This window comes from Mustela putorius, unplaced genomic scaffold (genome assembly GCF_011764305.1).
Source record: "Mustela putorius furo isolate JIRA1106 unplaced genomic scaffold, ASM1176430v1.1 tig00003937_pilon_pilon_pilon, whole genome shotgun sequence".
Lineage (NCBI taxonomy): Eukaryota > Metazoa > Chordata > Mammalia > Carnivora > Mustelidae > Mustela > Mustela putorius.
The window spans coordinates 907,993-968,940 of NW_025422082.1; the positions used below are offsets into that span (position 1 = coordinate 907,993).

General features: G+C 37.8%; 1 protein-coding gene across 1 annotated transcript; it reads left to right on the forward strand.

The window, feature by feature from the left end:
• Positions 1-20,086: 20,086 nt before the first annotated feature.
• Positions 20,087-59,781, forward strand: ATP6V1B2 (ATPase H+ transporting V1 subunit B2). Its single transcript, XM_004763332.3, has 14 exons — positions 20,087-20,271; positions 27,182-27,237; positions 32,646-32,744; positions 33,503-33,596; positions 33,728-33,805; positions 34,260-34,399; positions 34,767-34,868; positions 35,768-35,865; positions 36,616-36,739; positions 38,329-38,479; positions 40,794-40,876; positions 50,290-50,394; positions 51,451-51,580; positions 59,504-59,781. Exons 1-14 carry the CDS (start codon positions 20,136-20,138, stop codon positions 59,641-59,643), a joined length of 1,536 nt encoding a protein of 511 aa, XP_004763389.1. The 5' UTR covers positions 20,087-20,135; the 3' UTR covers positions 59,644-59,781.
• Positions 59,782-60,948: the final 1,167 nt, after the last annotated feature.

A 60,948-nucleotide genomic window follows, 5' to 3' on the forward strand; every position in this document is an offset into this window, starting at 1 on the left:
TTTTTCCCTTGCTTCCCTTGCCTTTTGCGTTGTTCCTAGGAAGATGTTGCTGCGGCAGAGGTCGAAGAGGTTGCTGCCCGTGTTCTCCTCAAGGATTTTGATGGATTCCTTTCGTACATTGAGGTCCTTCATCCATTTTGAGTCTATTTTTGTGTGTGGTGTAAGGAAATGGTCCAATTTCATTTTTCTGCATGTGGCTGTCCAATTTTCCCAGCACCATTTATTGAAAAGGCTGTCTTTTTTCCATTGGACATTCTTTCCTGCTTTGTCGAAGATTAGTTGACCATAGATTTGAGGGTCTATTTCTGGGCTCTCTATTCTGTTCCATTGATCTATGTGTCTGTTTTTGTGCCAGTACCATGCTGTCTTGATGATGACAGCTTTGTAATAGAGCCTGAAGTCCGGAATTGTGATGCCACCAACGTTGGCTTTCTTTTTCAATATCCCTTTGGCTATTCGAGGTCTTTTCTGGTTCCATATAAATTTTAGAATTATTTGTTCCATTTCTTTGAAAAAGATGGATGGTACTTTGATAGGAATTGCATTAAATGTGTAGATTGCTTTAGGTAGCATAGACATTTTCACAATATTTATTCTTCCAATCCAGGAGCATGGAACATTTTTCCATTTCTTTGTGTCTTCCTCAATTTCTTTCATGAGTACTTTATAGTTTTCTGAGTATAGATTCTGTGTCTCTTTGGTTAGGTTTATTCCTAGGTATCTTATGGTTTTGGATGCAATTGTAAATGGGATTGACTCCTTAATATCTCTTTCTTCTGTCTTGCTGTTGGTGTAGAGAAATGCAACTGATTTCTGTGCATTGATTTTATATCCTGACACTTTACTGAATTCCTGTATAAGTTCTAGCAGTTTTGGAGTGCAGTCTTTTGGGTTTTCCACATATAGTATCATATCATCTGCGAAGAGTGATAATTTGACTTCTTCTTTGCCGATTTGGATGCCTTTAATTTCCTTTTTTTTTTTTTTTTTTTTTTTTTTTTTTTTTTTTTTTTAAAGATTTTATTTATTTATTTGACAGAGAGAAATCACAAGTAGGCAGAGAGGCAGGCAGAGAGAGAGAGAGAGAGAGAGTAGGAAGCAGGCTCCCTGCTGAGCAGAGAGCCCGATGCGGGACTCGATCCCAGGACCCTGAGATCATGACCTGAGCCGAAGGCAGCGGCTTAACCACTGAGCCACCCAGGCGCCCCTTTAATTTCCTTTTGTTGTCTGATTGCTGAGGCTAGGACCTCTAGTACGATGTTGAATAGCAGTGGTGATAATGGACATCCCTGCCGTGTTCCTGACCTTAGCGGAAAAGCTTTCAGTTTTTCTCCATTGAGAATGATATTTGCGGTGGGTTTTTCATAGATGGCTTTGATGATATTGAGGTATGTGCCCTCTATCCCTACACTTTGAAGAGTTTTGATCAGGAAGGGATGTTGTACTTTGTCAAATGCTTTTTCAGCATCTATTGAGAGTATCATATGGTTCTTGTTCTTACTTTTATTGATGTGTTGTATCACATTGACTGATTTGCGGATGTTGAACCAACCTTGCAGCCCTGGAATAAATCCCACTTGGTCGTGGTGAATAATCTTTTTAATGTACTGTTGAATCCTATTGGCTAGTATTTTGTTGAGTATTTTCGCATCTGTGTTCATCAAGGATATCGGTCTATAGCTCTCTTTTTTGGTGGGATCCTTGTCTGGTTTTGGGATCAAGGTGATGCTGGCCTCATAAAATGAGTTTGGAAGTTTTCCTTCCATTTCTATTTTTTGGAACAGTTTCAGGAGAATAGGAATTAGTTCTTCTTTAAATGTTTGGTAGAATTCCCCCGGGAAGCCGTCTGGCCCTGGGCTTTTGTTTGTTTGGAGATTTTTAATGACTGTTTCAATCTCCTTACTGGTTATGGGTCTGTTCAGGCTTTCTATTTCTTCCTGGTTCAGTTGTGGTAGTTTATATGTTTCTAGGAATGCATCCATTTCTTCCAGATTGTCAAATTTATTGCCGTAGAGTTGCTCATAGTATGTTCTTATAATAGTTTGTATTTCTTTGGTGTTAGTTGTGATCTCTCCTCTTTCATTCATGATTTTATTTATTTGGGTCCTTTCTCTTTTCTTTTTGATAAGTCGGGCCAGGGGTTTATCAATTTTATTAATTCTTTCAAAGAACCAGCTCCTAGTTTCGTTGATTTGTTCTATTGTTTTTTTGGTTTCTATTTCATTGATTTCTGCTCTGATCTTTATGATTTCTCTTCTCCTGCTGGGCTTAGGGTTTCTTTCTTGTTCTTTCTCCAGCTCCTTTAGGTGTAGGGTTAGGTTGTGTACCTGAGACCTTTCTTGTTTCTTGAGAAAGGCTTGTACCGCTATATATTTTCCTCTCAGGACTGCCTTTGTTGTGTCCCACAGATTTTGAACCGTTGTGTTTTCATTATCATTTTGTTTCCATGATTTTTTTCAATTCTTCTTTAATTTCCCGGTTGACCCATTCATTCTTTAGAAGGATACTGTTTAGTCTCCATGTATTTGGGTTCTTTCCAAACTTCCTTTTGTGGTTGAGTTCTAGCTTTAGAGCATTGTGGTCTGAAAATATGCAGGGAATGATCCCAATCTTTTGATACCGGTTGAGTCCTGATTTAGGACCGAGGATGTGATCTATTCTGGAGAATGTTCCATGTGCACTAGAGAAGAATGTGTATTCTGTTGCTTTGGGATGAAATATTCTGAATATATCTGTGATGTCCATCTGGTCCAGTGTGTCATTTAAGGCCTTTATATCCTTGCTGATCTTTTGCTTGGATGACCTGTCCATTTCAGTGAGGGGAGTGTTAAAGTCCCCTACTATCATTGTATTATTGTTGATGTGTTTCTTTGATTTTGTTATTAATTGGTTTATATAGTTGGCTGCTCCCACATTGGGCGCATAGATATTTAAAATTGTTAAATCTTCTTGTTGGACAGACCCTTTGAGTATGATATAGTGTCCTTCCTCATCTCTTATTATAGTCTTTGGCTTAAAATCTAATTGATCTGATATAAGGATTGCCACTCCTGCTTTCTTCTGATGTCCATTAGCATGGTAAATTCTTTTCCACCCCCTCACTTTAAATCTGGAGGTGTCTTCGGGCTTAAAATGTGTGTTTCTTGGAGGCAACATATAGATGGGTTTTGTTTTTTATCCATTCTGATACCCTGTGTCTTTTGACAGGGGCATTTAGCCCATTCACATTCAGGGTAACTATTGAGAGATATGAATTTAGTGCCATTGTATTGCCTGTAAGGTGACTGTTACTGTATATGGTCTCTGTTCCTTTCTGATCTACCACTTGTAGGCTCTCTCTTTGCTTAGAGGACCCCTTTCAAGATTTCCTGTAGAGCTGGTTTGGTATTTGCAAATTCTTTCAGTTGTTGTTTGTCCTGGAAGCTTTTAATCTCTCCTTCTATTTTCAATGATAGCCTAGCTGGATATAGTATTCTTGGCTGCATGTTTTTCTCGTTTAGTGCTCTGAAAATATCATGCCAGCTCTTTCTGGCCTGCCAGGTCTCTGTGGATAAGTCAGCTGCCAATCTAATATTTTTACCATTGTATGTTACAGACTTCTTTTCCCGGGCTGCTTTCAGGATTTTCTCTTTGTCATTGAGACTTGTAAATTTTACTATTAGGTGACGGGGTGTGGGCCTATTCTTATTGATTTTGAGGGGCATTCTCTGAACCTCCTGAATTTTGATGCTCGTTCCCTTTGCCATATTGGGGAAATTCTCCCCAATAATTCTCTCCAGTATACCTTCTGCTCCCCTCTCACTTTCTTCTTCTTCTGGAATCCCAATTATTCTAATGTTGTTTCGTCTTATGGTGTCACTTATCTCTCGAATTCTCCCCTCGTGGTCCAGTAGCTGTTTGTCCCTCTTTTGATCAGCTTCTTTATTCTCTGTCATTTGGTCTTCTATATCACTAATTCTTTCTTCTGCCTCATTTATCCTAGCAGTGAGAGCCTCCATTTTTGATTGCACCTCATTAATAGCTTTTTTGATTTCAACTTGGTTAGATTTTAGTTCTTTTATTTCTCCAGAAAGGGCTTTTATATCTCTCGAGAGGGTTTCTCTAATATCTTCCATGCCTTTTTCGAGCCCGGCTAGAACCTTGAGAATTGTCATTCTGAACTCTAGATCTGACATATTACCGATGTCTGTATTGATTAGGTCCCTAGCCTTCGGTACTGCCTCTTGTTCTTTTTTTTTGTGTTGAATTTTTACGTCTTGTCATTTTGTCCAGATAAGAGTAAATGAAGGGGCAAGTAAAATACTAAAAGGGTGGCAACAAAAACCCCAGGAAAATATGCTTTAAACCAAATTAGAAGAAATCCAAAATCGTGAGTGGGAGAAAGGGGGATAAAAAGAGGTTCAAAAAGGAAGAGAGAAAAAAAAAAAAAAAAAAAAAAAAAAAGAAAATAAAAGAAAAGAATTTTAAAAAAAGAAAACACCTAAGAAAAATGTAAAAAAAATATATATATATATATATTAGATAAACTAGTAAAAAATCGTTAAAAAAGAAAAAGGTAACAGTTAAAAAAAAAAAAAAATTTTACCCGAAGGCGAGAAAAAAAAAAAAAAAAAAAAAAAAAAAATGAAAAAGAAAAAATTAAATTAACTGCAAGACTAAAAAAAAATCACAGGAAAAAAGCCATGAGTTCCGTGCTTGGCTTTCTCCTCCTCTGGAATTCTGCTGCTCTCCTTGGTATTAAAACCGCACTCCTTGGTAGGTGAACTTGGTCTCGGCTGGATTTCTTGTTGATCTTCTGGGGGAGGGGCCTGTTGTAGTGATTCTCAAGTGTCTTTGCCCCAGGCGGAATTACACCGCCCTTACCCGGGGCCGGGGTGAGTAATCCGCTCGGGTTTGCTTTCAGGAGCTTTTGTTCCCTGAGCGCTTTCCGTAGAGTTCCAGAGGACGGGAATACAAATGGCGGCCTCCTGGTCTCCGGCCCGGAGGAGCCGAGAGCCCAGGGCCCCACTCCTCAGTGCGCCCTCAGAGAACAGCGCCCAGTCACTCCCGTCTGCCTGACCTCCGGCCGCGCTCCGAGCTCACCGAGCCTGCGACCGGTTCAAGGTAACCCCGAGCTGCGAGCTTACTGTCGGCTCTGTCTCTGTAGCCGGCTTTCCCGTTCCAATACCCGCAAGCTCTGCGACACTCAGACACCCCCGATCCTTCTGTGACCCTGCGGGACCTGAGGCCACGCTGACCCCGCGTGGGCTTCGCCCCGGTTTAGCCTCTGGAGCGATGTCCCTCAGCGGAACAGACTTTTAAAAGTCCTGATTTTGTGCGCGGTTGCTCCGCCGCTTGCCGGGAGCCGGCCCCTCCCCCCGGGGTCTATCTTCCCGTCGCTTTGGATTCACTTCTCCGCCGGTCCTACCTTTCAGAAAGTGGTTGTTTTTCTGTTTCCAGAATTGCTGTTCTTCTTCTCTTCGATCTGCCGATGGATTTTCAGGTGTTTGCAATCTTTAGATAAGCTATCTAGCTGATCTCCGGCTAGCTGAAGCAGTCTCAGCTTGCTACTTCTCCGCCATCTTGACTCCTCTATTTTCTTCTTTTTAAAATTGTGTTATGTTCATCACCATATTGTACATCATTAGCTTTTGATATAGTGTTCCAAGATTCATTGCTTATGTATAACACCCAGTGCTCCATGCAATACATGCCCTCCTTAATACCCACCACCAGGCTATTTTCTTTTACTGTGTGGAAGTTTTTTATTTTGATGTAATCCCAGTATTGTATTTTTGCTTTTGTTTCCCTTACCTCAAGAGACATATCTAGAAGGATATTGCTATGACCAATGTCAGAGAATTTACTGTCCGGGCTCTCTTCTAAGATTTTTATGGTTTTAGGTCTCATATTTATGTCCTTAGCTCATTTTGAGTTTATTTTTGTGTATGGTATAAGAAAGTGGTCGAGTTTCTTTCTTTTTGCATGTAGTTGTCCATTTTGTCCACCATCATGTATTAGAGACACTGTCTTTTTCCCATTGCATAATCTTGCATTCTTTGTCAGAGAATAATTGACCATATAATTGTGGGCTTATTCCTGGGCTTCTTGTTCTATGTTCTATGTGTCTACTTTTGTGCCAGTACCCTATTGTTTTGATTACTACAGCTTTGTGATATAACTTGAAGTCTGGAATTGTGATTCTTCCAGTTTTGCTTTTCTGTTTCAATGTTACCTTGGTTATTCAGGGTCTTTTGTAGTTTCATACAAATTTTAGGATTGTTTGTTCTAGTACTATGAAAAATCCTGTGGGTGTTTCGATAGAAATTGCATTAAATGTGTAGATTGCTTTGTGTAGTATAGACATTTCAACAATATTTATTTTTCCAATACAGAAATTTTCAATTTCTTTCAGCAGTGTTTAATAGCTTTCAAAATACAAGTCTTTCACATTTTCATAAGTATATTCCTAGACATATTAGTTTATTCCTGGACATATTATTATTTTTATTTTATTTTATTTATTTTATTATTTTTAAACTTATTATTTATTTTATTTTATTTTATTTTTATTATTTTTGGTGCAATTGTAAATGGAATTGATTTTTTAATTTCTCTTTCTGCTGCTTCATTATTAGCATATAGAAATGCAATGGATTTCTGTACATTGACTTTGTATCCTAACTTTACCAAATTCACTTATCAGTTTTTTCATCTCTGATTTAATTTCCTAATGTAAAAAAAATGAAGCAGATATGTATATAATGAAATGCAAATTCATGTGCTACTAATTCACTATTAGTAGCTATGCAAACAGACACAATTCTTTTAGAAAGCACTTTGGCTTTTTATCTTCTGTCTTTCAAATCATAAAATGTTCATACCTTTTGACCTAGTAAGTTCATTTCTTAGGAATCTATTCTAAGAAAATAATCTAAAATATGTGAGGAACATGATAAATACAATATTTTTATCATAGTAATTAAGGAAAAATTGAAAATATTAAACATCAAATATCCAAGTTTTAAGAAATGTGCAAGTACATGGTATTAAGAACTATCTGTTGTTAAAACAGAGAAGAAAAGATTATTATGAAGACCACATATCTGGGGGTGCTTGTGTGGCTCAGTCATTAAGCATCTGCTTTCAGCTCAGGTCATGATCCCATGGTCCTGGGATCAAGCCCTGAATTGGGCTCCCTGCTCACTGCTTCTCCCTATCCCTCTCCTACTCCCTCTGCTTGTATTCCCTCTCTCTCCTTGTCAAATAAATAAATAAAATAATAAATCATAAATCAAATAAATAAAATCTTTAAAAAAAACTACATATGAACCTGAAAAAAATTATCTATGCATATACATAGTTATTATAATGTGAAGTGAAAGGTAGGACCTGACAGCTTATGTATATTCATGGTAGAATTATATGCAATTGCCAAAAGGTAGAGATAGACCCAAATATTCATTGATGTATGAATGGATAAACAAAATGTGGTGGGATATATCCATACAGTGAATTCTTTAAAAGGAAGGCAATTCTGGGGCACCTGGGTGGTGCAGTTGGTTGAGTGACTGAGTCTTGGCTTCATCTCGGGTCAAGATCTCCAGTCACTGGGGAGATTGAGCCCTGAGTCAGGCTCTGCCCTCCATGACAATTCCGTTTAAGACTTTCCAGGGCAGAGTCTGCCTGAGACGTTTTGTCCCTTTCCTTCTGCCCCTCTCCCTCCAAATAAATAAACGAATCTTTAAAAAAAAAAAAAAAGGCAATTCTGACACATGTTAATCTTGAAGATGAATCTTGAAGACATTACTCTAAGTAAAATAAGCTGGTCACAAAAATACAAATGCTGTGTAATTTCACTTATAGGAGGTATCTGGAGTAGTGAAATTCATAGAAACAGAAAGCATAATGGTGGTTTCCAGGGCCTGGAGGCAGAGGAGGAAGTGGGAATTGTTGTTTACCTAATAGACTAAACTAATAGAGTTACAGTTTTGCAAGACAAAAAACTGGAGACAGGTTGCACAACAATGTGTATATACTTAATACTACTGAACTGGAAACCTAAACATTTTTAAGATAATAAATTTTGTGTATATTTGACCACAACTAAAAAATGTTTGACATTTCAAGTATATTGTAATTATATGCCTAGGAAAACTCCAAATAAATAGGATAAATACACATAAATTATATTAGTGGTTATGCTAAATGGCAAATTATGGGAGATTCTTCATTTATTATCTAAATTGCAGTGGAAAATGTAAAAATAGTCACCAGTAAAAAAAAAAAAAATAGCTCATTCTATATGCTTTTGGACTAGCTAACTCTGAGTCCTTGATATAGACTAGTGATTTCTAGACAGAGCAGCTTATTGAGAGCAATTTGGGACTGAAATGGAAATTTGAGGACCTTTGATAGTGGTTTTGTTATCATTCCAGTTAAAGCGGCTGGCACACAGCATCATCAGACAGATAGATTTTTCTCCAGACCAAATAACATGCATAACCTAATTACTCTTTTGCCTGTGACTGACATAGCCTGCCAGAGCAGATGGTCTGATAGCTCAGACCTAGAGGGTGCTTTTGTTTCTCATTGCTTCCTGGTTTTCTTGCTGTTGAAATATTGAGCAATCGTTTCAGACTTCCTCTTATATCAAGTGTGTATGTCAACGTTCCAGCCTCAGACTAGAGGGGTTTGGTTCCTGTCATAAGCTTCTGAAAAGAACGCCAAGAAGATGTTACTTTATGGCAACGATTTATATAGTATTGTAGACCCTGCAGGAATGGGTTTGTGTCCAAAAGGCATTGAAGTGCTATGCCCAATAAACTGAGGGAAGAGTTCATTTCAGAGCAAGGGAAATGAGGTAGTTTAAAACCAAACTCAAAATAAGCTGGAACTTCATAGAATAATTGTATTGTAGGGACCCTGGACACAAACTGGATAAAATGATTAAGTAGATTGGAGATTAGGGAAATTCAGCATTCCCTCATTTCCAACCAACACCTCTTGATCCCCAGTGTTCTTGAGGATATAGCCCTGCCTATAAGAGATAGCAGACTCAGGAATGTCTAAAACCAAAGAAGATAGAAAATTTGGCCGTATGATAACCAGCTTCTTTATCCCTAGAGCCAGGTCCCTTCAAATTCAGTCTGGATTTCCTTTAGCCAGGCCTACCAAGAGAAGCCTGCAGCCCTTCCATGACAGTAGTAGGTATCTTTGTAGAATTAGGAGGATTTTCTAGCTGTTGATTCTCACCTGCTATCTCAGTCATTTCCTTTGTTTCTTCAGTATAGACCTAAGAATCATATCCACATGGCTGCCTATCTTGTACTTTCTACCTGCTTTTAATCTAACCTGATAAAGTCCCTCCCTTCTTTCTAGTTTCTTATTGCCTTTCAGTATGTCATTTCAGAAATTCCCCCTTGCTATCAATTTTCTGCCTGCTGTCTTTCCCTGATTATCAGGGTGCATCATTTCTGCCTAGTGTGAGTCAAGCCCACTGTGCTTAGGAAATGCAGTTCCAACTACATTTACCAGTCAGTGCTTCCATCTCCTTTCTTTAGTGCCCACCTTGGAGCTATGCAGGAGAACAAGACTGGCCAAAATCCAGAAGCAGAAATACGATACTTTATTACACTTGTGGCATTTTTCTTTGAATTGCCATTATCTGCTTCTAGACTGCACACCGCTTAAGGGCAGGGTTTTATCTTCCCCATCTTTGCATTCCACATAGCACCTGACATCTTGCCCAGTAGAAGTACTTGATAACTAGTAGTAGTAGTAGTAGTTGTTGTTGTTGGTAATGATAATGACAATGATGATGAACTTTCTTTCCTCTTTGAGCATTGCATAAAACTGGTGAAGCATTAGTTGCCTTGAAAGAGACTTGCACTTTCCAGACACTCACTGGTTAGGAATGGGAATAAGGAAATTCCCTTTCCATATGGATTTCAGCTCCCACTCACACCCGTTTTGACTTGTGTGAGCAGAATTCCACAAGCAGAATTGAGAGTTTTGAAATCCACCACTGGCCCTTGGGATCTCAGCCTTAGTCATGGCTCCTTACAAAATTAATTCATGGATCAGGGATGGAAAATCTACCATCTCATGCATGACTGCATTGGATCAGAGAGTGTATAGAAATATCCATGACTTTAGTAGGCTATTTTTAGGCCACTGGTATTGTCTCTTAAAAACAAGGGCCATGTTTTCTATAAATATATTTTTATAAGCACAAAGAAACAGAAAAGATACACCTGAATTAGCAAGGTTTGGGTCCTGGTTTCTCTCTTTCCTAGCTATGAAACTTTGGATAAACTACCTGACTTCTTTGTGTCTCAGTTTGCTAACTTCTAGAGTTTGTGTGGAGTAGAGTAATCTACTACAATGAGTAGATTAAAAATGAGTACTTTGGATAAACTACCTGACTTCTTTGTGTCTCAGTTTGCTAACTTCTAGAGTTTGTGTGGAGTAGAGTAATCTACTACAATGAGTTGATTAAAAATGAGTACATGGCACACAGACAACATATAATATTAGATTCTATGAACTTATTTATCAGAAAAACAGTAAAACATTGACTGTGCTCCAACTGAATTCTATTTTGGAGTAGAATTTACAAATACTAAGTTTCTTAAAATAAATTCCTCTTCTAAATGGATCATCCACCATGAACCGCTTCAGAGCTATTACTTCTTGTTTACTATGATAATTTACATGCCTGTTCAACTCACATCAGACACCCAATTAATGTCCCTCTGATCCAAATTCTTTCCAGATTCTAACTGAAAAGATTTGCATTTCCATGGATACTAACCTAACCTAAGTAAATCTTAGCTGAGTTTCCCCTTACTAGTTAGACAATCAACATGTCATTTTATGCTGTTTTGCCTGTTGATTTTTGTCAAGTCAAGTGTGTTAAACTTGTCACCACAATTTAACCTTTAGCTTCTTAGAAATAACACTTTATGATATGTCATCTTTACTTTGAATATGTGACACAGGCCCAAAGAAACTGTCTGCCTGAAAGGACAAAGCTCAGTCCAATGTAGTCCACTCTGCTTACCACTTAGGAGGAGAAATATGTACTCTAGTTCTTCCAATGCTAGGCTTTCCAATGCCAGGCTTTCCAATGCCTAGCGCCATGTTGAGTTTATTACCAGTATTCATTCAATATGCACTTGTTGATAGAAAATGTCATTTAAGTGCTAACTGTACTTCTTTAATGAACACATGAGGCCTTCCCTAGTGATGGTCAGATGGAGACATTGAGATTGCACAGGCATGTTGCCATGACAACTAGTGGCACAACAGAGATGATCCAGCTCAGAATAAATCCTCGATTTTTTCCTGAGAATCCCAGATATTCTAAGTCTAGCTTGTTTCCATGTCATCTTTGCAACCAAAGTAGGAGCTTCAGGCAAACACCAGCTCAGTGTCTGGATCTCAGATTCTTATTTCAGAGAATCAGAATCCCCCACCTTTATCAGAATTAACTTAGTCTTCCAAAGGACCCATAAATAGGGATAGAGTAGACCATCTAGAATTACTCTGCATCAGAGGGAATCTCCCAGACTTAAAGAAATGTATACACAGGTGACAGAGAAAAAACTAGGCAGTTGAAGACCAAAAAACAAAACAAAAACAAACCATGGTCTAATGTCTAGGAAAGTTAGATTATCTTCTTAGCTCTGCTACTATATTGCTTCTGAAATTTGGGAAAATCACTTTCTTTCCCTAAGCTGCAGGTTCCTCATCTGCAAATTGTCCAGTTATATCTAGTTGATTCTTATTGTCTCTTCCAAGTCAAATAACCATAAACTAGTCTGAAAGGTAAAAACAATGAGTTTTTATCAAATGCTAACTCTGTGTCATCTGTCACTACTTTCTTTGACCCAAATTCCTTCCAGGTCTCTGTAATACAGAAGTTTTCATTTGCTTGATTGTATACCTATTTTACCCCTAGTCAAAATTTCTACCTATTAAAATAAAAACTGTACATTTTATTTTATTTTAAGATTTTATTTATTTATTTGACAGAGAGAGAGATCACAAGTAGGCAGAGAAGCAGGCGGGGGTGGGGGGAGCAGGCTTCCTGCTGAGCAGAGAGCCCAATGCGGGTCTTGATCCCATGAACTGAGCTGAAGACAGAGACTTAACCCACTGAGCCACCCAGTGCCCCCAAAACTGTACATTTTAAACAGAAACATCTTAACATTCTTAATTTTGTTGCTGATTAAAAAGTCTAATGGAGGCTGAAGCAAAGAAAAAAAAATTTGGCAGATAGAATACAAAACTTCCCGTAACTCAGAGGTCACCACTGATAACATGTATTCCTTTTCAATATTTTCTCTGAGGGTATGTGCACAAATACAGATAATAGAGATTATACTGTGTATTCCATTTTATATAAAATTTCAACTTAGTACTTTATTATAAAAGGCATTTTTTATGTCTAAATGTCTGAATAATATTCTATCAAATACATATCAGCATTTATCCAACTGATTTCCTTTTGTTTGGAGTATTTAGGATGAGAAAAGGCTATTTAGATCTAAGGAAAAAAAAGAAAGGCTTTGACAAGGGGTACCTGGAGTTTCAAACTTGTTCCCACTTTACACTACTAGGCATGATACAGTCAGCACCTGATAAAGGAACTTCCAACCATTGTCTTTTTCTTGGATTTACATGTTTAAACATTTAAGCCCAAAGTCACACTGTACAATAAGAGATAGTCCACACTGAGACTGGAGCTGCTGACTCTGAGTCTCATGTTCTGAGCTACTTGCTCAGTAGCCATTGCTCTGAGTATAGGGGGACCTCTATTGTTCCCTTCCTTTCCACAACACCTCAGTGACCCTAGTGACATTGAAAATAACACAAAATAAAACCAAAGATCAGTTTTCAGGAAGTCAATACAGTTTTCAACCTACAAAACTCACTTTCCATCTGATGGTCAGAAATACAAGATAACCACAGTTTGGCGACCGTGGCCATTGCTGCTATAAACATTGGGGTACAGATGGCCCTTCTTTTCACGACATCTGTATCTTTGGGGTAAATATCCAGTAGTGCAATGGCAGGGTCATAGGGAAGCTTTATTTTTAATTTCTTGAGGAATCTCCACACTGTTCTCCAAAGAAGCTGAACCAACTTGCATTCCCACCAACAGTGTAAGAGGGTTCCCCTTTCTCCACATCACCTCCAACACATGTTGTTTCCTGTCTTGCTAATTTTGGCCATTCTAACTGGACAAATGGATAAGGAAGATGTGATCCATATACACTATGGAGTATTATGCCTCCATCAGAAAGGACGAATACCCAACTTTTGTAGCAACATGGACGGGATTAGAAGAGATTGTGCTGAGTGAAATAAGTCAAGCAGAGAAAGTCAACTATCATATGGTTTCACTTATTTGTGGAGCATAACAAATAGCATGGAGGACATGGGGAGTTAGAGAGGAGAAGGGAGTTGGGGGATATTGGAAGGGGAGGTGAACCATAAGAGACTATGGACTCTGAAAAACAATATGAGGGGTTTGAAGTGGCGGGGGTGGTGGGAGGTTGGGGCACCAGGTGGTGGGTACTAGAGAGGGCACGGATTTCATGGAGCACTGGGTGTGGTGCAAATATAATGAATACTGTTATGCTGAAAATAAATAAAAAATAAAAAAAAAAAAAAGAAATACAAGATAACCAACACAACAACAACGAGAAAGTATACACACACACACACACACACACACACTCACACACACATATGCAGGGTTTAATTAGGTTCCTTTCCCATATGATGCAAAAAATTTTACATAGATAATTTCACACTGGTTTTTGCATTCTTACATGGAAATTCTCAGCTCTGTTTATTTAATCTACTGTGGTTTGTCTTCACAATGCTTTCCTTGATCAAAATTTTCCAGCAAGTGAAGAGAGATACACTGTATATGGGGAAAATTAGATCACTGGCATGAGCTTTTCTTTCACTTCCCTTCTCTGATTTTCTTCCCCAATAATAATTTGTAATAAAAGAATAAACTTTTTAGTTTCTTTGTGAGATGTTGATTTCTAGGTGCCTTCTTTTAATTCCTTGAGAAATATCACATAAAAATCTTTCTCACTGACATATGGATGCTCACTGACAGAAGGAATTGAGAATCAGCCCAAAGTCACACTGTACAATAAGAGATAGTCCACACTGAGACTGGAGCTGCTGACTCTGAGTCTCATGTTGTGATCATGTTCCCTACTGCTGGGGCCAGCTGTCTTGTATTCCTTTGGGGTAAAGTAAGGACAAGATTTTAGCAAATAATAAAAGGGCAATAGCCAGCATATGGGATGAGTATTCCATAGGAAAAAAAAAAAAAAACTCTCTGTATGGAAGTATAAGATTGGTGAAGAGCTGCTCATCTTCAGAAAAAGAGCAACACATTTTGATTAATCTAATCGCTATGTATTAAATATTATGTGCAAGTTGCCTTGCTAGGTACTATATATATAAGACACAAGAAAATTACAACATTTAATGTCTGCTTACTATGAACTAGTTAGGTAAACATGCCATTTACAAAAGCTATAGAAAAGAATCTAACATATAACAATTAATATGTAAATGTTTGATCAGTCAGAGTATATAATAATAACACTAGCTGAAACATATTTAGCTTTTGCTATTTGCCAAATCACTCTCTTTTATTGCTTACAAATTTATGAAAAAGATAGTATTATGTTTCTCAGTTTGCAAATGAGACCCAGAAAGAATTAATAAACAAATAATTTTTTCAAGGTCATAGAACTAATAAAATCAGGACTCAAATTAAATCTGTCTGGCTCCAGAGTCCCTTAACCCTAATACTGTATTCCATTCCTTTCCTCAGGTTACACTCTCTGCTTGAGTGTATGAGTTTAGATAGTTAATTTCTACTTTAAAAGCAAAAAAAGAACCCTTAAAAATTCAATATCAATTATTCATATCAGTGCATAATGTCTCCTGGTTTTTATCAGCATACAAAAGTGTTTTATGCTATTGCAATTGGTATGTATTCGTGTTTAGCTCTTTTTACTATTGTTTTGTACAAATAGTTCCATATATTTAAAATCCACTAGTTATATATTATATGTATACTAATACTCCATTAAATATAGATCCTTCTACTAAAAGTCTATTAGAAGTAATAAATGAATTCACTAAAGTTAAAGGACACAGAACTAAGATACAAAAATCTGTTGCATTTCTATACACTAATCATGAAGTAGCAGGAAAAAAAAATTAAGAAAACAATTCCACTTATAATTGCACCCAGGAATAAACTTAAACATAGAGGTTAAAGGCCTATATTATAAAACTTTATAAGACACTGATTAAAGAAATTGAAAATAACACAAATGAAAATATATCCCATGCTCATAGGAAGAATTAATATTATTAAAGTATCCATACCACCAAAAACAAACTACAGATTCAATGCAATCCCTATTAAAATACCAGTAGCATTTTTCACAAAACTAGAACAAATAATACCAAAATTTGTAAGAAAAACTCCAATAGCCAAAGCAATTGTGAGAAAGAAGAACAAAGATGGCAGCATCACAATCCCAGATTTTGAGATATCTTACTAAGCTATAATAATCAAAATATGTACTGTAGACCAAAACTGATTCCTGCTTTCAGAATAACAATTACATATGATGTTGGCACAAAACGGACACAACAAGGGAAGAAATAGTATACAATGGGAAAAAATGATCTCTTCAATAAATAGCGCTAGGAAAACCAGACAGCTACATGCAAAAGAATGAAACTGGATCACTTTCTTACACCATGCAGAAAATAATCTCAAAATAGATTCAAGATGTAAATGTGAGACTTGAAACCTTTAAAATCCTAGAAGAAAACATAGGCAGTTATCTCTCTGACATCAGCCTTAGCAACATATTCATGGATTTGTCTCTTGAGGAAAAGGAAACAAAAGCATAAACAAACTATTGGGATTACACCACCACCAACAACAACAACAACAACAAACACACAAACTTTTGCATAGCAAAGGAAGCCATCAACAAAGCAAAAAGACAACCTACTAAATCGGGAGAAGATATTTGCAAAAGACATAACCAGTAAAGTGTTACTATCCAAAATATATAAAGAACTTATAAAACTCAATATTAAAAAAACTGATAATCAAATTAAAAATGGCAGAGGACCTGAATAGATACTTTTCCAAGAATACATGTGGATGGCCAAAAGACACACAAAAAGATACTTAGCATCATTAATCATCAGGGAAATGCAAATTAGAAATGTATATGTATATGTATATGTATATAATGGAATATTATTCAGTCATCAAAAAGAATGCAATCTTGCCATTTACAGTGGTATGGATGGAACTAGAGGGTATTGTGCTAAGTAGAAATAAGTCAGTCAGAAAATAAAAATACCATATGATTTCACTCATATGGAGTGGAATTTAAAAAACAAAACATGAACATAGGGGAAGGGAAGGAAAAATAAAATAAGAGGAAAACAGAGAAGAAGGCAAAGCATAAGAGACTCTTAGCTATAGGGAACAAACTGAGGGTTGTTGGAGGGGAGGTGGGTGGTGTGATGGGGTAAATTCATGATGGGAATTAAGAAGGGCACTTGATATAATGGGCATTATGTATTGTAAACAACTGATGAGTGACTGAAACTAGTAATACAATATATGTTAATGAAATTGAATTTATTTTTAAAGACTTTTTTATTTGAGAGAGAGATTGAGGTCACAAGTAGGCAGAGAGGTGGAGGGAGGGGGAGTAGACTACCTGCTGAGCAGGGATTCCCAGGACCCTGAGATCATGACCTGAGCTGAAGGCAGAGGCTTAACCTCTGAGCCACCCAGGCGCCCCTGAAATTGAATTTAAATTGAACATTAAAAAAATAAATTTTGAGGTTAATACTTTGCTTATGTACTGTAGACCAAAACTGATTCCTGTTTTCAGAATAACAATTACATAAAACTTTTTAAAAATTAAGAATTTTGAACTACTCCTAAGATAAAAAGATAAAAGGTGTAATTATATTAATTCACCTTTTTTTGTTATTCAAGATGTAGAGTCAACCTAAATGCTCATAAAAAGGAGATGTTAAATCAACTACAGTAGATTATACTATGGAATATTGTGTCAAGTTTCAAGACAATGAAGTAAATTTTTATGCATTGATATGAAATGAAACCTAGATTTATTATTAAATAAAAAGAGCAAGTTATAGAACACAGAATGGTATGTACAACATCATCTTATTAATATTAAATACTTACACACACCTCAAATCTGTATAGATACCTATCAAATTGACAAGACTGGTTCCCTCTGGATGGAACTGGATGGGAATCAAGAGAAACTTTTGACTGATTTGTGTTATGCACATTTAAAAAAGAAAAAAATAAATTACTGTATTACTTGTTTGAAAAAAATTAAGAAAACAAGAAAAACAGGTATAACAATAGCTGATAGTTTGATATTCATTATCTGAAATGTACCTACTATTATGAAAAATTAACATAAGAATACCAGATTGTATTTTTATAAGAAAAAAAAAAGCTATTGTATACACGGGGAAAAAAAGAAACAGCGCAAAAATCTATTAAATGACTGAAACTACACAGACAGGTTATTAAATTAAAAGAATTCTCTTGGGGTGCCTGGGTAGCTCAGTTAGTTAAGCATCTGCCTTTGGATCAGGTCATGATCTCAGGCTTTGGAATCGAGCCCCATGTCAGGCTCCCTGTTCAACAGGGAGTCTACTTCTCCCTCTCCCTCTGCTCCTCTCCCCTACTTGTACTCTCTTTGTCAAATAAATAAAGGCTTTTTTTAAAAAGTAGAATTCTCTCACATATATGCATATATCTACATATATACTTTATACATATAACTAACTACATTTATACTTATATAAACTTTTACATATATACTTACAATACTACATATTTATACACTACTTAAAATGTATACAAATTAGGGGTGCCTGGCTGGCTCAGTGGGTTAAAGCCTCTGCCTTCAGCTCACGTCATGATCCCAGGGTTCTGGGATCCAGCCCCGCATCGGGCTCTCTGCTCAGCAGGAAGCCTGCTTCCTCCTCTCTCTCTCTCTCTGCCTACTTGTGATCTCTGTCAAATAAATAAATAAAATCTTTTAAAAAAATCTTTAAAAAATGTATACAAATTAATCTACTTTGCAATAGCTTTTTTTAAAAAACAACAATAATTTATTTTGAAAGATTTTTTTTTATTTTTAATTTCAACACTTAAGACTATGAATTTTCAAAGGTTAAGGAATACCTTTCACTGGATAGGCCGTAACTTATGAATGGGCATCTAGATTATTTCTAGGTTTTTGGCATTTCAAAATGTTTCAATGAATATGACTGTATATATCCGTGTATATGCATATAGATTAATATAGATCACATATCATATAATAATATACATGATGTATATGTATCTAATTAATATGTAATTGAAAATATTTATAATATATACTGACATAGATAAATACATGATATACAGATGAATATGATACCAAATTGCTTTTCTAGATAATATACCGATTATATTTTTAGCAATAAAATATGAAAATTCTTGTTTCCTTATGCTCTTGCAACTTAATTATTGCTATTCTCACAAAACAAAATGGTGTCTGTTTTCCCTTTTTTTTCAATAATTATTAAGATATACTAAATGATGCTCAGTATCACTCAAATTTAAGGAACGTTTGCTTCAGTGATATGGTTCAAACGAGCTGTGAGCATTTATACGGAAGGGATAATGAGATTCACCTAGAATGAGATGAGATTCACCTAGAATAGACTTGAAATAACCAAGTAATGTTCATTTAATTTGTAATATACCGTCCAGATGTAAAGTTCAAACCCTAAAATTTTCACATATGTACAAAAGGTTATTGTTCTCTATTAAGCATCTATCTCCCCAGCATATCACAATGATTTTCTAATGGCCAAATATGATGAGTATTTCTAATACTTCGATCACTTGACTTCTCTTCGGTTTTCGGCATTATACAATAATCTTTCCTAAAGATTTTCTCTTCCTTTTGCATCTCGGACATGTGTTCTAGGTTTTCACAACTCTAATATCGTCCAAATTTGATTGCAGGATACTCTTCATTTATTCATCCCCTGATTTTAGTGATCCCTTAAAGATGATCTTTAGCATCTCCCCACAGTGCACACCTGCTCTGACCTACATATTTTATTTCCTTGTTAGGTACCTGGTGATAAGTCAGAAATTTTGATATTGGTTTAGTCTAGATACCTCCTTGTGAGGCAGTAACCCATATAATTCACTAGAAATCTCATTCAGAATGAGATTTCTGGAAACTTAACACATCCCCAATTAGCTTTTCTCTTTTTCTCCACCACCACTGATGAGGTTTTTTACTTCCTTCTCTATGCTGTACCTATAAACAGCACTGCAATCAATTCAATCACTCAGGCCCTACGCCTGGACTGTCACCTCCTATAACCATCTAGTCATTTTTGTATGAGTTCTCCCTTTAAAATAATATTGAAAGATATTACACTTTGTGTTTCACACCGTCCTAAATAGTCCACTATATGTTTTTTAAATGGATATATCAGTAAATAAATCGGATAGGAAGACAGTAAAGTGCAAGAAATGATAGCACATACTACTTTATGTTAATCACTAGAATAGGTTTTACGTTTTTTGTTTTTCAAAGTGGTTTTTCAGCACTTTCAGTGTCATGAAAATGGACACCAGTTGACCTTTTCTTGTACGTGCTTGCCTTTCTTCCCCCTCCCTCCCTTCATGCGCATCCTTTTTTCCTTGTTTCTTCTCTTTCTTTCTTAAGTCGTGCCTTTTTTTCTATCTGGGACCCTCTCAACGCTTCTCTTCCGTCCCTGGCCCAGCGCCCTCCCTCGCAGCACGCTGGTCAGCTCCTCTGGCCAGTGCACCCGCTCAGCCCCGCCCACGCGGAACTCGAGTCGCGAGGCTGCGGGAGGTGCGCTGCGCAGGGGGCGGGGCGAGACCGGCGCTCTGCAGCGGGCGTGGGCGGAGTCGGGAGCAGGCCACCTCTGCTATATCTGCGCCTGCGCTGGGCGGCTGCGGAGCCAGTCGGGACGGAGGAGACAAGATGGCGCTGCGGGCGATGCGGGGGATCGTGAACGGGGCCGCACCCGAACTACCCGTGCCCACCAGTGGGCCTGTGGTGGGATCTCGGGAGCAAGCGCTGGCAGTTAGCCGGAACTACCTTTCCCAGCCTCGCCTCAGTGAGTATCAGAGAAAAAGACGAATCCTGTCTTGCTCCTTAGCTCAGCCTCTTGCTTCCATTCACCTGCTTAGCGGGGGAGGGGGCTTTATTTTTCCTTTCTCATCCCACCTGCTCTGACTTATTAGTCTGTCTCTAGAAGGAGATTTGAGTGTACCTGATGTTTTCGTAATATAGGTGGCGGAGGGCAAGAGCGTCGACGAGAACTTTTTCCTGGGGTTGGTGGGCTCCTGGCTATTGACCCGCCCTCTCCAACTTCCTCGACTGGAGCACCCTCAGGCTCTTGCTTCTTGTCACTTCAATCTTAATCACCCTCTGACCTCAGCTGGATCTGTAGGGGTCGAGGGAACGCCTCTTCCCATCTCCTCCCACCAGTGTAGATCTTCAGGGCTGGTCAGGAGTTCTTCCGAGGGAGACTAAGTGCCATCGCTGACGTGGTCTGGCCCTTGGTTGATGAAGGTCAGGCCCGCAGCCAGAAGATGTTCTGTGGAGGGGCTGCTGCACAGGAGGACACGTTGGTGTCAGAGACGCTACAGCTGAAAAGTACCCTGTAGGTCATCTAGTCTAACCCTCTCATTTTACAGTAGGAAGCCTAACGTTCTGGGAGGGACAGGACTTGCCAGATTTTAAACAATTATTGGCAGAACAGAAACTAAAATTTTGTTTGTTTGTTTGTTTGTTTCTTTTTTTTTCTTTCTTTCTTTTTTTTTTTTTTTTTTTTTTTTTTAAGTAGGCTCCATGCCCGGCGTGGAGCCCAACACTGAGTTTGAACTCAAGACCCTGAGATCAAGAGACCTGCTCAACTGACTTGAGCCAGCAGGCTCTTCTGAAATTCCGTTTAATTCTCGTTGGTCCTCCTTTTTTTTTTTTTTTCTTTTCTTTTTTTTAAACCATTGTCTCTTCATTTACTGACAAGTTAAACCTGACACAATTAAGTGCAAGGCTATCTTGGGGAAGCCAAGCAGCTTTGGCCATATTATATAGTATTTTTAAAAATATTTTATTTATTTATTTTACAGATCACAAGTAGGCAGAGAAGGGGTGGGGATGCAGGCTCTCTGCTGAGCAGAGAGCTGGATGTGGGGCTCGATCCTGGGACCTGAGATCATGACCTGAGCCGGAGGCAGAGGCTTAACCCACTGAGCCACCCAGGCACCCTCATATTATATAGTATTATGTGCAGAATATATCATATGCATGTTTAAGTGCTGTGATTATTTAAAGAAAAAAAAACCCTGCCTTAATAAATGCGGTTTTACATGGACTACCCAGTAGTTCCAAAAGAAATTTTTTTTATTACTAACCAGTACAGTTGTACAGCAACAGAGCTCTTCACAGCTTCCTTCAGAATTCAGGATGAGCCTTGGAAATAGACTCTTTTTAAAACTTGGGAAGCTGATGTTTCCCCAGGTGGTGAGACTATGTTTGCACTGGTTAGTTGCCAGAATGCTTGTTTGTGGGTGGCTCATTGCTTTAAAAGAATTTCAGATGGAAGTGTTTCAGTCTAGCCACCCTCCAGTCTGACTAATCCTATCCTGATCTGTCACTAGGTCATATGACAGCACTGCAGTATGAGGAAGAAGAAAAACACAGTTGATTCCATGGTTTGCTGAGATGTGCTTTTTACAGTGGGGATTAATCTGAATTATCTGAGAATGCTTACTGGAGGTTTATATAAGCTGAAGTGAATGTTTCAAGAAATTAACTGATGCTGCATTCTTCTGTAGATTTTGACAATAAATTTATACCTAATAATTCATATTCTTTTATGAACTGCATTTGCATGCTTTACTTTTCTTTGGGTAGACAGATACTAGTGGTGCTTCTAGGAAAAGATTATAGGGGTGCAATAGTTTCCATATAATTATTCATTCTCTGTCAGTTCAAAGAGTATCAACAGAAATAATAAAATTGTTTCAAGAGTACACCATGATTGTTAACCCTTAAGGGAGATGAGTACGCTTTTTCAGTATTCTTTGTGTGGTTAGCCAGTGGCTAAAGAATTCAGATGGTGGGTGCCTGGGTGGCTCAGTGGGTTGGAGCTTCTGCCTTTGGCTCAGTCATGATCTTGGAGTTCTGGGATGGAGCCCCGCATTGCATCAGGCTCTCTGCTCAGTGGGGAGCCAGCTTCCTCCTCTCTCTCTGCCTGCCTACTTGTGATCTCTCTCTCTCTGTCAAATAAATAAGTAAAATCTTCAAAAAAAAAAAACAGAACAAAGCAGAATTCCAGATGAGATTCCTCCTGACAAAATTGTTATTATATAATGTTTAAAACTGAACCTCAGGAACCCTTTTTTGTATCCTCACTGCCTATCACAGTACTTGACACATAGAAGGTGTCTTGTAATTGTTTTATAACTTGCATTTAAACCTTGTTCTAATACTTGAGTAGATTCTCAGTGTAGCTGGAATCAGAGTAGGGAATTGCGACACTTGGTTGAGTTGCTTTTCTGTATCTGGGTTATTCTGAATAGCATAAATGATTCCATACTTAGGCTAACAGCGAACTACATTTGAATATCATCCTTTTCTTAAATTGCCACATTCTTTATTTTAGCCCAACAGTTTTAATTGCTTCTGAATAAATACTGATTAACCTCTTAATTTTTCTAAAGATTGATTATACTGTCTTAGGTGCTATATTAATGTAGTTACTTAATGTGTGCTTTTGAATGAAGGAATGGGACTAATAATATTGGCAGTACCACTGTACAAATTGGATCCTGTTTTAAAACAACTTCACGATATTGGATCTGTTAACAAGAAATGGGAAATGAGATGCACAGCCTTAGAATAATCTTGAGCACTTTAGTTGAGTCTCTAAATTCACAAGGAAATAAAACTTAATTATTTAAACTTTGAGCAAAGTTCAGTAATATATACTGAAATTTTAGATACTGGACATTTTGAATTAGATAATCTCCATTGTTCTTGAGACCTTAGATCAGAACTAACCTTGTTTCTTATTTCATAAAGCAGAGGTAGCCTCAATGAAAAAGTCAAGTAAAGGAATCATAGATCTACTTTTTCTGGAACTTCTCCCTTTTTGTCCACCTGTCAGGGTGTGGGTCTCTACTGTTCTTGCACAATAGAAGATGATTGCCGGGGGTTTTTATTTTGCTAATAAGGTAGAGACTAGAGTACTGGATCTCTTGTGCAATGACTGTCCAATTTTCTCGTTGAAAATTTCACAATCATTAAGTGGCCTTACTAGTGTTGAACAATCTCATATCCTACAGGAGGAAGAGGATGTCATCTTACAGAACATATGCTTCTACAAAAACCTTTATAGATTTTGGTTTTGAAATATTACTCCATAAATATTTATTGCCTGCTTGATAGTTCAGAATCAAAGGTGTAACTTTTTGGTCTTAGAATGTGCTCACCATATAATGTAATTTGTGTCAGTGTTGTCAGAAATTCTGAATATCACCTGCAGACTTAACTTCTTATTCATTTGGAAATTTTCATAAGAAGAGTGTTCATTATTTTGGTGAACAGAAATTTTTATATAACTTGTGAAAAGGTTTTGAAAACAATGAATACTGTTATGCTGAAAATAAATAAAAAGTAAATTAAAAAAAAAAGAAGAGCAGCTATAATATCTTTGGCAGCTTTACTTGAAACTGTTCTCTCTACTTTGGGCCATTAATGATAATAGTGAGGAAGGCTGGATAAATACTGTTTAGAGTTAAGTAGAGTTTGATATCATTTTTTTCTGCTTGTATTTTTTTAAACATTTTATTATTATGGAAAAGAGCTATAGTTGCTATATAAACTGTCTTCTAGTACCTGTTTGTAATCCAAAATGTTAGGAACTGTGTCATCTATATTTTTTAATTATATTGGAAACTAAGTTCAGAAATACTATAAAGTCATAGAATGCCAACCTTAGAATTGGGGTGGGGGTGTGGGGGAAGCCAAACAAACCAAAAACCAAAAAAAAAAAAAAAAAAAAAAAACCCACCTCCCTTTTAGTAACAAATTTCTCAGAGCCTTAGTTTCTTTAAATGTAGAGTGGGTATATAAGCCTACCCCCAGCATTTTGTGAGCCTGAAATGAGATGACCTATCTGAAGACATTCTGTGTAAGTACAAAGCACTCTCCAAATGTAGTTTGGTGATATTTCTGTTTGGATTTGGGTTATTGTTAGTGTTAAATTTGTATATGTCAGTTTAATTTAAATCATGCATGCTCCTGGGGCACCTGGGTGACTCAGTGGGTTAGGCCTCTGCCTTTGGCTCAGATCATGATCCCAGGGTCCCAGGCCCCACATCAGGATCTCTGCTCATCCGGAAGCCTGCTTCCCTCTCTCGCTGTCTGCCTCTCTGCCTACTTGTGATCTCTGTCTGTCAAATAAGTAAATTAAAAAAAAAAAAAAAATCCATGTTCCTTAAGCTCTGATTGGTATCTGAAGTAGTTTCCTTGCTTTTTGTGTGTGTGTGTGTGTTTTTCAGTGAGGGGAAACTGCTGAAGAAAGCATCTCATTAGATTCTCCCTTTTCTGCTTAAAACCTCCAGTGGCTATACTCCCATTAGAGAAAGATTGTTCAGCAATAGTGACAAAATGTAGACACAAGAAAAATACTGTCCAGTGCATTAAATAGTAAAAATAGCTTGCTTTTTTTTTTTTGCTTACTTTTTCATAGCTAAGTTGCAGCCTCCTGAAATTATTTTGAGATAGTATAGCTAAGTAAGTCTTGCAAATAATTACAAGAGTGTACCAGACCACAAAAAAACAACCAGTTTGTTTTGGAATTTGAGCTGCAGTACAGAGTTAAAAGAACAAGGGACTTTGGTGCCAGACTGTAAGTTCAGATCCTTGGGCAATTTACTTGAGTTCTGAGTATCATTTTTCTCTTCTATAACTTGGTAGATCTTTTATGGAGATTAAGTGGGAATTCCTGACAAGTACTTATTAAATTATATTGATGGTGTAGGTATTAATCAGTTAATTTGAATAGTTATTTGTAGGCTTTTTATATGAAAAGGCTATATACATTGTTGCAAATTTAGAGACTGCTTTTGATGAAGTAGAATCTTAATAGAAGTCAGCTTGATTCACTGTTTCCAGCGAAAACGATGAGTAGTGTTTCTTTTTCTTCCTCATGCTTATGCTTGTGACTGGCAAAACTTCCTAATTTTAAATGAGCTTGAATTTAAACATGAGATTGTGAAGCATGTTTGTTGTAGAGGTTAAAGTTAAAGGAGGTGAAATCATGGTGGAAAAAATTTTCAGAATCTGAAGGATTTTGTTGGTTACATTTTATTCAAAACAGTTGCTTCTAAATCTTAAAACTGGATCTTCCCCCCAACCCCACCAGCCCTCACCCTATTCCTATCCCTTTTTTAAGTAAAGGTTTTGAGCTGCTATTCTTATATTTTTAAAAATTGGTTTCTAAGAAAAACATGTTTCAAATGTAGCTCCCTCTGCACTTCTATGTAGCAGTTTTAGAAAGTCATTAAAAAATTGAATGTTTGAACACTAAAAATGAGAACAATAAATTTTTTAGGGGTAGAAATTATTTTTAAGAGTATTAGTTTATTTTCATACAGTGGGGAAGATTTTCATAAAAAATAAGTGTGACAGCTGAGGTTTTTCTGTAATTTAAAGGGAGCAAATGATTAATTGTTTTACATTACCATCCATTCAGGTAACTTAAGTTTTTAAATTTGTGACTTGCTTCTTATTATCTGAGGTTAAAAAAGTCATTTGGGAGCCTTTTAAAATTATTGCAATTGTAGATATTTAGGCAAATATTAGGATCACGTTTAAATGTCCTATGAGTATGAATGAAAAGTAAGTGCCCCAATAGTGCTTTCCTGCTTTCAGCATTTTGTACCAGGGTACTGGCTTCCTGTTTTTAAGTTCTCAAGCCCCTTGAGTGGACAGACTAGATATATTAAATGGTTTCCTCATTCTTGGAAGTCTACATTTGTGCCAGAAATTTCTGTCCCAAGACCTCAGAAGAAATCAAGCAAGTAAAAAATTCTGTCAGTGGACAGTGTATCACAACATATTCAATGCCTTGTAGTAAGTTTTCTTCATTTTTTTTTCAACTGTTCTGATCATTCAATTTAGTTAATTCTGACATTGTTAGAATTACTGTCTCCTGAATGTTCTGTTTTATACTAATTACCATTACATTTGACATGTTTGTAGGTATGGTAGGGTTGCAGGATAGCTACCTCCTTTCTAAAATGAAGGATTTGAGTCATGCCCTATAGACTAGTAGTTTAATCCTAGAGTAGAAAATAGAAGCCTCTAAACTGACTTTTTTTTGTCTGTTTGTTTAAGGATCATATTTGATCTCTGGCCTTTCATTCCATTAGCCACTCCCCTCTTCCTAAAGCACTTTTCCCTGTAGTTTTTATGACATCATTTAATTATGGCTTTTACCTCACAGATGACATTTTCTCAGATTTCCTTTGTGAGTTTTATCACTTGTGCTTCAAGTTGTTGAGACTTTCCTTTATCTACTTTGCTAAGTGCCTCCTCTTCTTTAAAGCATTTCCTTTTCTAGGTAAGAACTCCTTACCTAGGTTTTTCCTCTGCTCCCACAAACCCTCTGTACACCTCTGTTTTAGCCCTTAATTCTTCCCCCTTCTCCATATAAAACTGGGAACTCTTCAAAGAACTCTGCTCCTCTGTGTCTTTTTTGTTTTTGTATTCTGGGTCCTTAAAGTGACTTACAGTAAGAATGCAAAATGGTTTTGGTTGGATGAAGGTAGATTATGAAAAGTTGTACAGGCACAGGTATATTTTATAAATTCAATTAAAAAAATTTCTGTTTGAGTGCTCCATATTATAATAAGTGCCATAGAGAGAGGAGCTTTTTGATAATATTGCAGAGGTAATTGTAGGTTGTCCTGTCTGACTGACTAAAGCTTGATTCTTTTCTTTCTTTCTAGCATACAAGACAGTATCAGGAGTCAATGGTCCACTAGTGATCTTAGATCATGTTAAGGTAATACCACTGTGATAATCATTTAACTATTTATGTAAAAACATGGTTCTGTTCAGTACACTTTAAATTTTATGTTGTGATTTTTTAACCCACTTTTTGGTCTGAATGTCAGTGCTAGATAGGAGATGAGTTTTAAATCAAAAGTCAGAAGACTGGATTCCATTGGTGGATCTAATATGGATTCTGTTAAGCTACATCATCTGCAGAATTCTTTTTTTGGGGGGGTCAATCCTACCTCATAGGTTTATGAGGAAAAACAATAATAATATATGATTGTGTTTTATAACCTATAGGTTATTGTGTAGCTCTGATAGCTTCTGGTTCCTGTCATAGACTGCCATGTGTTATAACTATTTGTTAATAGTATTTGTCTTTTTTTACTAAATTTTAAGATCTTTCACTGAATAAACAAAGTTAACTTTTATCTTTGAGGGCCTGATACTGGTATTTAGGTAGCAAACAAAAGCAGATTCTCTCAACAGTGATTAAAGCCCTAAAGCAAAGAATAGTTTTTACTTAGTTTGTTTTAAGGATGTGGAGTTATATCTTTTTTTTTTTTTTTTTTGCCACACCTGTACATAAGAATTATAAACACTAAGACTGTTATCATAGAAAAAGTGACGTAGAACATAGACCATAATTGCATACCCTACAGAAAGCCTCCTACCTGAGCTTTATGATCAAAATATCTTCAGAGAAAATAATTGATATAATATGCTCTCTAGAACAGTAATTATGTACTGGTTGATGTTGGGATACTTTGGGCGTAAGGCACATAATTATTGTTTGTTGAGAAAAGTAATGATGGAAATATGTTTGGCATGTGACCCTTCTAGAAGCAGAAAAGAAATTTAAAAACAGCTCATAAAAGAAAGGGCAAAATGCATTGTTTCTTCAGTTTTATCACTAAGATTATATTTTTATGCATGACAAGGTATCTATACAAATTAACCTCAGTATTAAACATAACAAATTTACCTCCGGGCCATAATCTCATACTAGTAGTCTGCAATTTGATTCAAAGTCTCAATATAGTGTACTCAATTTGCACAAAGTTTAGATCAGTACCCATTAATGTTTTGTGAAAGAGTGGAGCCTGCACTTTTATTTTTGAGGAAAAGATAGGAAGTTTTTTTTTTTTCTATAGTCTTTTATTAGATAGCATTTTTGGCTTACATTTTAAAAACATGAAACTTTTTTGTTAGCAAATGTTATTGAAAATAAAAATATTTGCCTTTCTTTCTTTTTTCTTTTAAGATTTTATTTATTTGAGAGAGAAGAGGGAGAGAGAGCATGAGAGCATGAGCAGAGGGAGGGGCACTGGAAGAGGGACAAGCAGAGCCCAACACATGGCTCAGTTCCAGGACCCTGAGATCATGACCTAAGCTGAAGTCAGTGTTTAGCTGACTTGAGCCACCTAAGTGCCCCCAAAATATTCAGGTTTCAATTATGTTAAACACTGAGCTCAGAATAGAAGATACGATGGGGAACAATGAGTCCTCCCCCAGTGGAGCATCATGTAGGGGAGAAGCAAATATAATGCAGATAAACATACCTAATTAGTAAGTGCTATGAAGGTTAAGTGGGGTGCTGTGAGAATAAGGAGGAAGACTTTAGAAGACATCTTTGAGGAAGTAACTTTAAGAGTGTTCAAAAAGCTTCATTGAATGCTTGCTTGGGGTAGATAGAGCTCCAGCTGAGGAAAAACTGGTAAATAAATGATAGGTAGGTGTAGGAATGGTTTTATAACCCCAGATTTATAGTGGCTTTTTAATTTAAAGGGTAAAGGAAGAGCTAATCTTAACACAAATTTTGTCAGATTAGAGATGGAGACTGCTACTCAAGTCATGTTATGAAATTGGCTTTTTTTTTTTTTGAGATTTTACTCATTTATTTATTTGTCAGAAAGAGACAGCATAAGCAGGGAAAGTGGCAGGCAGAGGAAGAAGTGGGCTCCCTGCTGAGCAAGGAGCCTGATGTGGGACTCGATCCCAGGACCCTGGGATCATGACCTGAGCTCGAGGCAGACACTTAACCAACCAAAGCACCCAGGCATCCCTGAAATTGGCATATTTTTAATTTCCAAACCAGACAAAGGGTAATACTAGAAAAGAAGAAAGATAATTATCCTCACTTAAAAGCACAGATTCCAAAATTCTTAATAAAAATATACTCATATATTGGAAATTAGCAAATATAATTATGTAAAAAAATAATAGAATTATGACAAAGTAGAATTTATCCCAGTAATACAAAGATGATTTGATGTGGGCACCTGGGTGGCTCAGTGGGTTAAAGCCTCTGCTGTCGGCTCAGGTCATGATCCCAGAGTTCTGGGATCGAGCCCCACACCGGGCTCTCTGCTCTCCAGGGAGCTTGCTTCCTCCTCTTTCTCTCTGCCTGCCTCTCTGCCTAGTTGTGATCTCTGTTTGTCAAATAAATAAATAAAATCTTTGAAAAATAAAAAAGATTTGATGTTAAGAAATGTATCAGTAGGGGCACCTGGGTGGCTCAGTTGGTTAAGCAACTGCCTTCAGCTCGGGTCATTATCCTGGAGTCCCGGGATCAAGTCCCACATCAGGCCCTCTGCTCATGAGGGAGCCGGCTTCTCCCTCTGCCCCTCGCCCCTTTCATGCTCACTCTCTCTCTCTCAAATAAATAAAATCTTTAAAAAAAAAAAAAGGTAATTTTTTAAAAATTACATGTAATTTAAAATGTAAATGTATTTACATTTTTACATTTACATTTTACATTTTACATTTACATATAAAAATGTAAAATGTAAAATGTAAAAATGTAAATTATTTTTTAAAGATATCCACCATAACCTATAGGAAACAACATACTTAAGAGATTCTGGTAAAATTCTTATTTAAATCAGAAACAAGATGAGGATATCTGGTTGTTCCCGCACTATCCGTCTTTGTACTTAGAACCTAACCAGTGCTGCAGAGGAAAAAGAAATAAGGGTATAAAGCTATTAGGAGGGAAACCTAACCAGTGCTTCAGGGGCAAAAAAGGAATAAGGGTATAAAGCTTTTAGAAGAGAAAAGGCACAGCAGTCATCATTTCTTGGTGATACAGTTAACTAAACCAAGTCATTCAGTGGGCAAACTATTAGAAATAATGATGTAACACAGTTGCTGGATACAAGAATCAGTCTACAGAAATCAGGAGTGTTGTATATTCCAGAATTCATTATTTACAGAAAACCATAAAACTTTGTTGGAAGACTTAAAATAAAGGGAGATTCCATGTTTGTGAATGAAAGGACTCAGAGTAAATATATTGATTCCACCCAGGGAACAGAATCCGTTAGAGAGAGAGTAATTAAAATTAAAGACTGGGCGCAGGCATAAGCAGTTGTATCAGTGGAGCAAAATTAAGCACTCTGAAACCAGTTCTTATTACACTAGGTATTTGACTTGGGTCAATGATAAAAGCATCATTACAGGTCAATAGGGGACAAGTTGTGCTGCTTAGTAAATATTATTGGGGTAATTGGTTTTCTATATGAAAAAGAATGAAAATGAGAAAAGTAAATTTGCATACTACAAACAAAGCCAATTGAATTAAAGGCCTAAACCTGAAGAACCTTTTAGAAGACAAAATCAAAAGCCATTTATATAAATTTAAATTAAAAGGTTTTCCTAAACAAGATACGAAAGGCACAAATCATAAAGGAGGACAAGTCATTTTAGTACTTAAGAAGTTTTGAAACTTCTGTATGATAAGATAAAAAATAAAGGGCAAGATAACAGAGTGGAAGTCTATATTTTTGAAAGGGTTGATATCCAGAATCTGTAAAGCTCCTACACATTAAAGAAAAAGTAGATCTATTTGAAAAGTGGAAGAAACATAGGGAATATAAAGAAGAGATATAACCCAATAATAGGTAATTAAGTCTCAATTGTCAGTGAACATGAAAAGCTGTTTAATACTGGGAAAATACAAGTTGAAAAGATGCTAATTTTTCTTTATCAAAATGGCAAAAATTAAAGTTCAGTAAAGTAAGATTGACATAGTTGTAGGGAAATGATGATTTTGTATACTGCTAGGGAGATTGTAAATTAATACAATTCCTTTTCAGAGTAACTTGAAAATTTACGGAATGGGCACAGCCTGTATGTAGCCCACCGCTTGGTTACCCTAGGGAAAACACACTTGGCCTGAGGGAGCTGCATGGAAGAATGCTCTTGTTCAATGTTTGTAATAGTGTAAATTTGGAATAGCCTTGAACTCCATTGACACATAAAATGTGTCATTTTAACTACATTTGTTTTATTTTAACATTGATTCTAAGATGCCCATTTATTCATGTTACCATCTCCATAATCAAGAATTTTAAAATCAGTGATGTACCATATTTTATTTTATTTTTTTTTTATTTTTTTTTTAAAGATTTTATTTATTTATTTGACAGAGAGAAATCACAAGTAGGCAGAGAGGCAGGCAGAGAGAGAGAGGAGGAAGCAGGCTCCCCGCTGAGCAGAGAGCCCGATGCGGGACTCGATCCCAGGACCCTGAGATCATGACCTGAGCCGAAGGCAGCGGCTTAACCCACTGAGCCACCCAGGCGCCCAGTGATGTACCATATTTTAATTGAGAGATATTTTCCTTCACATCAGTCAAAGTAGTGATGTGCTTTTCAATAGATTAGGTTGATAAAATGAGGTAAATATTACCAAAATGGATCTATAATACAAGGTCAAGTGAAGAAAACAAAAAGTTGCAGGATAATATATTTAGTATGTTGTCATTTATGTAAAATAACTAAAATCTATTTTTGGAAACTGCATTTTTAATTATTAAAAGTGAAAGAGGAATATGTATTTGGTTAGGAGAATTTGAGGACACATTTATCTTATTATAATAGTGATTATTTTATTATTTTTTTTAAGATTTTTAAAATTTATTTATCAGAGAGAGAGAGAGGGAGAGAGAGCGAGCACAGGCAGACAGAATGGCAGGCAGAGGATAGTGATTATTGTATTTTTAATTGGCATTTTATCCCACTCCCCACAAAGCATATAGGTGAGTACACACAGAGCCCAGAAGCAAACATCAGTTCTGAGTGATGGGAATGTGGTTATTGTAAGTTTTGCGTCTTTCTTTAGTCTCAAAGTTTAAAACCTGTACACCGGAGAAAAAAACTAATTGCTGCTGTTTTATGGATTTAAGACCTTTCTCACTACCTTATGCTGTGTTTACCAAATTATATGTGCCAGTGTAAGTGTTTTAAGGTTGTAAACTACCTGAGGATGTTACAGACTCTCAGTATATCCTGTGTGGTTTAGAGAGGTGGGGAGATTTTACCTGTATACATGCTTTGATAGAGATAGAGCGTATAGAATAATTTGGGGAGCTTTTAAATATTGGTTATTGACCCTTTATTTTATCTGGTATAGTTTCCCAGATATGCTGAGATTGTCCACTTGACTTTACCAGATGGCACAAAGAGAAGTGGGCAAGTTCTAGAAGTTAGTGGTTCCAAAGCAGTGGTTCAGGTAAGCATCACTTTCCAAATCTGGCCAGCTGAACAAAAACACAAGGAAAACCTCTTGCCTTTTCTAGAGATCATTGAGTAAGTCTATTTTTAGAGATTGATTATTTACTGTGGGAAGAAAAAAATTATTTTTTCTTGTTGTCTTGCTAAATGATAGCCACCTATGTCTATCCTAGTCCAGTACCTCCACTGCCATTGGTAAACTTTTTTTTTTTTTTTTTTTTTTTAAACCAGATAATCTCACGGAAGGAGAGAGATGAAAGGCAAAATTTATAACTTACGGGATAAAACCAAAGCAGTATCTGAGCCTATTTCTTTAAATCGTCTCTTGTAATACCTAGTTTTTAATGTTACCAATTATGGGAAATGCCAGTTTTCTCAAATTACATGTTCCCCTAAAAAGTAATCTAGAGCAAGTTTTCTGAAAGGGCTAGATAATAAATTGTTTAGGCTTTATGGGACAACCAAAGGTCTCTAATGCATATTCTTCTTCATTTCTTTACCTTCCTTTCTTATTTTCTTAAACCCTTTAAAAATGTAAAAAACATTCTTAGCTTGATGGAGTTGGACTAGAGTCATGATCCTTGGTCTAGAGGTTGGCAGTTTGGTTCATCACCGTGGACCTTTCTTCGTTATATTGAAAATAGTTTGTATATATGTATTTTACTTTATATGGGCTGTTGAACAGACAGAAATAATACTTAAGTACTTACAATCTAAATTCCTTTTGCCTTTCTGATTACTTCTCTTTCTCACTAGGTATTTGAAGGGACATCGGGTATAGATGCCAAGAAAACATCCTGTGAGTTTACTGGGGATATTCTCCGAACACCCGTGTCCGAGGATATGCTTGGTAAATGGATGTTGTTATGTATTCTGAGCAGGGATCTGTTTTCTTTTAAACATATTTCCATGGTGTCTTTCTTAAAAAATTACCTATTTGAGTCATGGTCCACTCTGTACTGTCTTGCTACTGTTTCACAGGTCGGGTCTTCAATGGATCAGGCAAACCCATCGACAGAGGTCCTGTTGTACTGGCTGAAGACTTTCTTGATATTATGGGTAAGATAATAAATGGGTTTCTGTGTTTTGAAGAAAATAGCCTCTGTTTTATATCTTTGTCAAATAGTGATTTTTGTGATAGTTTAAGTAGATAACCAATATGGTCCCTATTAATTGCTTTATTTAATAAATTTATGTTTTTTGGAAATCATAAAAATTTTATGTAAAATATTTTAAGGTATTATAAAATGTCACTGTGACGTATCTGAAATGAACATTGCTTTGAAATATAAGTGGCTTCTAAATTAGGATTTTTTTTCTTATTTACTGTATCTTTTTTTCTTTAGGAACTTGTTCTGCTACCATATAGTTTGTAAGTCTACAAAAGACTAATGGGAAGATTTCTTAAATAGTTTCAGATTTTAAAAAGCTGATTTTTTTTAAGAGAGGAAAGAAATGGCTTATATGTTTTAGTCTTAATGTCTTAAAATTTTCTCTTTCGGAAATATATTAGGCCAGCCAATCAATCCTCAGTGTCGAATCTATCCAGAAGAGATGATTCAGACTGGCATTTCGGCCATAGATGGCATGAACAGTATTGCTCGGGGGCAGAAAATTCCTATCTTCTCTGCTGCTGGCTTACCACACAATGAGGTGAGAGCTAGGATCTGTTTGGTCTGAAATTTAACAAAGGAGAATTTCTAAATGTTTCACTGTTAATAAGAAGCTAGATAAAAGGTTTTTAACAATACTCACTTGTACCCAATATCCATTTTAGCAATTTTCAATGTTACTGTTTATATAATCCAGCTACATTGAATCTCAGTCTATGCCGGATGTCTGTGTTCTTGCTTACTCTTACAAATCTTTACAAAAAGTACAAAGTAGCTTTTTGGGGTAAGTCCTTTAGAACATAATTTCATTCATTATAATTGCAATTACAAAAAGTTTAGGATAAAAGTTATTTGTTGTAGAAGTATTATTTTAAATTTCAACTTAGTTCTCTTGTACTTCTCATCAGATTGCAGCACAAATCTGTCGCCAGGCTGGTTTGGTAAAGAAGTCCAAAGATGTGGTGGACTACAGTGAGGAAAATTTTGCAATTGTATTTGCTGCTATGGGTGTAAGTATAATTTTTTTCTGTTTTGGTATGACATTATAAGATTATTTATTTTATTAGAACAATGTAGAAAACCACACATACATCATTGGATTTATTTCTAGGCAGAGAAGTTGCAACTTGGCATTTTGGATAAACTCTGGATTAAAATTTAACATTTGACTGCAAATTTTTTTTTAGTTTTTATTTTATTTTTTAATTTCTTTTAAGTGTTCCAGAATTCATTGTGCTCCATGCAATATGTGCCCTCCCATAATAGCCACCACCAGGCTCACCCAGCCTCCCACCATCCCTCCAAAACCCTCAGATTGTTTTTCAGATCCACAGTCTCTCATGGTTCATCTCTCCCTCCAATTTCCCCCAACTCCCTTCTCCTCTCCCATCTCCCCATGTTCTCTGTGTTATTTCTTATGCTCCACAAATAAGTGAAACCATATGATAATTGACTCTCTCTGCTTGACTTATTTCACTCAGCATAATCTCTTCCAGTCCTGTGCATGTTGCTACAAAAGTTGGGTATTCATCCTTTCTGATGGAGGCATAATACTCCATAGGACCACATCTTCCTTATCCATTCATCCGTTGAAGGGCATCTTGGTTCTTCCACAGTTTGATGACTGTGGCTTTTGCTGCTATGAATATTGGGGTACAGATGGCCCTTCTTTTCACTACATCTGTATCGTTGGGGTAAATACCCAGTAGTACAATTGCAGGTTGACTGCAAAATTTAAGAGTAATTTTCTTTATGCCCAATGCAGTTTGTTTACTCTGTTGGCTTTTATGAAATTTTGTGGGTACTTGAGATTTCAAAAGAGGGAACAGTGTAGATCCATAGATTAGCCTTCATCAGAAATACTGAGAATTTTTCTTCTCCTAGCACTGATGAAGTCATTGCTATTTAGGTAAACATGGAAACTGCCCGGTTCTTCAAATCTGACTTTGAAGAAAATGGCTCAATGGACAATGTCTGCCTCTTTTTGAACTTGGCTAATGACCCAACGTGAGTAAATAGAGCTGTTTCTTTCTGTTCACTCAGGCTTCAGATCAAAAATGTTACCTAAGACAAGGGAAGTGAAATATGACCATGAAAGGAACATGGGGCTAGGAGTAGGAGAACTGTGGTTAATTAAATTTGGCTCTATTTCTTGCTGGTTACTTGGCTTTGGCCAAATCACATAGGCTCTAATTTCAGTTTTCTCTTTAAGGAAATATAAGTAATACTTGTCTCATACTGTTGTTGTACATTTTAAGTGAGATAATACATGTAAATTACTTAGGACCCAGACCATACTTAATGATCTTTTCCTCTTACCTGAGAAATCTAGCCACTCCCCTGTTTCTTCCCTCCCTCCTTGTTTCTCTCTCAATTTTGAGAGGAATATAGTTCTGAGAAATTATGGGTCCATTTCTAAAATAATCTAACTTTGTAGCATTAGGTAGTTCTTATTATGAAAAAAATGACTACTTATTCTAAAGTAATAATTGCTTTTTTATTTTTTAAATTAAATTTATTTAGTTACTTAAAACTTAAATAAATTTTCTCAGTTTATTTAAAACTTTTGAAGGGGGACTCTAATTTCCAGCATCATGTTGTTTTGTCTTTTTATTTTTATATATTTATATAAAATAGATTTTAATATAAAATATAAATATAAAATATATTTATATAAAATGTATTTATATATTTTAATTTATATTTATATTTTTGCCTTTTTATTGGAGTAACAAAGGACTTAATATTCCATTTCAGTATTGAGCGAATTATCACTCCTCGCTTGGCTCTTACTACAGCCGAATTTCTGGCCTATCAATGTGAGAAACATGTATTGGTTATCCTAACAGATATGAGTTCTTATGCTGAAGCTCTTCGAGAGGTAACTTTTTTTTCAAAATGGGTTACTTTTCAGAGTTTTCTGTCTCTTTACAAGTTTTCATTTTTCTTTAATCATCTTTTTTTAAGATTCATCTCTCATGTATTAGTAAAATACCTTAATTAATTGAAAAGGAAAACATAACTTTTTTGTGTCTAATTGGAGTGATTATAAATTATATATAATTATTAGCCTAGTTATACTGTCACATCTTTATGTATTTAAGACTTGACTCTAAAAGGCAGCAAATGATGCAAGCTCTTTGTTCAGTTACTCTCCCAGGATTGTCCAGATTGTCAATTTTTAACCCTTTTCAGAATTTCATTTTTAGTAATATTAATATTTAAATAAATGAAGAGCATACTCTTGACTCCACCCTTTTTAGAACTTTTTCCTTCAGAAAACATGGTGTTTATTTAGGAACAGTGTTAAGATTCTAACAGGTACCACCCAGAAGTTTGGGGTGTTCATTCTAATACAAATTACTGAAATTTTAAGCAAGTTACTCTTCTAAACATGTAAAAGGGGATAAAAAAGCTTCTTATATAAATACCTGGCTATATAAATACCTGGCTTCTTAAAAATCCTTGAGATCCATCACCATATCTCACTCTGCTGCAATGGTTTTTCAGGGAAGCATTTTTCTTTCCATCTGTCACAGACCAGTAATTTTCTAAAGTACAATTAAAATGAGTTATTAGAAAATGTTTTAAAGACGATACATAACTTACAACCCTAGAATTTATTTTTCTCCCCCCCCCCCCACTAGATCCAACGGACATAAAAGCACTCTGTCAGATTGCCATTAGGGTTTTTAAATGCTTATCCTACTTTCTGTGTTATCTCATTATCCATTAATAGAAGCTGGTCTGCAGACCACACTTTGAATAACACTGCTATAGGATACTCTTTGGAGGTGCCAGAGTAGCACCTAAAAGTTGGGCTCAGTGCTTTAGTGTTCTTGGTGGTTATCGATTAATATACACAGCTATATTATAATGTGCATGTCTCCATGAGAAAGACTATTTATTCTTATTTTGCACAGTGAATGGTCTCCTGGCTCTGTGATGTTGGGAAATTATTTAACTGTCCCTTGATCCCAACTATAAACTGAGGTTAACAACAATCCTATGAGGATTAAATTAAATATGTAAACTGCATCAAATGATTCCTGGGATGTATTTCCTCCCCTTTTGACCTTTTTAACATTAGCTTACATAAATATTGCAAAATCCGTGGCATGACATAGATCTTGTGAACTAAAAATGTTCTTTTAGTTTTAAAATAACTTCCTTTGATTTATAAAATTCCAAGCAGTTTTTTTTTTTTTTTTTTTTTTTCTAGCAAGCTATTTAAAGATTTGCATTATGGTGATAAGATTGTAGCAAAAAAGTCCCCAATTGTCAACATTTTTGTTGCAGAATAATCTGAAGTTTTGTTGGCTAGATTTTTAAATCATCTTCCAGAGACAGTATTTAAAAGTGAAAGATGATACTTCCAACTTTGCATTTGGGTATGTTCAAGCTAATGTGTTCTAAGATTTACTTTTCATATTCAGGTATGTCACATTCTTCTTCTTGACTTACTGTCAGGTTTCAGCAGCCAGGGAAGAGGTGCCTGGTCGGCGAGGTTTCCCAGGTTACATGTATACAGATTTAGCCACGATATATGAACGCGCTGGTCGAGTGGAAGGTAGAAATGGCTCAATTACTCAAATCCCTATTCTCACTATGCCTAATGATGGTAAGTTTTTGGTCTTTGGATTATAGCAGACATAAACATTTTAAGGACTTGATTCTGAGAACATCTACCTTTTTGAGTTGAAAATTTTTTTTTCCAAGTTTTTACTTAAATTTCAGCTAATTAACATATACTGTAATATTAGTTTCAGGTGCAGAATTTAGTGATTTATCACTTTCATACAATACCTGGTGCTCATCACAAGTGCCCTCCATCACCATGACCTGTTTTCCCATCCCCCAACCCTTCTCTACAGCAACCCTCAGTTTCTTCTCTGTAATTAAGAGTCTGTTTCTTGGTTTGCCTTTTCCCCCATGTTCATTTGTTTTAGAGCTGAAATTCTTTTGAAGGTTTATCCTTTAAGAGTTTACCTTAACTACATGATTTGTATCTAAATGAAACTTTTCATTTGTTAACTGCCCATAGTAATCATCCTTTTGTAGAAGAAGAAAAGCAATTTCCTTTGTAATTAGAATTTTCAGTTCTCATTTGTTATGTTACTGTTGAGTGTCTACTATTTGTGGGACACTGATCTAGATACAAGGAAATTCTTTTTTATTTAATTCATTCTCTAATGTAAGTTACTTGATCTTTTGGATTGATTTGGGTATTTTTTATGTGCATGCATCAATAAGTTAAGCTAGCTTAAGTGTCAGATAAAGAGCACAAATAGTAAATGTCACAAGACTTTCAGGACAGAGTGATCACCAGAGGCCCATTAAAAGAGGACTCCGTTTTACTTGACACACAGTGCAGTACCTGTTTGAATTTATGCTCAAGAGTGAAACAAGTCAGTAGTCTTCTTCTATGACTGCTTTTTGTTCTTGTCTCAGTGTTTAAAAAGCAATTTTTGCAAGGTATTTTCAGAATAATAACTCATATAATTGAGTGCTGTTTTTAATACTTTATAAATATTACCTCATTTAATCCTCATAGTGAAAGACCCGCGGATCCCCTTACCCAAGAATCCAACACTGCCACTGGATGCAATCAGCAAGAGGTTCTTTATTGTTACGCAGGCGCCTGCGGGTGGTCAGCAGCTCCTGCTAGCTGAGCACACCTGGCTGGGGTGGTGCAGGATTTTTATAGACAGGTACAAACAAGTCCCGGATGGGACGGGGCCGATTGGCTGACAGTTTGAACATTTGAAAAAAGGCATACTTGGTGTTAGCGGATTGGCTTTGGAAGACCCCCTCGCGCGAAGAGAAAGGCGGGAAGGGGAAACAAAGAGGGGAAGTTTGACCTTATTACTCAGCAGAAAGACATCCTGCCTACCTGACTATGCAGCCCCCTGTCTACGTGACCTACGGGACCATGCAGCCCCCTTGCCTATGTGACCATGCCTCGGCTATTAGGAGAAGGTATCTTGTTCAAACAGGAGACAAGTGTCATGCCCTAAAAGCCAAGCGGTTACAGAAAGGCAAAAGAGCAGTTACATTGAATTCAACCCTGGGGGAAGGGTCTTTTCATTGCCAGGGGAGGAGGGGTACTTTTACACAACAAAAGAGCAGTTAAGCAGTTAACGACAGGGGGGGGTCTTTCAATAGCAGCTTTAAAGTGAATGCTCTACTCTGAGGCACAGGGAGGTAAAGTAATCTCTTGAGGTTAGGAAGTGATAGTTTTAGAACCCAGGCAGTCTGAATTCATAATTCATACTGTACTGTCTCTGACTTGAAAATGATTATTTCAAAAAAGTACCTGTAAGATTACTTTATGTAATTCAACTAACTTAGAAACGTCTTGCTTTGTAGAACTTTCTTGGTGCTGCCCGCATAATGGTGTTTTGCTTATCTAATGTTCCTGTACTTCTCATGTTGAAATGGTTTATATCCATCTGAATAGCTTATAAACTAAGAATGCTTTCTCAGTATATGTTAAATTGGCAAACCTCTGCCAGGAAATTTTTGGAGTTTTATTTATATTTTGGGGGGAAATAACTAGGAGACCATGGTACTTTTCCTAAATGCAACTAATTTACTTTATGTGCCAATAGATATCTAACCGTGCTGCAACTCAGTAAATAAAACCATCCAATATGATAGTCGCTAGCTACATTTGGCTGTTTAAATTCCAGAGTTCATTAAAATTAGATAAAATTTGAAATTAAGTTTTTCACTTCCAGTAGCCACATTTCAAGTACTCAGTAGCCACATTTGGCTGGTGGCTACCAGCACAGATACAGAACTTTTCTGTCATCATACAAAATTACTTTAAAGAGCACTGTTTTTTATAATGCTGTATGTAACACACACGCTTCCTGTGATTCATTTATATGATATGGATCCTTTAACTAATGTCAGATGTCTTCCTCTGGTAGATATCACTCACCCCATCCCTGACTTGACTGGATATATTACAGAGGGGCAGATCTACGTGGACAGACAGCTGCACAATAGACAGGTATTTGACATTTAAGCAATGCTGCAAAACTTAGAAATCTACTCTTCAGTTACTCTTTAGTGATTGGTGACTTTGACTTTGCTTTAAGGAATTATTTTGTTAGAAAATACCAAGTTATTTTCCATATGGTTATGATGAAGTTCTAGAACCTAGGTGAGGTTTGGTGGGCTGAGGTCCGGAGCCGATGACCAAGAAAGAATTCTTGAGACATCTTTGGTGCAAAATGGTGGTTTATTAAAGCACGGGGACAGGGCCCGTGGGCGGGCAGAGATGCGGCCGCCCCGGGTTGTGAGGGGTGGTTGGTTATATACGCAGGAGTTGGGTAGGTGAGGACAAAGGGTTATTGGGGCAAAGAATACTATCAGGATATTGAAGGCTTAGTTACTATTAAGTAAAGACAATTGAGGGTCTCCTGGTGGAATGTTACATTCCTGCCATCAAACATCCTTGTTAATGAGATTTAGGTTTAGAAGAAATTTAACTTTATTTGCTTTTCCTTCTACCTCCGCCTCCTTCGGTTTTTATGGAGGGGAGGGTGACATTAGGCTTGAGAAACTGAGTTCTGTGTCTTTGGAATTTGGGCTATTGATAAGGTAACTTCTTTGTTTGTAAATCTCAAGGATATTTGCAAACCAAGGGAGACTCCTGTCTTGTAGGATTGTGATCTTAGCAAGTTAACTATTTATCATTTTATGGCAGTCAGGGGTGCCTGAGGAATGCTACACCTATGGAGGGGAGCGGATGAAGGGGGGGGGGTGCAAGGCGCCAGCTTTTGCTCTGTCCTCAGCCAGCCTCCTGCTCCCTCATCATTCCCCCCTGAACAATTTTGACCCTTAAATCTTTAAGGTGGTTGAAGGTGGAAGGTCTCATCTTCTGTAACTTCTTCGTGCTGAATAGGGGCGTAGAGCTGTCCCTACCTGCTCGGGTCAATATTGATCAGGGTAGGAACGTATAAGGGAGTTACGAAAGGTGGAGGCAGTTGAATCCAGCGCCGACAGTGGGGAGGCGTCCTCGCGTGCGACAAGGATCGTTTGTAGTGGTGTAGTCATTGTAGCAATGGAGTCTCGGCACCAAGTAGAGAAACATGGAACAAAGCAACATATTAAGGTTAATAAGGCGATAAGAATAAGAAGCCCGAAAAGGAGATTCGGCCATAGCCCTCCTTCAAACCAGGAACTTAACCATTCACTGAGAGAGAGAGAAGGATCTTGTAGGGCCTTAATCTGGGTATTCATATCTTTTATTAGTCCTGTGACATTTTTGTGATAGTCTGGAATGTACACACAACATTCTGTCTTGATAATTGCGCATGTGCCACCCTGTGCTGCTGTCAGGACATCTAAGGCCATCCTATTCTGTAGGACTGCCTGGCGTATTTGTGACACTTCAGTATTAAGTAGGGAGATGCTGTTCAGTGAGTCATTGAGTGCCTTTGTAGTATATTTATTAAGGGCTTCTACATGCCACATGACATCCTCTAGTCCCACAGATGGAACAGAAATGGATGCTAAGTGATCATACCATTTAAAAACAGATTGTGTCCATCTTTGTTTCAAGTTGGGGGATTAGCTGGAGTTGTAATGGTTTTAGTAATGCGCCCATGAATCCAGGAAAATCCTAAAGTACAGCGACCTATCCACCCTGGAGGAAGCCAGGGCCACAGGTTGGTTCCACATATCCAGTGGGTTCCATTTGGAGCTGGCCATCTAATGCCAGGTCGCCTTACCCAGTCAGTAGCAAAACCAGTCAGTAGTCTGGAGTACTATTATCTGGGAACACATTTCTAGTGGTAGCCATCCCAGATATCGTGCGTTATTTGCCCCAAGTATCACTCGTATGATTCTTTTGTTCCCAGCATAAAAACTGCCTTTTAACTGAGCTGTCCAATCGTGGGTGTGAACCACAAATATGTATCCCGGATCTGATATATGCCATCTTCAGTATAGCGATAAGGAGGGTTTTGGGAACTTAGGCCCATATTTGATTGGGGACTTATGGCTTGATAGCAATCCCCTTTCCTTCCAAATAGCTCCATGGGCATGTAGTACCAGGAAAGCATATTTGGAGTCAGTATAAATGTTAATTCTTAGACTTTGGCAATTGCAAAGTGCTAGTGAGCACTATGGCACACCTAGCTTATCTTATTCTTTTTTGCTCTATAGAGAAAGAAGTACAGTGGTCAGGTTCAGGCATACAGGTAACTAGGTTTAAAGTTTGACAAGTTTTAAGTATTATTTCTGGCTTATCTGTTAGTGTAGCCCAGTATTTAATAAGTTGGCCTCCATCATCCATTGGTGGCCTTTGCCTTCTAAGACAAATCTGGACCTGATGTGACATCATTACAGTCAAGGACTGTCCCATAGTGAGCTTTGAGGCTCTTTTATAGGAGGGCTGTTCCATGCTTAGCTAAAGCATCTGTTTGCAATTGCACCTCAACAGAGGTGGCCTCTAGGATAAATATAACTAAGGGATGAAACCAATAAGAAGACCTTTGAGTGGTCCAGCCTTAACAATATCCTGATTACAGAGGATCATTGGCAAGTGAGAGAAAACTTGTCAAGAGATAAGGGGAGTCCCCCATGGATCATTCAATCCACTCATAAAGAAAGTGGGGTCATCCATTGTTTCCACAAGTCCATAGTTAATCCTATGGAGTGCAATAGGTTGGCTTTTAGGCAATTTCATTATTCCAGTTGTTTAATCATGTGCCGTGGGGTCTGCTAATATCCCCACAAAACAGTAAGATCGACTAAAGAAGCTATTGTGCAACTTCTCTGAAGTTTACCTCAAATTGTTTAGCTTAGGTAAACAAACATTTAAAGACAATCAAATCTAGAATTTAATATCCATAAAGGTGTGTTACCAAAACATAATTTTTCTCTCTAAAGTAACCCTCATTTCCAGTGATAGCCAAATCAGGACTAATTCACTTGTGAAACAAGTCCAGTTTTAACAAACTTGGCCCATTATTTACATAAGCTCAGCAAGAACAGTGACTGTGATCAATAGATCTTTTAGAATCTGCTTTGCTGGAACTTTGTATAAGGAATCTCTAGGTTGAACTTTTAGTAGCCTCTCCGGGCCAGAAGCCAAGCCCTGTACTTGCCATGAGGCATGCCTGCAATACCTTTGGGCGAATTCCTCTTCCCAAGACTGCACCTACCAAGGAGTGACATTCTTTACTCACCTGGTGAGGCTGCTGGGAACTCTGTAAGCAAGGTATCAGGCCAACAGTCCCAAGGGGCTTTATGGCTCCAGGTTTCATAAAGTCAACCTTAGTTCCTTTAAAGCTGTCTGGTCATATCTGAGTCTATGCATGTCTTTCTCAAATATGATATTCCAGCCAAAGCCTTGGTAAAATAACCCATGTTTCCAATGGTGTCCTGTTAAAGGAGAACAGATTCTTATTGAACTTATGCAAATGATTGATTGCCTTGGAAGAAAGAATACTTACTGAGACCTTTTGGTTTCAGAGGGTTTAGATAAAGAGAAAAGGTGAATGCTTTGAGCACTTTTACAAATGAGCACTTTTACATCTCTATAAGTTACAGATAACTAGGAGGGAGTATCCCTAGTCTATAAGAGCAAACAGTAGAGAGAACCAGCAATGTTTAAAGTAAGACAAAACATTAACAGACACAACACTACAATCTTTTAGTTAATTTAGTCCCATGTTGCTAATTCTGGTGAATGCGGCTTTAGTCAGTTCTGGAAATTCTTACCCATTTCAGTTTTAGGATTTCAAGTATATCAAATATCTGTATTTGTCCTGAAAGTCCTTTATAGGAATATCCTTGAAGATAAAACTCATTTTACAAGAGAATTAAAACAATTATAAATAACAAAACTCAGAATGGATATGGTTAGAGCTAAAGAGACACAGGAGTTTACAATTTAGCTGCAAGTAAATCAGGTTATTTCTGTGATACATAACATTTCCATAATTACAGTATCAAGCAATGATCTCTCAAAACATTAAAACTTTAAGAAGTGCATAGAATCTCTAGAATAGTTATAGTATTTTCCCAAATGTAATCCAAGGTTTGTCACTGGTTCAGTAGTACTTCATGAGCAACTTCACATACCACGGAAAAGCCTGAGTTAAAGAGATTTACAATTTAAATCTTGTCAACATTTGCTAAAATCTTAGAAAGTTTTAAAGCACATGCCTAAATATAATTAGGGATGTTAAACACCTGATAAAACATAGAAACTCGTTTTTCTGGGCAGGCAAAGAGAAAACCATTTACATTTTCTTAACAGATCAATTGATCTAAGAAAACATTGTCCTTTTGAACAGAGAATTTCAGTCTTGTACCAATGTACCTTTAAAACCCATTCATTTCAATCTTAATCCATTCTTGACCATAGCTAAAATTCCTTTTCTGAAGATTTCCCTTCACAAACCTTCTACAACTTTCCTTTGCATTCAGGTTTTGTCCCAAGCCATTTCCTTCTAAACAACCATCTCATTTAGGACAAAATTACCTTCCTTTACCTTCAACAAAATGTATTCCCATTCCTTAAATCTTTCTTACATATCTCCTACTTTCCTACATACAGAGTTTCCCTTTATTTCCATCAGTCTTAGTTACACTAAGCAGAACTTCGTATTCTTAGAAACACCTTTAGTTATTAACCAATTGTGAACTGTTACAACAGAATTCTTCGGGTGGCAATTTATGAATCAGTTAAGTAGAAAACAAGCTTACCAGCAGATTTAAATACTCTTAGTTTCTTTGCAGTAAGAAGTCAAAAGCACAAACCTACATTCAGTAATTAACGACTTAGCATTTTATCCTGTTTGGTTAAGACCTAGATGTCCACAATTTAATTCCATTTGTCATCCAAGCAAAACTTTAAAACTTTCAGGTTACCAAAGACTTTGAAAGCTACTTCAGCAATTACCCATTAGAACTTTGAGACAGACAATTAACCATCAGTTTAGTCATTTCTTTGCTAACAAATTTTAATAAATAACATGAGCTTATTTGACCTTCATTAAACTTCAAAGTTTTACATTTACTGCTGTAACTTAAAAGACAGGTCTTATCTTAATTAAACCAACAAACTTAACTTAGTTCCAATAGTGATTTATGTTCCACCTGGGCCCACTCCACTTTGAATGTTTACCTGAGACATGCGTGGGAAGATCTGGAGTGGGGAGTGTTAGGTCCAGGGGTGCTCTTCTTGCTCCTTTACAGTGGAGAGAGAAGGAGCCGTGGTGCATGATCTAGAGGCCAGTCATGCAGGCTGCACGCACCTTGGTGCAGAAACAGAAGGGGAAAACAGAGGAAACAAAGTGCTGCCAGGAGGCAGAGAAGGGATTCCCGGTTTCAGAGCTCATAAGCCCCAACAGAGGAGCAGACGCCATGCTTTCCCACCAGCAAGGGGGGAAGGGGTTAGGCAGTCCAAGTCAGGCCAGAGAACACAGGGAAGCTTCCCCAAAACAAAGAGAGTTTCGGCAGCTGCTTGGGAATATTCCTTATAGTCTCTGTCTCGAGTTAGACTAACCCCAGTTGGCTCCAGTTATAGCCATTAACACGGGAAGGGAGTGAGGGAGAAGCCCCCACATCTATTAGGAGAAACAGAGAGAAATAAAGCCAGAGTCCACTTTGCTAGGGATGGCCCAGCAACCTGGGTTTACTAGAAGAAGGCTTATTTACGTAATTACCATCCAATATGTCAGGAGAACGTTTACTAGCTGACTCATTTGGGCAAACACATTCCGCAAAAGCCCCTTAGTCTGGGGTCCTGGTATAGAGCAATAAAGGCCTAGGTATGAGCAGTGAAGGTATCCTAGGTCCATTTGCCCTGTTTCCTGCAGAGATCTAATAGATCCCACTGAGGCCATGCAGTGTTTACAGGAGCTCAGTCCTTTCCTAAGTTTTGCAATCCAAATTATTTCCAGTGGGTTAAAAGGCACCCCAAGGTAGAGTCCTTGGGAACTGAGGAAGCCTACTGAGGCCATGCTTCCAGAAAAGTAAAGAAGGTCCATTACCAAATCCCCCCCTGACTCCTGGGTAGCGTCCCACGCAGGATATGTCAGAGGTTCTTGTGTGTCAAAAGCGACCAGAGGCGTCCCTCAAGATATCGCTATTGATCACCATCCTGCCTTCCCTGGGAAGACATTCCTGCCATAAAAGGCCCTGGAGGGGTGCCGGCATCCCTCCACTTCCCCATCGCATCCTAGGCTGCCGATGGGTGCCTGGTGAATGGACTAAAACGCTTGTGCCATGCTATCGTATGTCCTGAAGACTGCATACTGTTTTGCCATATTAACCCATGGAAATGCTAGAGAAGTTTTTGGCAAGGGGAAATTACTCAATTTCATAGGCGGTTTGCAGAAGACACTGACGAGAAACAGTAAAGATTGAAATCCATCATGGTCTATGCGACATTCCAACACATGTGGTCCTTGCAGCCAACTTCCCTAGGAAACGGTCCCCGGTTGCGTTTTAATTCAATCGGGTACTGGTTTCGGCCGGCTCCCAGTGGAGGTCTCGCGGCCAGAAGTGGCTAGACCGGGCATGTGGAGGGGATCACATTAGATCATTCAGGAGGAAACCTCACACGGGAGTCTTAAGATTGGCAGCCGTCCTGGTGACTTAGGTGGCTGTCCCGTGCCCAAGAGAGACAACTTTCTATAAGAACAGGAATAGAGTGAGGCCATCAAGTTTCTGGGTCTTATTGCCATTCCGGCCAGGGTACTAGCTTACAGCCAAAAGGCAGACGCTCTCCTCCCCATAGAGTAGCCACGGGCTAGAGGATTACAGCCCTGAGCAATTGACATGCAAGTGTTCCAATAAGACCACACTCCTTGAAAAGCCCCTGAAATCAGAGTAAACGGGAAAGAATACTCTCACCAATTTTGCACCGAAGCTCAGAGTCCAAATGTAAAGACTCACAGCCCCACGTTGGGCGCCATATGATGAAGTTCTAGAACCTAGGTGAGGTTTGGTGGGCTGAGGTCCGGAGCCGATGACCAAGAAAGAATTCTTGAGACATCTTTGGTGCAAAATGGTGGTTTATTAAAGCACGGGGACAGGGCCCGTGGGGCGGGGCGGGCAGAGATGCGGCCGCCCCGGGTTGTGAGGGGTGGTTGGTTATATACGCAGGAGTTGGGTAGGTGAGGACAAAAGGGTTATTGGGGCAAAGAATACTATCAGGATATTGAAGGCTTAGTTACTATTAAGTAAAGACAATTGAGGGTCTCCTGGTGGAATGTTACATTCCTGCCATCAAACATCCTTGTTAATGAGATTTAGGTTTAGAAGAAATTTAAACTTTATTTGCTTTTCCTTCTACCTACCTCCGCCTCCTTCGGTTTTTATGGAGGGGAGGGTGACATTAGGCTTGAGAAACTGAGTTCTGTGTCTTTGGAATTTGGGCTATTGATAAGGTAACTTCTTTGTTTGTAAATCTCAAGGATATTTGCAAACCAAGGGAGACTCCTGTCTTGTAGGATTGTGATCTTAGCAAGTTAACTATTTATCATTTTATGGCAGTCAGGGGTGCCTGAGGAATGCTACACCTATGGAGGGGAGCGGATGAAGGGGGGGGGTGCAAGGCGCCAGCTTTTGCTCTGTCCTCAGCCAGCCTCCTGCTCCCTCATCAGTTATATAGTTGTCATTTTTGTATACCAAGATCCTCTTGTGGGTAAGAGTGCTAGTATTAATGATGAAGTCCCAGAACCTAAGTCAGGTTCGGTGGGGTGAGGAGGTTCGGAGCCGACGACTAAGAAAGAATTCTTAAGACGTCGTTGGTGCAAAATGGTGGTTTATTAAAGCACGGGGACAGGACCCGTGGGCAGGAAGAGCTGCTGCCCCGGGTTGTGAAGGTGGGCATGTTATATACCCCACAGTTGGGGGGAGGTGGTGAAGGGATGGGAGGTTTCAACAGAATTCTCACATGTTAGGGAGGGCCTACAAGGTGCCGGCGGGGGGGGGGGTCTTTGCCCTTATGGCTTGATCAATGTCGTCTTTAGGTCAAGCACTAACATCAAGATAATGGGGGATTCTTGGTGGGGCATTATGATCTGGCTATCATTTACATTCCTTTCTACTCCAGTCTCCTCCAGTTTATGGTGGGAGGGGGACATTAGGGCTTCAGGAACCAAGAGTTATTTGCCTCTGGAAATTTGTGCTATTGATAAGGTAACCTCCCTGTTTAGGTCTCTAGGACATCCTGTAGAGCAAGGGAGATTCCTGTTCTGCAGGATTGCTATCCCTGCAAGTTAACTATTTATCGTTTTATGGCGATCAGGGGTGCCTGAGGAACGCTACACATATGGAGGGGAGCGGGTGAAGAAGGGGTGCAAGGCGCCAGCTTTTGCTTTGTCCTCAGCCAGCCTCCTGCTCCCTCATCATTAAGATTTAAGTATCCACTTTTTTTGTGTGCCTTAAAATGGAGCCAGTGGTCTCAAAGAATTTTGGGGGTATTCTATTATATAATTATCAATCTTATTATTAGTACAGAATTAATTTTTTTTCTATTTTTTTCTTTACTGATATATAATTAATAGTACATTATATTGGCTTTAAGTACAGAGTATTGATTTTACACTGATAAATATTGCAAAATGATCACCATTAAATCCATTTTACCATTAAATCCATTAACATCCATGAATACACATAATTATGAAATACTTTTTCCTTATGTTAACTTTTAAATCCAGTCACCTAGCCACTTTCAAATATGCAGTACAGTATTATACATACTCTAGTCACAATGTTCTGGATTTTATCTTTATGACTTAATTCATTTTGTAACTGGAGGTTTGTACATTTTGACCCCCTTCACCCATTTCGCCTAGCCCCCATCTCTGGCAGCCACCAGTCTATCCATAAGCTCATGGTTTTTTTTTTGTTTTGTTTTTTTAGGTTCGACATAGAAGTGAGATCATAATAGTACTTACATGTTTCTGTCTGATTTATGTCACTTAGCATAATCCCCTCAGGGCCCATCCATCTTGTTAAATGACAAGATACCATTTTTTAATGACTGAATAATCAAAAAAAGATTGATGGTTCTGTAACAGATTCCAGCTTCTAATATCAGTGTTTAGGTGAAATTACTGTTAATATTTTTATTTGGTATGTGTTTATATAAGTCAGAGCTCAGAGGCTATTTAGATTTGATACTGTCAGCAAATATTGAAAATCTAGTTTTTCAGTATCACCTTGAACTGGTTTTTGTAGACTTCACTTTCTGAGTTTGATTCTCAAAAGAAATGCCATAAAGTCTCACTTCATTTTCTAACTAGGAGAAGATACTAGAACTCCTCTAGGAGATAAATAGAAGTTTTATGTAATTTAAGGGATAATAATGAGTTTCAAAATGCTTTTTTACTACTGATAAATCTTGAATTTTATATTTAAATGTATTTTTTCTCTCATGTTCTATTCAAGATTTACCCGCCTATTAATGTGCTGCCCTCATTATCGCGGTTAATGAAGTCTGCCATTGGAGAAGGTATGACCAGAAAGGATCATGCCGATGTATCTAACCAGCTGGTATGTATATCCTCTTGAGAAAATGAACACCTTTCTTAGTCCATTCTTTCTGCTGTCTTACACTTCTTATCTTTCTCCCATATCACTGTACTTATCCCCCATACAAGTAGAATTTTAGTATGGGTTACATGTGGAAGATAAAATCGTTCATTAGAACCAAACAGTCTTCCCTTTTTTCAGAGGATAGTTGTGGATTCTCAAGATTAAAATCCTTGGCTTGAAACCCACATCTAATGCTATACACGATAATTTCTAAATTAAAAACAAGCCATAAGGCCATTTTAGGTTTTTATTAATAACCATAATAATAAGTACAGAATATTCCTAAAAAGATACTCTAATTTCTTATTTAAGAAATTAAACAGTCATCAGAACACTAAGAGATACAGCTTTATTTATTCTATGGAATCTTTGGTTTCTGTAGTTGCTGTTTTTTATTTGACAGAGCCAGAAAGCACGAGCAGCAGGGTAGAAAGGGAAAGGGAGAAGCAGGCTCCCCAATAAGCAGGGAGACCAGTGTGGGGCTCAGTGCAGGGCTTGGTCCCAGGACTCAGGATCCTGACCTGAGCCTCAGGTACTTAACCGCCTGAGCCACCCAGGTGCCCCATAATCCTTGGTTTCTGTAGTTGTATGAGATTGTACACTAAGTGCAAAGAAAGAAAAATACCTTTGACCTTAAAGTAAAAATGGTAAACCTACTCATACCACAAATATTTTTTTTGAACTTTGAGATGGATTTCTCTGTGGTATGAGTTCTGACTTTCAAATGCTCTTTAAAATGTAAGCTCCTTGACATACTGAGGAAGTGTATTTTTTAGAGTGTTAGTAGCATCTGTGGACTGCATACCTGAAGACTTCTTTCTCAATGAGACTATTTTATAATAAAATCTGGTACTTTCATATGATTTATGTGAATTATGTTTGTAAATAATGTGAAATTCCTTCTGTGGTCTCTTACAAAGACAGCTACAGAAATACTCTTAATTTATAGCCCAGATTACTTTTAACATTTATAAAATCTTACCTGTGTTTTTTTAAATATTTTTTTCTCTGTAGTATGCATGTTACGCTATCGGTAAGGATGTACAAGCCATGAAAGCCGTTGTTGGAGAAGAAGCCCTAACCTCAGATGATCTTCTTTACTTGGAATTTCTGCAGAAGTTTGAGAGGAACTTCATTGCTCAGGGTAAGATGACTATTTTCTTGCAAACATAAGCTCATGTGTAGTTTTGAAGACTTCTTTCCCACTCTGAGAGAATTTGCATTGATCTCCAGATGATTTTCTTCTAATTAGAGAAGAGGTTTTTCTAACTGCCTGTCATGTCTTTGCACTTAACCCTCTGGCTCCTTCCTCTCTGCCTTCAAGTCCGTTATCCATTCAGCTCCCATCTGAACTTTTCCCTTCCTTACACCTGGCATTTTGCTCTGCTGCCTCCATTGCTGGTTCTTCTTCCTTACCCCTCTGAAATGATCTCCTCATGCTTTGGTAGTGTGCTGCTTTTGTGATTCATTTATTTTCTGATTTTGTATCTTCCTGTTCCTACATTGTTTATGTTTTCAAAGGCCTAGTTCCCTGTTCTTTCTTTCTTTTTTTTTTAATATATATATATTTTTTTAGTTTTTATAAACATATATTTTTATCCCCAGGGGTACAGATCTGTGAATCACCAGGTTTACACACTTCACAGCACTCACCAAAGCACATACCCTCCCCAATGTCCATAATCCCACCCCCTTCTCCCAAACCCCCTCCCCCCAGCAACCCTCAGTTTGTTTTGTGAGATTAAGAGTCACTTATGGTTTGTCTCCCTCCCAATCCCATCTTGTTTCATTTATACTTCTCGTACCCACTTAAGCCCCCATGTTGCGTCACCACTTCCTCATATCAGGGAGATCATATGATAGTTGTCTTTCTCTGCTTGACTTATTTCACTAAACATGATATGCTCTAGTTCCATCCATGTTGTCGCAAATGGCAAGATTTCATTTCTTTTGATGGCTGCATAGTATTCCGTTGTGTATATATACCACATCTTCTTGATCCATTCATCTGTTGATGGGCATCTAGGTTCTTTCCATAGTTTGGCTATTGTGGACATTGCTGCTATAAACATTCGGGTGCACGTGCCCCTTTGGATCAATACGTTTGTATCTTTAGGGTAAATACCCAATAGTGCAATTGCTGGGTCATAGGGCAGTTCTATTTTCAACATTTTGAGGAACCTCCATGCTGTTTTCCAGAGTGGCTCCACCAGCTTGCATTCCCACCATCAGTGTAGGAGGGTTCCCCTATCTCCGCATCCTCGCCAGCATCTGTCATTTCCTGACTTGTTGATTTTAGCCATTCTGACTCCTGTGAGGTGATATCTCATTGTGGTTTTGATTTGTATTTCCCTGATGCCGAGTGATATGGAGCACTTTTTCATGTGTCTGTTGGCCATCTGGATGTCTTCTTTGCAGAAATGTCTGTTCATGTCCTCTGCCCATTTCTTGATTGGATTATTTGTTCTTTGGGTGTTGAGTTTGCTAAGTTCTTTATAGGTTCTGGACATTAGTCCTTTATCTGATATGTCATATGCAAATATCTTCTCCCATTCTGTCAGTTGTCTTTTGATTTTGTTAACTGTTTCCTTTGCTGTGCAAAAGCTTTTGATCTTGAAATCCCAATAGTTCCTTTTTGCCCTTGCTTCCCTTGCCTTTGGTGTTGTTCCTAGGAAGATGTTGCTGCGGCTGAGGTCGAAGAGGTTGCTGCCTGTGTTCTCCTCAATGATTTTGATGGATTCCTTTCTCACATTGAGGTCCTTCATCCATTTTGAGTCTATTTTTGTGTGTGGTGTAAGGAAATGGTCCAATTTCATTTTTCTGCATGTGGCTGTCCAATTTTCCCAGCGCCATTTATTGAAAAGGCTGTCTTTTTTCCATTGGACATTCTTTCCTGCTTTGTCGAAGATTAGTTGACCATAGAGTTGAGGGTCTATTTCTGGGCTCTCTATTCTGTTCCATTGATCTATGTGTCTGTTTTTGTGCCAGTACCATGCTGTCTTGATGATGACAGCTTTGTAATAGAGCTTGAAGTCCGGGATTGTGATGCCACCAACGTTGGCTTTCTTTTTCAATATCCCTTTGGCTATTCGAGGTCTTTTCTGGTTCCATATAAATTTTAGCATTATTTGTTCCATTTCTTTGAAAAAGATGGATGGTACTTTTATAGGAATTGCATTAAATGTGTAGATTGCTTTAGGTAGCATAGACATTTACACAATATTTATTCTTCCAATCCAGGAGCATGGAACATTTTTCCATTTCTTTGTGTCTTTCTCCATTTATTTCATGAGTACTTTATAGTTTTCTGAGTATAGATTCTGTGTCTCTTTGGTTACGTTTATTCCTAGGTATCTTATGGTTTTGGGTGCAATTGTGAATGGGATCGACTCCTTAATTTCTCTTTCTTCCGTCTTGATGTTGGTGTAGAGAAATGCAACTGATTTCTGTGCATTGATTTTATATCCTGACACTTTACTGAATTCCTGTACAAGTTCTAGCAGTTTTGGAGTGGAGTCTTTTGGGTTTTCCACATATAGTATCATATCATCTGCGAAGAGTGATAATTTGACTTCTTCTTTGCCGATTTGGATGCCTTTAATTTCCTTTTGTTGTCTGATTGCTGAGGCTAGGACTTCTAGTACTATGTTGAATAGCAGTGGTGATAATGGACATCGCTGCCGTGTTCCTGACCTTAGCGGAAAAGCTTTCAGTTTTTCTCCATTGAGAATGATATTTGCAGTGGGTTTTTCATAGATAATTTTGATGATATTGAGGTATGTGCCCTCTATCCCTACATTTTGAAGAGTTTTGATCAGGAAGGGATGCTGTACTTTGTCAAATGCTTTTTCAGCATCTATTGATAGTATCATATGGTTCTTGTTCTTTCTTTTATTGATGTGTTGTATCACATTGACTGATTTGCGGATGTTGAACCAACCTTGCAGCCCTGGAATAAATCCCACTTGGTCGTGGTGAATAATCCTTTTAATGTACTGTTGAATCCTATTGGCTAGTATTTTGTTCAGTATTTTCGCATCTGTGTTCATCAAGGATATTGGTCTGTAGCTCTCTTTTTTGGTGGGATCCTTGTCTGGTTTTGGGATCAAGGTAATGCTGGCCTCATAAAATGAGTTTGGAAGTTTTCCTTCCATTTCTATTTTTTGGAACAGTTTCAGGAGAATAGGAATTAGTTCTTCTTTAAATGTTTGGTAGAATTCCCCCGGGAAGCCGTCTGGCCCTGGGCTTTTGTTTGTTTGGAGATTTTTAATGACTGTCTCAATCTCCTTACTGGTTATGGGTCTGTTCAGGCTTTCTATTTCTTCCTGGTTCAGTTGTGGTAGTTTATATGTTTCTAGAATGCATCCATTTCTTCCAGATTGTCAAATTTATTGCCGTAGAGTTGCTCATAGTATGTTCTTATAATAGTTTGTATTTCTTTGGTGTTAGTTGTGATCTCTCCTCTTTCATTCATGATTTTATTTATTTGGGTCCTTTCTCTTTTCTTTTTGATAAGTCAGGCCAGGGGTTTATCAATTTTATTAATTCTTTCAAAGAACCAGCTCCTAGTTTCGTTGATTTGTTCTATTGTTTTTTTGGTTTCTATTTCATTGATTTCTGCTCTGATCTTTGTGATTTCTCTTCTCCTGCTGGGCTTAGGGTTTCTTTCTTGTTCTTTCTCCAGCTCCTTTAGGTGTAGGGTTAGGTTGTGTACCTGAGACCTTTCTTGTTTCTTGAGAAAGGCTTGTACCGCTATATATTTTCCTCTCAGGACTGTCTTTGTTGTGTCCCACAGATTTTGAACCGTTGTATTTTCATTATCATTTGTTTCCATGATTTTTTTCAATTCTTCTTTAATTTCCCGGTTGACCCATTCATTCTTTAGAAGGATGCTGTTTAGTCTCCATGTATTTGGGTTCTTTTCAAACTTCCTTTTGTGGTTGAGTTCTAGCTTTAGAGCATTGTGGTCTGAAAATATGCAGGGAATGATCCCAATCTTTTGATACCGGTTGAGTCCTGATTTAGGACCGAGGGTGTGATCTATTCTGGAGAATGTTCCATGTGCACTAGAGAAGAATGTGTATTCTGTTGCTTTGGGATGAAATGTTCTGAATATATCTGTGATGTCCATCTGGTCCAGTGTGTCGTTTAAGGCCTTTATTTCCTTGCTGATCTTTTGCTTGGATGATCTGTCCATTTCAGTGAGGGGAGTGTTAAAGTCCCCTACTATTATTGTATTATTGTTGATGTGTTTCTTTGATTTTGTTATTAATTGCTTTATATAGTTGGCTGCACCCACGTTGGGGGCATAGATATTTAACATTGTTAAATCTTCTTGTTGTACAGACCCTTTGAGTATGATATAGTGTCCTTCCTCATCTCTTATTATAGTCTTTGGCTTAAAATCTAATTGATCTGATATAAGGATTGCCACTCCTGCTTTCTTCTGATGTCCATTAGCATGGTAAATTCTTTTCCACCCCCTCACTTTAAATCTGGAGGTGTCTTCGGGCTTGAAATGAGTTTCTTGGAGGCAACATATAGATGGGTTTTGTTTTTTTATCCATTCTGATACCCTGTGTCTTTTGATTGGGGCATTTAGCCCATTAACATTCAGGGTAACTATTGAGAGAAATTTAGTGCCGTTGTATTGCCTGTAAGGTGACTGTTACTGTATATGGTCTCTGTTCCTTTTTGATCTACCACTTGTAGGCTCTTTCTTTGCTTAGAGGACCCTTTTCAGTATTTCCTGATAGAGCTGGTTTGGTGTTTGCAAATTCTTTCAGTTGTTGTTTGTCCTGGAAGCTTTTAAGCTCTCCTTCTATTTTCAATGATAGCCTAGCTGGATATAGTATTCTTGGCTGCATGTTTTTCTCGTTTAGTGCTCTGAAAATATCATGCCAGCTCTTTCTGGCCTGCCAGGTCTCTGTGGATAAGTCAGCTGCCATCTAATATTTTTACCATTGTATGTTACAGACTTCTTTTCCCGGGCTGCTTTCAGGATTTTCTCTTTGTCACTGAGACTACTAAATTTTACTCTTAGGTGACGGGGTGTGGGCCTATTCTTATTGATTTTGAGGGGCGTTCTCTGAACCTCCTGAATTTTGATGCTCGTTCCCTTTGCCATATTGGGGAAATTCTCCCCAATAATTCTCTCCAGTATACCTTCTGCTCCCCTCTCTCTTTCTTCTTCTTCTGGAATCCCAATTATTCTAATGTTGTTTCGCCTTATGGTGTCACTTATCTCTCGAATTCTCCCCTCGTGGTCCAGTAGCTGTTTGTCCCTCTTTTGCTCAGCTTCTTTATTCTCTGTCATTTGGTCTTCTATATCGCTAATTGTTTCTTCTGCCTCATTTATCCTAGCAGTGAGAGCCTCCATTTTTGATTGCACCTCATTAATAGCTTTTTTTATTTCAACTTGATTAGATTTTAGTTCTTTTGTTTCTCCAGAAACGGCTTTTATATCTCCCGAGAGGGTTTCTCTCATATCTTCCATGCCTTTTTCAAGCCCGGCTAGAACCTTGAGAATTGTCATTCTGAACTCTAGATCTGACATATTACCAACGTCTGTATTGATTAGGTCCCTAGCCTTCAATACTGCCTCTTGTTCTTTTTTTTTGGTGAATATTTCCGCCTTGTCATTTTTTCCAGATAAGAGTATATGAAGGAGAGTAAAATACTAAAAGGGTGGCAACAACCCCAGGAAAATATGCTTTTACCAAATTAGAATAGATCCCAAATTGTGAGGGGGGAAAAAGGGGATAAAAAGAGGTTCAAAAAGAAAGAAAGGAAATTGAAAATTATAAATGAAAATGAATAAAGAAATGTATAAAAAAGAAAAAATATATATATTTTATATATATATATATATAAACTAGTTGAAAAATGTTAGAAAAGGGTAAAAGTTAAAAAAATTAGCAGAAGAAGAGAAAAAAAATGAAAAAGAAAAAACTTAAATTAACTGCAAGACTAAAAAATCACAGGGAAAAAGCCATGAGTTCCGTGCTTTGCTTTCTCCTCTTCTAGAATTCTGCTGCTCTCCTTGGTATTGAAACCGCACTCCTTGGTAGGTGAACTTGGTCTTAGCTAGATTTCTTGTTGATCTTCTGGGGGAGGGGCCTGGTGTAGTGATTCTCAAGTTTCTTTGCCCCAGGCGGAATTACACTGCCCTTACCAGGGGCTGGACTGAGTAATCTGCTCAGGTTTGCTTTTAGGAGCTTTTGCTCCCTGAGCGCTTTCCATAGAGTTCCGGAGGACATGAATACAAATGGCGGCCTCCTGGTCTCCTGCCCGGAGGAGCTGAGAGCCCGGGGCCCCACTCCTCAGTGCGCCCTCAGAGAACAGCCCCAGTTACTCCCGTCTGCCTGACCTCCAGCCGCGCTCCCAGCTCTCCGAGCCTGCGACCGGTTCAAGGTCACCCCGAGCTGCCCGAGCTGCGAGCTTACTCTCGGCTCTATCTCAGTAGCCGGCTTTCCTGTTCCAATACCCGCAAGCTCTGCGACACTCAGACACACCCGATCCTTCTGTGACCCTGCGGGACCTGAGGCCACGCTGCCCCCGCGTGGGCTTCGCCCCGGTTTAGCCTCTGGATCGATGTTCCTCAGTGGAACAGACTTTTAAAAGTCCTGATTTTGTACTCCGTTGCTCCGCTGCTTGCTGGGAGCCGGCCCCTCCCCCCGGGGTCTATCTTCCTGTCGCTTTGGATTCACTTCTCTGCCGGTCCTACCTTTCAGAAAGTGGTTGTTTTTCTGTTTCTAGAATTGCTGTTCTTCTCTTCGATCTGCCGATGGATTTGCAGGTGTTTGCAATCTTTAGATAAGCTATCTAGCTCATCTCCTGCTAGCTGAAGTAGTCTCAGCCTGCTGCTGCTTCTCCGCCATCTTGACTCCTCCCCCCTAATTTTTTTGTTCTTATTTAAAATAATCCTCTTCTGGTTTCATTTCCATTAGTGTACCTTAGTCCATTGTTTCTCAAATTTTAATATGCTTTTGAATCAATTGGAGATCTTGTTAAATTGCAGATTTTGATTCAGTAGAACTAGATGGGGCCAGAGATTCTTCATCTGGACAAGTTCTTGGATAATGTGGAAGGCTATTGATCTGTGACCAACTTTGAATCTTAAGGCCTAGTCTAGACCTTTGTCTCATCATCTTGGTCATTGGTACCAGCTTTTTCACCACTTTTCCTTACTCTGTATATCCCTCTAATATTTGCCAGAATAAACTTATTACTAATTGTATTGATTGTGTTTCTAGTAAAAAGGCAGTAACGGTTTTCATTACATAGCACATGTACAATTTTCAGGCTGTTTTGATTGGTCTCTCCCTTGCCACTATTTTTGACCTCAGTGGTACTAAACACAGATGTGTTAACTTTGGAATAATGCATCGTGCTCACTATACTCTTATATTTACTTGATGCATTTCTTGTTAACATTAAACCCAAAAAGATGTGTATATTTTTTTTAGTGCAGCACTATGATACCTTAAAAAGATAAAAAGTGAAGTTTTTCTGGTAGAGAAAAGAAACCAGAATTCCAGCCACTCTGACTCCATAGTTAAGAAATCAAATTTATTTGCAGGATAAGAATGACTCTACTACTAAAAATAATTAGTAAACACTTTGAAAACAACTAGCCTATTCAAGGTGTTCAGTTGACATTTAAGGTTTTGTAAATGTCTGTACTGCCCTCCCTCACATTTCATCTTTTCTTCCTGGAAAACTGCCTTTCTCAGTAATCCATAGACAAAACACTGGGTCTAGTTTCCATTGCTCCAAGTATTTAGATCCTACCCAGTTGTCCACATGGTTGTCCCCCACACACTAGATTGCCCACTGCCTCTAGCCTGCAGGCTTCTCCCTTTTCTCTGATTCCTAATGGTACTTACTCTGTGTACCCTCACATACATTTGGTTGCATCTGCCCTAAGAGACCCAACTGCTTTGTCTTTTTTGTTGTTATTGTTAATACTTGATGCTCACAGTAGTCCTATATAGTGGAATAAATAATAACACTGGTAAATTGTAAGTAGTTTGCCTTTATTCATTCAATTTCAATTTTTTCTAAGGTCCTTATGAAAACCGCACTGTCTATGAGACTTTGGACATTGGCTGGCAACTGCTCCGAATCTTCCCCAAAGAGATGCTGAAGAGGATCCCTCAGAGCACCCTGAGTGAATTTTACCCTCGAGACTCTGCGAAGCATTAACTGCTACTGCATCGCTGGCTTGATACACTTGTGAAATACTGGTTCTGTTTTCTTTATTCCTTTTGCACTCCCCCATTCCCCCATCTTTGTGTTGGAGTTTACGTTGTTACCCTGTAATTAAAAACAAAGAATAGGTAACATACTGTGCCAGTGTTGCAATGTTTTAAACTTCTAACAGACTTTAAAATATCCCCTGTTCAGAAAACCTGGATCATCAGTGCTGTTTTTAAAATAGCTACAGAGTTGGAGGTGAAGTTTTCCTACAGATGTGTGTGTTTGTACATAGTGGTGTAGTTAGTTGCCTAATAATGTCTCATTATATGGGTCTCCTTGACCTTACCTCTCAGCCCCCTCCAGAGTATCACTGTCTGAAGTTATAATGCTTTGATCTGCAATTTAGAGCCACGATCAGGTCTAAAAGAAGCCGCCTCTCTGAAGAGCCAAGGGCCTCTTCCCTGAGCATTTGTTTTTGGATTGTTGCTGTGCCCAAAGGTCTGTGTTGCTGCTCTAAGCAGACGGTTTTTACTGTCCACCTGCTCTTTCCTATTTAATGCCTAGATTAGAGAAGGAGTTTCATTTTTCTCTTTAGTCATTATGAATTGGGATTCCTGTGTCTTACTGTTCTCCCTCCCTCTGAGTAACAGAATCCTGCAGCTTTTGCACAGCTGGCATTGATCTGATAGTAGTGAGATGCCGTTTCTTAATGATCCTTACTGGGTTTCCTTACAGAGAAATCGTAATTAAAATAACTAATAGAACTGTTGTTTGGAAAGAGTGGGGGTACAATAAAAGAAAGAAAAACCCATATCCATTCTACATTCTGACATGATAACAGTGGTTTAAGTTTCTCAAGTGTTTACCAGATGCTGAGGGCAAGGTGGAGAGGAGAAAGTTCTTCTGTGTATGGATATTTTAAACTCTGTTAGAGAGCAGCCTTTGGAAGATCCCCTATTTGATCCTGTTTTCTGACCCATCTCTGCCTTTTCAGGGTAACCTTGTGGCACAAGTGATAGCATTTAAAAGCTTTTGCCTTTAATTCTCGCTCCTTCTTGCTGTGAGTTCTGAGCTGTCTTCTCTGCACTTCTGCCATGTCTACTCTTTGGTCTCTTTGTGTTCTTTGTTACTTGGTGCAATAGAAACTTCTCTGTGCATTCCATCTTTCCAGTTATGTAAAGTTCTTCCCTTTTTTCTCTGAGGGTATAGGGGGTGGGGTGGGGAGTCAGCATGATTATATTTTAATGTAGAAAATGTGACATCTGGATATAAAATGAAAATAAATGTTAAATGGAAGTTACCTAAAGTGAC

Excerpts from the sequence above, each read along its gene's own strand:
- ATP6V1B2 (XM_004763332.3), top strand. The coding sequence starts at position 20,136 with ATGGCGCTGCGGGCGATGCGGGGGATCGTGAACGGGGCCGCACCCGAA. Across the intron at positions 32,745-33,502 it reads GTTCCAAAGCAGTGGTTCAG|GTATTTGAAGGGACATCGGG; the intron begins GTAAGCATCACT and ends CTTTCTCACTAG. Across the intron at positions 36,740-38,328 it reads ATGCTGAAGCTCTTCGAGAG|GTTTCAGCAGCCAGGGAAGA; the intron begins GTAACTTTTTTT and ends ACTTACTGTCAG.